Raw genomic sequence first — 53,347 nt, forward strand, 5'->3', positions numbered from 1 at the left:
GATATATATATATATATATATGTATATTATTTCCTTGTGTATAATATAAATATATATTCCACAGACATAGCAATTGCAATTCGAATATTTTTCTGATTTATACTAATTAAATTAAAATTTAAAAAAATCAGAAAAACAGTGAAAATTTCATTTAATTACGAAGCATTTTGAAATTATTTGACCGGACCCACCTCATCCTTGCTTTTATATATATATATATATATATTTATGGATAGATATATGTAAACTGGGTCGCCCTTTTTGGGATTTGATTGCATGGTGATTTTTTTTTTAAGTTACTCCAGTTTGAAGTAAGTTACATAAATTTCTCGTAAATTACTAATAAAGAAAGGAAATTACTAACAAAAAAGAGTAAATTACACAGATTACAAGATAAATCTACTTATATGTATGAAAACAAATTTTCAAGCTGAATTATCAAGCTGCCACATTATAAAAAATATAAAATCAAGCTCTCTCGCATTATCACGCCATCGTATCAAGGAAGTTCATTATATTCTTTTATCTTTACTTGTGCAGTAGATTATATAGATTATACACAATATATACGCATATAGCCCAACAAAATATATATAAGGGAACAAAATATGTAGTGAACTATTATTATTAATTATATATATATGTCGTATATATCATATAGTGAAATTTAAACTATTATTTTCTGAAATAAAATTTTCATTATATTGAAATTCTTATATTCAATAGGGAATATCCTTTATAATTTGTATGACCTTCACACCATATATAACTATACATGTTTATTCAATATACTAACACCAATATCTTATATCAATTTAATCGATTCGCAAGATTTCACCAGTATTTCACTAGGTTTCGTCAAGTTTTGTCAAAATTCATGATTGCCAAATTTATGTATTTTTTTAATAAAAGTAATTTGTTTATGATGTTATCTTTTTAATTAGACTTTGATTTATTTGGTGCATTTATTATTTGCTTAGAACTACTACATTTGCACGAAAATTTTTCTTTATCACTTTTTAATCTATACCTTTATAGATTTTGAGATGGTACAATGGTTTATCATATTAAAGAATTGGGACAGAAAGAAGTAATCAAATTATCGATTTTAATATGATTTTCCTTGATAAAGAGATATACTCTGCGTGTTTGACTAAGTATATTACTTCATTAATCAAAATTAAATTATTATTGGCTTATTATTTCTAATGAAATTAGGATTCATTGATGCATGTAAGTATAAGAAAGTCTCAGACTGATCTGTTGTCACGACCCGAAAATTCAACAAAATTTGCTTAGAACTACTACATTTGCACGAAAATTTTTCTTTATCACTTTTTAATCTATACCTTTATAGATTTTGAGATGGTACAATGGTTTATCATATTAAAGAATTGGGACAGAAAGAAGTAATCAAATTATCGATTTTAATATGATTTTCCTTGATAAAGAGATATACTCTGCGTGTTTGACTAAGTATATTACTTCATTAATCAAAATTAAATTATTATTGGCTTATTATTTCTAATGAAATTAGGATTCATTGATGCATGTAAGTATAAGAAAGTCTCAGACTGATCTGTTGTCACGACCCGAAAATTCAACAAAATTTCCTTAGTATTTCCTCAATATTCAATATCACATAAACTATTTATATAAAACTTGCTTCCCACATCTTCCAAAAACATATAATCAATCAAGCAGGTTCTAACAAATATATACATCTCAACAGAGTATTTTCTTCTCAACTATATCACTAAACCAACTAAACACAAATTTCAGGTCGTAACATGATCATAGTATTCTACAAAAACTTACTACTTACACTATGAGCGGGCCTAACTGCAAAAATCCTCCATGCTGATCCCCGTTGTCCAAAAAGTTATCATGTGCGGCTAGTCTAGCTCTTAGCTCATCTGAAAAAATATATATATGCAGGGGGAGCTGCATCTCGGTGAGTATTAAATTCCACAGCAAAATGAAATATCATCTTCTTTATGCATTCACATCAACAATTACAGTCATATCATTTACTTCAAAATTTTTAATGATATATATGTATACCTACTTTCCAGTATTAAGCATTTCTCTTATCAGCCAATTCAATATTTCATAACTCAAGCAATCATTCTTAGGCAACCAATAATAGTAGCCATAGGGTCGCAATCCTCGTGATAGAGTTTCGATGGTACCGTGACCTCGCACTTATATCCAACAAACTCCTCATTTGATTTCTCATAAACGGGGGCTGCCTGTTATCCTCCGGTAGTAGGAGTCTAGGCTTCCATTTTATATCCCGTCGGATCAACGGTCTAGGCATCCATTTTTATATCCCGCTGGATCAGCGGTCTAGGCGTCCCTTTTTGTATCATGCCGGATCAACAGTCTAGGCGTCTCTTTTTCTATCCCGTAGGATCAGCGGTCTAGGCATCCCTTTTTGTATGGCGTCGGATCACCAGTGTGAGACCGGTCAACCGAACATATATATATATATATACATATAACATATACAAATACATGCTTACGTAATATACATGTAAATTATACACCATGAATTTTTGTGGCTGGAAAAAAAATAAATAAATAAAAAGAGGGGTAGCAAGGGACCCCACGTGTACTTCATTCTCTCCCTCAGTAACCCACCGCCATTGACCTTTTCTTTTCGATTTCTGCTGTGTTCTCTGCTGAAATAGTAGAAGGAAAAACAGAGCAGAACAGAGGGAAAGAGAGAGAGAGAGAGAGAGAGCTAAGGTGCAAAGTTAGAGGAGAATTGAGGGAAACGAAGTAAGGAGAGTCGGGATTTGGGAAACAAACCTCAGAATTGAAGCTGAAAGTTGCAATTGCGTAGATAAACAACATGGTTTGGTATGTTCAAGCTGAAATAGTTGTGTTGGTTGTGTTTGTTTGTCTTATTTCTATTTGTTCTTTGGATTATCTTGCATGTGGGTAATATAGATTGTTGTATGTTGAATTTCACTTAAGCAACTAGAGGAGTTCAAGTTCCTACGATCATCTATGCCTTCTTGAAAGTATATTTATATATATATATATATGCAGGCGTATATATAAACATGTATATGCATATATCTTGTTCTTTGAGCCAATTGATAATTAGAGGTTAGTAAAATAATTCCCAATAATGCCAATTCAATTTCTGACTTGGGGAGTGTTCTTGCATAGAAATTTTCCGTAGGATTAACTGAGGTTGCTTACTGTGAAGTTTAAGGGAAGTGTTGGAAGTGGAAATTTGTTTTGGGTAGTAAGTTGAATAAGTTGGATTGATAATTCGATATAGTATTTAAGGAGCTGAGTTTTGTCGAGGCAATTGGCTTGCCGTTACTGTGGTGCTGGAGTGTTTTATAGTTATTTTAATAAGCTAAAAATTTGGAGTTGTGTTCATGAGATGATAAGAACACTTGTCATTTGCTTAGAGTTGGTTGTATGAGTTCACTAAGGCAACAAATTGAAGAAGTTAGATGTTTTTGCTTGATGGTTAATTGGGTATGGAGACCAACTTTATTGGGTTGCTGCATAGTTGCTTATTAACAATTGAATATCGAGCCTCTTCGAATTTACTAATTCAAAATGATTATGAGATAATAACATGTTTTAATGAGGAATTGAGGAGTGAGGAGAACTGAGTAATGATTGGTGGATAATAAGGAGTAGAGAGTGGGATGAACCGGTGTATGGAAGTAATTTTAGCTTTAATAAAAATGGAGAAACAATTAAACGGACTAGCATGTAATGTCATTATTATGCATATTATCTTATTCTTATGTGGGTGCTTGTGATTAATAGGAACAAGAGAGTTGAATTGATGTATATTTATGTTTTTATTTGGTATATTATCTAATATTTGTGCTTGGATATGAATAGGGGCTGAGGAGACCGAGATTATACAACCAGACAGCTCGACTCATTGAGTTATCATTTTGAGGGGTCTTAGTGAGTACTTTCTTCCATCGTAAAATGATAGTAAATACTTATATGTGTTGTTATAGAAGTGGAGGTGACTAAATGATTGAGGAATATAGTTGATATATGTGTTGAGTATGCTAGTAGTATTGTGTGATTATAGCCATGAGGCCGTTGGACCCGGCGTAATAGCAAAAAGGGGCACGAACGGCCGCTGGACCCGGCGGAATAGCAAAAAGGGGCACGAACGGCCGCTGGACCCGGCGGAATAGCAAAAGGGGCACGAACGGCCGCTGGACCCGGCGGAATAGAAAAAGGGGCCCCTTTATGAGATATGATGATGAAGATAGGCGTATAATTTACTTGAGATTTGTTTGTTGAGTTAGTTGTATGAACGGATTAGGTTGGTATTAGACTCAATATTGCGGTAGAGTATACATATATATATATATATATATATATATATTTGATTGACTATGAATGATGAGTGTATTAATTCATTTTACTTTGGAATATCATACTCACAGAGATGCAGCTCACCCCCTGCATATATTTTTCCAGGAGAGCTAGGATCTAGACTAATCGCACAGGATATCTTTTTAAATAACGGGGATCGACGCCAAGGGATCTTTTGCAGTAGGGCCACTCCTAGTATAAGTAGTAAGTTCTTGTAGAATGTTAAAATTAAGTTACGACCTGAAACTTTTGTTTAGTTGGGTTAGTGATATGGTTGTGGAAAGTACTCTCTTGAGAGTTATATATATATCCAAACCGGCTGAATTGGTTATATGCTTTTGATATGGCTTGCTATATTGGTTAACTATTTGGGAGGTGGAAAACATGTTATGAATAAATTGTTTATGTGATAATGGATATCGAGAAAACATATGGGAAACTCTGCTGAAATTTCGGGTCGTGACATTTTTGGTATCAGAGCAAAGGTTATAGGATTCTGTAGACTTAGGGTGCCTGATCCCCGTTCTTTTTATTAGTTGCGGTCCCAAGACGGGATATATCATATAATTGTGTTTATTAAATGCTTGATTAACTAGTGTTTTGCTTAGGAAAAATTTGCAATGGGACCCAAGCGTGCGGGTCGGGGTCGACATAGGTACCGTGCAGTTGAGGGTTTTTAGCTGATCCGAATGCACCACAGCCTATGACAGAAGATCAAGTGTCTCAAGCTCCTCAAGAAGCTGCTGCAGCTCCCATCGAACAAGACCCGCCAATCCATCAAACACTAGCAGCGATGACTCGCCTAGTTGAGCAGCAAGCGCAGTTAATTGAGCAACAAACGGCTTTCTTTCAGAGGCAAGCAGCACAGCCGAGTGCATCCACATCTCAGACAGAGCTACAATTGACGCCATACGAAAGGTTTAGGAAATATGGTCCACCTAATTTTTCGGGAAGTGCTGATCCCATAGAAGCAGAGAATTGGATAGTTGGAATGGAGAGGATTTTCTCAATCATGGAGGTTTCAGACACCCAACGTGTGGCACTTGCGTCATTTATGCTAGAAGGGGATGCTCAGTACTGGTGGGAAGCTACTCAGAGACGACTGGATCCGAACTCATTACACGTTATCACTTGGGTGGAGTTTACACAAGCATTTTATAACAAGTACTTTCCAGCCTCTTTTCGGCGTACCAAGGAGCGGGAATTTCTGAATTTGAAGCAAGGGGAACTCAGCGTAGCTGAATACGAATTAAAATTTACCAAGTTGTCACGTTTCGCCCCTACATTGGTAGGTGATGAAACTTCCAAATGCAGTAGGTTCTTGGATGGATTGAACCTCAACATTAGGTCACGTCTTTCAGTTCTGGAGATCCCATTATTTTCTGACCTATATAATAAAGCTATCATCGCTGAAGAGGACTTACGAGAGGAAGTTTCTCAGAGGGAACAAAGCAGAACTCGGCCTAGTAGCTCAGTTGTAGCGGGTTTCTATCGACCCCCAAAAAGAGGCGGGTTTACTCAGAGTTTCAATAAAGGGAAATCAACCTATCAGCAGGGTCCGAAATGGTCTCACCAAGATCAAGGCATAACAAGTCAGAGTGAACGAAGTTATGGAGGAGCCAATCCTTCGAGACGTCAGAATTGTCAGAACTGTGGTCGAATTCATTCTGGTGTTTGCCAAATACAATCTGGAGGTTGTTTTCATTGTGGACGTTGTGATCACTTGAGAAACAATTGCCCGCAATTAAAAAGTGAAAAGGTTACTTGCTTTAGATGTGGCATGAAGGGACATATGCAGAGGGACTGTAGGCAGCCTACAATATCGGCATCTAGTAGTGCTAATGTGGGCAACAGGCCATTGACGATGAGAGGCCATGGACAGGTGAGCAGTAATAAGAGTTTTCAAAGTTGAGGGGGTGGATCAATGGTGAGCTCAGCAGGCCAGGCCAATAGACCAATAACGCAGGGTAGAGTGTTCACCTTAACGAAGCGAGATGCCGATGCTACTCCTACTGTAGTAACGGGTACGTTAAATCTCTTTAATAAGCCCGCACATGTACTTATAGACCCAGGTTCTACTCATTCATATATTTCATTATCATATGCTATGCATTCTAATAGACCACAAGAGTCATTAGATAGTTGTATGTCTATAGCTACACCGACCGGGGAGAGCGTAGTGGTTGGGGAAGTGTATCGGAGTTGTATGCTACAATTAGGGGATAAGGAGATGTTAGTAGATCTAATACCCTTAAGTATTTGGGATTTTGATGTTATCCTCGGGATGGATTGGCTTGCCTCTCACCATGCTTCTGTGGAGTGTTACAAGAAAGAGGTTATCTTTAGAATACCGGACGAGCCCGAATTTAAGTTTCATGGAGATCAGTTGAGTGTTCCGTTTAAGTTCATATCATTCCTCAAGGCAAGTAAGCTACTGAAAAAGGGGTGTGAAGCATACTTGGCATATGTAGTTGCTACTGAAGTTGACTCACGGAAGCTTAGTGAAATTCCAGTGGTTTGCAAGTTTCCAGATGTTTTTCCGAATGAGTTACCTGGTCTTCCTCCTGATAGAGAGATTGAATTTACTATTGAGTTAGATCCCGGTACAGCCCCTATCTCTCGTGCACCTTATCGTATGGCCCCGTCAGAACTCAAGGAATTGAAAGTCCAGCTGCACGAATTATTAGAAAATGGATTTATCAGGCCCAGTGTGTCTCCTTGGGGTGCTCCAGTTTTGTTTGTAAAGAAGAAGGATGGTTCACTTAGATTGTGTATAGATTATCGACAATTGAATCGGGTCACAGGGCGTAATAAATATCCTTTACCTCGGATAGACGACTTGTTTGATCAGCTCCGAGGTGCCATTGTCTTCTCGAAGATCGACCTTAGATCGGGATACCACCAATTGAAAATAAAGGACTCTGATGTGCCCAAGATTGCGTTTCGCACTAGGTATGGACATTATGAATTCCTTGTGATGCCTTTTGGGTTAACGAATGCTCCTGCAGCTTTTATGGATTTAATGAATAGAGTCTTCCAGTCATATCTTGATCAGTTTGTGGTAGTTTTTATCGATGATATATTGGTATACTCGAGAAACAGGGATGAGCATGAAGAACATCTCCGAGTTGTGTTGCAGATTTTGAGGGAGAGAAAACTTTATGCCAAGTTTAGTAAATGCGAGTTTTGGTTAGATCAGGTGGGATTCCTCGGGCATGTGATTTCTGGTGATGGTGTATCAGTGGATCCTGCGAAGATTGAAGCTATTTTGAATTGGAGTCGTCCTACAAGTGTAACAGAGGTGAGGAGTTTTCTAGGATTAGCTGGTTATTATCGAAGATTTGTAGAAGGATTTTCCCTTATTGCTGCTCCTCTGACTCGGTTAACGCGAAAGAGTGTGAAGTTTGAGTGGACAGATGAGTGTGAGCAGAGTTTCCATGAGCTGAAGAAAAGGTTGACTACTGCCTCAGTGCTTATTATTCCGTCTACTAATGAGGGGTTTGTGATATATAGTGATGCATCCCATCAAGGTTTAGGTTGCGTCTTAATGCAAAATGGCAAAGTGGTGGCTTATGCATCTCGGCAACTAAGGAACCATGAGAAGAATTATCCGACACACGATCTTGAATTAGCAGCAGTAGTGTTTGCTCTCAAACTCTGGAGACATTACCTGTATGGAGCAACATGTGAGATTTATACAGATCACAAGAGTTTGAAGTATTTGTTCACTCAGAAAGAACTCAACTTGAGACAGCGGAGATGGATGGAATTAATTAAAGATTACGACTGCACAATCAACTATCATCCAGGGAAGGCAAATGCCGTGGCAGACGCACTGAGCCGGAAATCATCAGCAAGATTAGCAGGTATGTGGAGTGTTCACGACACACTTCTTAACGAGTTTAGGTCATTGAAAGTTAAATTAGATACGACCGAATATGGGGCATTGATGGCTATCTATGATGTGAAACCAGTGTTAATTAATCGAATTCGAGCAGCGCAACAAGGAGATCCATTTTTAATAGAGATGAAAAACAAAATAAAGGAGGGCAAGGTAAAGGAAGGCAAGAAATTTGAATTTCTCTTGAAGGAGGATGACACACTTATGTTCGGGAATCGGATCTGCGTACCTGACGATATTGAATCAAAGAGAGAGATTCTTGCACAAGCCCATAGCTCACCATATGCGGTGCACTCGGGAAGTACTAAGATGTATTATAATTTGAAGGGAAGTTATTGGTGGAACAACATGAAAAAGGATATAGCTGCATTTGTTGCGAAGTGTCTGGTGTGTCAACAGGTTAAGGTAGAACATCAACACCCGTCCGGGTTATTACAGCCTCTTCCGGTTCCTGAATGGAAATGGGAAAAGATCACCATGGATTTTGTTTCGGGACTTCCTCGAACACGAAGGGGGCATGATTCTATATGGGTGATAGTTGATAGACTAACAAAATCTGCTCACTTCTTACCGGTTAGAGCGACATTTGGTGCTGATCAACTAGCACAATTGTTCATTAAGGACATTGTGTGGTTGCATGGGGTGCCAGTATCTATAGTGTCAGACAGAGGCTCCTATTTTACTTCAAGGTATTGGAATAGTTTTGTTCGTGCCATGGGTACGAAGTTGAATTTGACCACTGCTTTTCATCCTCAGTCAGACGGGCAAAGCGAAAGGACCATTCAGACATTGGAGGATATGCTAAGAGCATGCGTTATAGAATTTCATGGCAGTTGGGATGATTATCTACCTCTGATAGAATTCGCCTATAATAATAGTTACCAATCTAGTATTGGAATGGCTCCTTACGAGTCGCTTTATGGTCGGGCTTGTCGAACACCTTTGTGTTGGAATGAGGTTGGAGAAAGGCAACTCACTGGACCAGAAATAGTCGACTTAACAACTGAAAAGGTCAAGGTTATCAGGGAAAGATTAAAGACGGCTCAAGGACGACAGAAGAATTATGCGGATAAACGAAGAAAGGACCTCGAGTTTCAGGAAGGAGATCGGGTTTTCTTAAAAGTATCACCATGGAAGGGTATTATGAGATTTGGCAAGAAAGGAAAGCTTAGTCCCAGATATATCGGGCCATACGAGATTCTAGAGCGCATTGGGAAAGTGGCATATCGGTTAGCTCTACCCCCTGAACTATCCCGTATTCATAACGTGTTTCATGTGTCAATGTTGCGTAAGTATATACCGGACCCGTCCCATGTTCTGAGTTATCAACCGGTGGAATTAAATGAGGACTTGACATATGAGGAAGAGCCAATAGAGATTTTAGATAGGAAAGAGCAGGTCCTTCGAACCAAGAGAATCCCATTAGTGAAGGTGTTGTGGAGAAGTCATACGAGAGAAGAGGCCACTTGGGAACCCGAGGATTCTATGAGAGTTACATATCCATATCTTTTTTCGATATCAGGTAAATAATTTCGGGGACGAAATTTTTATTAGTGGGGGAGATTGTGAGACCGGTCAACCGAACATATATATATATATATATATACATATAACATATACAAATACATGCTTACGTAATATACATGTAAATTATACACCATGAATTTTTGTGGCTGGAAAAAAAAATAAATAAATAAAAAGAGGGGTAGCAAGGGACCCCACGTGTACCTCATTCTCTCCCTCAGTAACCCACCGCCATTGACCTTTTCTTTTCGATTTCTGCTGTGTTCTCTGCTGAAATAGTAGAAGGAAAAACAGAGCAGAACAGAGGGAAAGAGAGAGAGAGAGAGAGAGAGCTAAGGTGCAAAGTTAGAGGAGAATTGAGGGAAACGAAGTAAGGAGAGTCGGGATTTGGGAAACAAACCTCAGAATTGAAGCTGAAAGTTGCAATTGCGTAGATAAACAACATGGTTTGGTATGTTCAAGCTGAAATAGTTGTGTTGGTTGTGTTTGTTTGTCTTATTTCTATTTGTTCTTTGGATTATCTTGCATGTGGGTAATATAGATTGTTGTATGTTGAATTTCACTTAAGCAACTAGAGGAGTTCAAGTTCCTACGATCATCTATGCCTTCTTGAAAGTATATTTATATATATATATATGCAGGCGTATATATAAACATGTATATGCATATATCTTGTTCTTTTAGCCAATTGATAATTAGAGGTTAGTAAAATAATTCCCAATAATGCCAATTCAATTTCTGACTTGGGGAGTGTTCTTGCATAGAAATTTTCCGTAGGATTAACTGAGGTTGCTTACTGTGAAGTTTAAGGGAAGTGTTGGAAGTGGAAATTTGTTTTGGGTAGTAAGTTGAATAAGTTGGATTGATAATTCGATATAGTATTTAAGGAGCTGAGTTTTGTCGAGGCAATTGGCTTGCCGTTACTGTGGTGCTGGAGTGTTTTATAGTTATTTTAATAAGCTAAAAATTTGGAGTTGTGTTCATGAGATGATAAGAACACTTGTCATTTGCTTAGAGTTGGTTGTATGAGTTCACTAAGGCAACAAATTGAAGAAGTTAGATGTTTTTGCTTGATGGTTAATTGGGTATGGAGACCAACTTTATTGGGTTGCTGCATAGTTGCTTATTAACAATTGAATATCGAGCCTCTTCGAATTTACTAATTCAAAATGATTATGAGATAATAACATGTTTTAATGAGTAATTGAGGAGTGAGGAGAACTGAGTAATGATTGGTGGATAATAAGGAGTAGAGAGTGGGATGAACCGGTGTATGGAAGTAATTTTAGCTTTAATAAAAATGGAGAAACAATTAAACGGACTAGCATGTAATGTCATTATTATGCATATTATCTTATTCTTATGTGGGTGCTTGTGATTAATAGGAACAAGAGAGTTGAATTGATGTATATTTATGTTTTTATTTGGTATATTATCTAACATTTGTGCTTGGATATGAATAGGGGCTGAGGAGACCGAGATTATACAACCAGACAGCTCGACTCATTGAGTTATCATTTTGAGGGGTCTTAGTGAGTACTTTCTTCCATCGTAAAATGATAGTAAATACTTATATGTGTTGTTATAGAAGTGGAGGTGACTAAATGATTGAGGAATATAGTTGATATATGTGTTGAGTATGCTAGTAGTATTGTGTGATTATAGCCATGAGGCCGTTGGACCTGGCGGAATAGCAAAACGGGCACGAATGGCCGCTGGACCCGGCGGAATAGCAAAAAGGGGCACGAACGGCCGCTGGACCCGGCGGAATAGCAAAAAGGGGCACGAACGGCCGCTGGACCCGGCGGAATAGCAAAAAGGGGCACGAACGGCCGCTGGACCCGGCGGAATAGCAAAAGGGGCACGAACGGCCGCTGGACCCGGCGGAATAGAAAAAGGGGCCCCTTTATGAGATATGATGATGAAGATAGGCGTATAATTTACTTGAGATTTGTTTGTTGAGTTAGTTGTATGAACGGATTAGGTTGGTATTAGACTCAATATTGCGGTAGAGTATATATATATATATATATATTTGATTGACTATGAATTATGAGTGTATTAATTCATTTTACTTTGGAATATCGTACTCACAGAGATGCAGCTCACCCCCTGCATATATTTTTTCAGGAGAGCTAGGAGCTAGACTAATCGCACAGGATATCTTTTTGAACAACGAGGATCGGCGCCAAGGGATCTTTTGTAGTAGGGCCACTCCTAGTATAAGTAGTAAGTTCTTGTAGAATGTTAAAATTAAGTTACGACCTGAAACTTTTGTTTAGTTGGGTTAGTGATATGGTTGTGGAAAGTACTCTCTTGAGAGTTATATATATATCCAAACCGGCTGAATTGGTTATATGCTTTTGATATGGCTTGCTAAATTGGTTAACTATTTGGGAGGTGGAAAACATGTTATGAATAAATTGTTTATGTGATAATGGATATCGAGAAAACATAGGGGAAACTCTGCTGAAATTTCGGGTCGTGACAAGCAGTCTAGATGTCCCTTTTTATATACCGCCGAATCAGCGGTCCCATGGCTATAAACAATAATATCACCACACCGCAATTAAGGGAATATATTTAGAATAAATCCTCAAAATCATCATACTATTTTCATTCAACTTATCTCATTCAAACAAGCATTTATATAATTATTTAAGATTTAATTTCATTCTATAGTGGAATAAAAATACTCACCGAACTCCAAGATATAGTCCATCGAATCGAGCCTTTCAAATGCTGAGATTCAGTCTCCTCGGTCCCTAGTCAAGTATAAGCATAACAAGGACTAAATTATACATACATGATACATTACAATATCAAACCACTTAGCACACATGTTTACTGATTAACTATTTCTCTTTAGAATTAAATAACAAGCATAGCCCCTTTGGCCTCAATAAGAACAAATCATATATTATAACTAGACAATATAATCACTATACTTATTGGTTCTAGTTGATCTCTCTTCCACTTCGAAAATACTTCCATAATCAAGTTCACATCTATCCTATCTATACTTCCCATCAGTCCCATCCAGTATTTTATTCACACACAAATCACTAGGACTTACCCTGATCTACATATAATTCAATTCATCCACTCCATACACTTATTTCTGAGATAAAGCTCTTAAATTCATCAAATGCCTCTTAAAATCACACATTTCAGCAAACAAATTATATCACAATATGCAATATCTCCAAATGTTGTTAGGCTTCCACTTCCGATTAATTAAATCATCTCCACGATTCTTTTAATAAATATATACATATACATATATTTATAACTTATATACGTCATTCCACAATGGTATATAGCACTCACCGATGATTCCCAAAATAATATATAGTTCATCGAATTGGCCTTCAAAATGCATAATATCAATCTCCTCCATCCCAATCGATTTCAAGCATGGCCGAACGAGTTCTATATCCTCATTACCATTCCCATGACGAGCCATATTCCAAATTGACCTTAAAAATAAAATATAATCATTAAGACCCCAATGGACAGTAAGGCATATGCAATTGAATATTTTCAAGTATCGCTCATACAACTAAAATTTATATACAGTAGCAGCCACATTCTTCTTCACAAGATAACCAGCCTCATTTCGTAACATAATACACCTAAATCCTATAACTTTACCTAAGCTGAATTAATAATAATAATAATAATAATAATCCAAGGCTTAATAATGCAACTAAAACAGCTCTAAAGAAATACTTTCCTATCAGTTTTTCTCGTGTAAACTGACCTAAAAATAACTAACTGCCACTATAAATATTTCTTCCCTCTAATTAGCTTGCAATGTTTCCTTCACACATTGCTTTCTCAAATTCCTATATCTTAAATCAACTAGTTACACATATTTCAAAATGAGACGTACAAATTTTAAGATAAACTGCACCCATTTTGAGGAACTTTTACTTAATTTTTTTGTAAGCAACTTAACTTTTACTCACATGCTTAGTGAATTACTTGATGGTATGGTGCAAGCAATTTTATTGATTGCTCTATAGAATTTTCCTTTTTTATAAGGGAAGTTTATAAGTCTAGTACAATAATAGGGAAAGTGTAATAAATGGGCAGGGAAGTCCCAAAGTACCACATTTAGAGTCAGTTTGGGAGTACTTTTGCTTTTCAAAACGGAGATTTCACTCGAGGCTCGTGGTCTGCACGTGATTAAGGTCCGAAAATCGAGATCCTAACAATATTATACATGTGTAATTTATTACAATTATCTCATAGATGTATGCTGGTTATTTATCTCATCGATGCATGCTAGTTATTTCTGTAGAAAATTCTAAATTTGTTTTTTTGTTAATGTACTTATTAGTCATTTCATCTTTTATCAGCTACAGCAGAAGCATTTTCCCAAACACTTATTATATCCTACTGTCACTTTCAGCAAATTCAGAAAATATCATACCAAACGCCTAAACTACTTTTGAGCATAAGCAATTATTTTTCAGCAATTCTATTTCAGCACTTTTATTTCAGCAACAACACTCCCAAACCAAGTCTTAGACTGCAAGCACATCCCGGCATCGCTTTCTGCTAGCCTTGCATCAATCGCGGGTCCCCAGGTTTGAATTTGGTGTTGTGCAGGTGTAGACTTTTCCACTTGTTTACATGCCTAGTCATTGCTTCATTAAATATCTTCATGAAAACTAATAAGCTCATTCGTCTTAAATCGCTGTCTTCCAATTTGAAGCGAGTATCGGTAAGAATTTTTGACATATCCTTGGCTACATATGTGTTGCAGCAGTAACTCAGAAGACAGATTACTTGTGGTCAAGAATTTACATGTCCTGGGAATTGCCTCGAGTTCGACCAGAGATACATACGTATCTTATGCCACTTCCCTGAATTCCGATATCCGAGCAAAAAAGCAGAAGCTTCATGGCAGAAAGCTTGTATCTCTTTATCATGTTCGTGTACATGTCTTAGGTACTGCTTCATCTTCCTATCGTTGCTTCTCAGTCTCTGCCCAAATGCCACGAGGAAGAGAGGTCTGCTTTGCTGGAACTCAAGCGAAGCTTGAAAGAAGGCCCCGAGTATTGCTACTACAAATTCTTTTTGCCGGGTGATTACATGAAGCTCGAATCCTGGAAGCTAGTGGAGGGTCAAGAAGGCGGCAACTGCTGTACCTGGAGAGGGGTCCAGTGCGACATACACAGCGGCCATGTGATCAGCCTCAACCTCGGTAATGCCTGTCTTTATGGCTCCATCAGCTCTAGCAGTAGCCTTCTCCGTCTAGTTCACTTGGAAAATCTCGAACTTACAGCTAATAAGATCAGTTTCTCTCCCATACCACCTGAAATCAGCAACCTCTCAAGGCTCACCATGTTGGATTTGAGTAAAAATGTTCTTACTGGTGAAATCCCATCTTCCTTGGGAAACCTCACTCGATTTTCATATTTAGATCTGAGTTTCAACTACTTGACAGGCCAAATCCCTTATTTCCTAGGGAACTTCGAACTCTCTCAGTTATATCTAGACAACAACCAATTTACGGGCCAAATACCTTCTTTCTTTTGGAACTTGACTCAACTCTCTCATTTATACTTGAGCCAAAATCAATTGACAGGCCAAATTCCGTCCTTCTTTGAGACCCTTATTCAACTCTCTGAGTTGGGTCTGAATGACAACAGATTGACCGGCCAAATTCCATCATCGTTGGGGAACCTCAGCCAACTTTCTCTATTGAATCTCAGCCACAACCAACTCACAGGCCAGATCCCCTCTTCCATAGGGAACCTCACACGAATCTCTACTATAAATCTTTGGCACAATCAATTGACAGGTGAAATCCCAGATTCCCTCATTACCCTCCAGCAGCTGAAGTCTCTCTATTTGAGCTCCAACAAATTAACAGGTCCCATTCCATCTCAATTTGGAAGCCTAATCCACCTCGAAAATCTTGATCTTTCTTGCAACGGATTCCATGACCCTGTCCCAAGCTCAATCTCTCGTCTCAGTAATCTTACGTACCTTAACCTTTCCGTAAACAACCTGAGTGGAGACCTGCACTTGGTCATGTTTTCGGGGCTTAAGAAGCTCAAAACACTAAGCCTATCATTCAACGAATTCTCCCTGCACCTTGAGCCCAATGCAAATGAAAGTTATCCACTGCTCTGGGCTCTAGGTTTGGCTTCATGCAAGTTACACGAGTTCCCTGAATTTTTAAGACACCAGCATGATCTATTATTCCTAGACCTTTCCTATAATAACATATCAGGGCAGATACCTGAGTGGTTTTCGAGCTTTGTATATATGAGATCCTTGAACCTTTCTCATAACTCTCTGACTGGATTCCCACAACACCCGGTGTTTCAGAATTGGACACAGCTCGGTAGTCTTGACCTCAGGTCCAACCAGTTGCAGGAGCCACTTCCTGCAGTTCCTCTTGCAACCATTCAGTTCTATTTCGTCTCTAATAACAGACTCACTGGAACAATATCGTCGATGATATGCAACATGAGCAATGTACAGGTACTGGATCTGGCAAAGAACAACTTTAGCGGTTTGATTCCACAATGTTTGAGCAACTTGAGCAGCACTTTGGTGGTATTTAGTCTACACGACAACAACTTGCATGGAGGAATCCCTCAGTTGCATAAAGGCACTTGTAGCTTGAGGATGATAGATTTTAGTAACAATCGACTGGGAGGTCCTCTGCCGAGGTCACTGGAAAATTGCACTGAGCTTGAGTTTCTCAATGTGGGAAATAATATGATTCAGGACATTTTTCCTTCTTGGTTGGGCTCACTCGCAAACCTAAAGGTATTGATTTTGCGGTCTAACAGATTGCACGGCCCGATAATTGAGCCTAAGAGCAACCTCGACTTCCCCAACTTGCAGATTGTAGACCTCTCTCACAACACATTGGTAGGTTTCTTGCCATGAAACTACTTCCTGTATTGGAAAGCGATGAGAGTTTTAAATACCAGCAGACCAAGCTATTTTGGGGAATCTTGGAATGTGCCTCTCTTTTCCTTTGTGTACAATCCCGGATACTATGATTACTCAATGACAATAATGAACAAAGGCATGGTAATGGAGTATGCAAAGATCTTGGAATACCTAACCTTGATGGATCTTTCGAGCAATAACTTCACAGGAGAGATTCCGAATTCTATTGGAAGCTTAAAGGGACTCCATCTGCTCAACCTGTCTCACAATGTACTCATAGGCCATATCCCTCCTGCCCTGAGTGGTCTGACCAATTTGGAAGCTCTCGACCTTTCTCACAACAAGCTCACTGGAGATATCCCCCAGCAACTAACAGAGCTGACTTCCCTCGCGGTCTTCAGTGTATCATACAACGAACTGTCAGGGTCCATACCTCGAGTGCAGCAATTCAATACATTTGACAACAGCTCTTACAAAAGGAACGCTGGACTATGCGGAGATCCTTTGTCAAAAAAATGTGCAGGCCTAGAGAATGTGGCACCACCAGCACCTGCTGGAGATGATCATGAAGGCTCAAATACTTTATTTGAGTTTGACTGGAAGATCATTCTGATTGGGTTTGCTGGTGGACTAGTCCTTGGTGTGGTTCTAGGACAAGGCATTAGCATTGGAGAAGACAACTGGTTTGTGAGAAAGTTTGGCCGGAGATTTCGAAAAAGACATGCATAGATCATAAAAGGTTGGTGTTTACGTTCACCTAGTTTCGATTTTAAATGTATTAGTTTGGACAGCTTTTCCATTGTTCTATTCCATATCGAAAAGTAAGCCAATGATTTCAGCAATACTGCCTCTTTTTGTAATTTTTTTTTTGTCTAAAGTCTTTTAGTTTTCCGTGAAGCATCGTAGGTGACCTTCTCTACTGTGTTGCTTTACTTTGCAGAATGAGTTGTGGAGGAGAATGTTGAATCTTGGCAGGACCTTTTCTTTCTGCAGCTGGTATTGCTCTAGTGCTATATTTTGTTGCTCGATTTCGAGGTTTCTTATGAGATTAATATTGTAGCTGAGTTCTGTTCTGTTCTGATTAAGGAGACTTTTCCAAATAGTCTGCCTTGAATCAACCATGGAGTTGGTGCAGACTTTTTCCGCTCCTTCACGAAGCCTAGTCATGACTCATACATAGAGACACAACTTGTATAGTTTCTCGATTAATAGACGCAAATCTTTCTCGACTTCCACAGTTGAATTACTTCCCTCCAATTATCCGAAGCTTTCCCCTAAGATTTTCACATGTACATGGATGCATCACAATATGATATTCAAGAAAGGAGTGCTTGTCACGACCCGAAATTTCACCATAATTTCTCCTAAAATTCTCACATTCCATTCCAAGCATCAACCTGTATTATAAACTTGCAAATATAATATATATCTTGACCGACCAACATTCACACATCTCAAGTAAGCCAACCTCGAAAACATCTAACAGTCTTCACAAACCCACATAGACAGCCTAAACAAAAGCTTTTAGGTCGCAATGTATTTACAACATTCTACATACACTTACTACCTATATTTTGAGTAGGTCTAACTTCAAAATCCTTCACGTTGATCCCCAATGTCAAAAATTTTCTCCTACGATGCTATTTCTAGCCTCTAGCTCAATTGTAAAAAGAAATATGCAGGGAGTGACGTAAGTAGTAAATTCCACAATAAAATGAAGCTTTGATTAATTTCTTATCCAATCAATATTCACAACAAACACTTATATCATTTACCATACAAGACTTGTCATGAAAACATTTAATAACATATTTTTACTCGTCAACTTCAAAATCTCGTTATCATGCATCAATCAATATCACTAATCTCAAACAACAATCTTAATACAACATAGACTAGCCATAGGGTCACATTCTCTTGCGACAGAGTTATGACGGTACCATAACCCTGCGCGCTTCAATCAACTTAGCCTTAATCGCTCATATCAATACCACATCAGTGGGGGTTGCCTATTATTCTCCAGCAGTAGGAGCCTAACGTTCATTTTATATTCCACCAAATCAGCAGCCTGATCGTCCATCTTAAATTCCATTAGTTCAGCGGCTTGATCGTCCATTTTATATTTCATCGGATCAGCAGCCTGATTGTCCCATGACCATAATGACAACAATATCATTATCACACATCGATCAACCAAACTCAATTTACCTTCATCTTAAATAAATAAGGTACCAAAAATACTTCTTCTTCTTTATTCAATTTAGCCCATCTTAACAATCATGAATATGATTAACCTAAATTTAGCTCATTCTATAGTGGAATAAAATACTCACAAAGACCCCCACAAAACGATAACTCAACAAGCGAATCCTTCTAGGTGTATAGGTTCGGTCTCCTTGGCCCCTACCAATCATGACCACAAAATCAATTAATATACACAAGAATAGCTTCCAATGCACATGTTAATTCTGTCGTGTTGATCTTCTACTTATATAAAGTTCAATATTGACACTTCCATGAACAAATCCACCTCATTTAGCCAAACTAGTACATTATCCTAGAACAAAAGTATATGTATATACACAAACAGTACAAAATATTAAGCATACACAATAAGAATCCCACCTAATTTCAAGGTAATAGAACAATTCTTTGCAAGATTTCCGCTCTAATCAACTCCAAACAAAACAACACGAGTCAAAGGACTCAAACTAACACTACATAGTAACCCCACTCATTATAAACGGAATTTCGGATTAATTACTTTACATAATCTAATAGGAAATAAAACCAATATCAATAACTCTGAGCATATGACAAGCTTTTCTAATTGCTTTACGAATCCATTTCTTCCCTCAAGCAAGTTTATACCTTACAGTTCATCCAAAAGATAAATGAAGTGGTTTGATGAAAAATAAATCGAACATAGGCAACTCAAACAACAAGAATAAATCTGGAACTTATACACTAGAAAAAAAGTCAGCTTCCATGCTTAGTTATTAATCCACCAAAAACCCCAAGGAAAATTCGAAAATTACTAGTACACCCAAACTAATTAGCAATCTAACATATATTGCTCTTTGTTACACTCCCTCCTCACTAGGCTTCCATCAAACATTAACCAAGCTGCCACTATTGATTTCATCATTTTGGTAAATGAACTAATTCTTTTTCCTAAGTCATCAAGAAAAGAACAAGATTAAAAAAGGAACCTCAACACAAGCACAAGAGCAACTGTGAAATCAATTGCATACACAAATAGCTTGTTATATACTAGAAGGCAAGCTAAACTCCTCCACCCAAATTGGTGTCCAGTTCAGTACTTTGCCCGACTCTATTCTGCAATCTCCCTCTCTGTCGATTTATTTCTTTGTTCTCTCTCTCTCTGTCCTATCCTGCTCAAGTTTTCAGTCAGTCTCTCCTCTTCTCTCTGTTTCAGACTGACAGCCACGTAACCCCCAAGGAAGAAAAAGAACATATACAATATTGAAGAAAATTATTTAGGATTTCTTTTATTGTACTAGGTTTTAGGCCTCCTTTATAACCGGAAAAAAAATATTGAAGAAAATGAAGAGGCGATAGGGATTTAGCATGGTTAAAAGAAAAATGAGATTAATGGTTCAATGGGCTTTAAGCCCAATCAACTTTATAAGCACATGATAGATCATATATAAACATATAGAGAGAGAGACGCACAAAAAAATTAGATGCAAGAATATGTGTGAAATGCATGGTGTTCACAGTGCTAGTCCTAATCAAGAACTCAACATATTCGTGAAAATAATCTCTACAGCCACTTCTCTATGATTATATTTTGATATGAGAAAAGACATAGAAAGTTATATACCAGCTCACCATGTAGGTGTACTTTTTTCCCCTGAAGTTTCATCTTCTTACCAGTGCTTCTCAGCTTGCGGCGTCCCAGCGCCACGGGGATAAGATGATCTGCTCAGGAAAAGCTTCAAACAGGTCTCCGAGTACTGCTACTCCCGATATTTTTTCCGGGTGATTACAAAAAGCTTGGCTTATGCAGCTCATTATTACTTAACCAAACTGCGAATGCTATGTTGGTTGCTAGCCGAGCCACAAAGGCCACTGGAGAATTATTTCTCTATCTGTTGTAGCCTTAATAGCTTAAAGTTTATCTGTTTCTTTCATTTTCTGTACAAACCTCAAGAAACTGACATAATTAACAAAAGAACAAAAGGGAAGTCGGATGACAGTAGGAACCGGGACTGGTCCCAATTCCAGTGATTGAATTTCAGTATATTGAACAAGGCCTTCTAACAACATGGGAGGAATTGAATTACACTTCTGGTAAATCCGATGACTTAAATGGAGGAAAACCATTTAGAACAGAGGAATTTCCACATTTCACATTTTCTCGTTGTATTGCATTATTGCCTGCAGAAGTTCCTATCTAGATACCGGGCCGCAGCAGAATGTTCTGGGGGAACTCGTTGTTTCTGATACAATTCATTATCTTTATCTGGGCCAAGTTTGGATGACTCCAAGCCCGTCCTGCGTCACTGTCTGCCTTGCATCAAACATGGGGTCCCGCCGTGCTTGACTTGCAACGAGAGACGGCCAACTTTGACTCTCGAGTCGATATCCTTAAAATGTGAATTTGACGTTGCCTCGTTGAGTAATAGACATATACTTTTCTTGATTTCGATATAAAACAAATATGCCGATTCATCTTAAATTTCGCTTTCTTCCCTTCAAAGTAATACCCATACTCAGGAAAACGGATTACTGATTGTAAAAAAATTGGCGTATTCTTGGAATTGCCTCGAGTTTGGCCATAAAAAAGTACACATCTGCAGCCAGTTCCCTCCAATTCCATTACCCGAGTAAGGACACAAAAGCTTCATGGCGGAAAGCTCATCTCTCTTCATCATGTTCGCGTACTTGTTTTTCCTGCTATTTCTTCTTCTTGTCGGTGCTTCTCAGTCTGTGCCCCAGTGCCATGAGGTTGAGAGTTCTGCTTTGCTGCAGCCCAAGCAAAGCTTGAAAGAAGGCCCTGAGTATTGCTCCTTCAAAATTTTCTTACGGGGTGATGACAAGAAGCTCGAATCCTGAAGTTACAGGAGGGTCTAGAAATTCCTGTCCCTGGAGCGGAGTCCAGTGTGATGGACACACTGGCCATGTGATCAGCCTCGATCTGAGCAATGCTTGCCTTTCTGGCTCCATCAACTCTAGCAGCAGCCGTTTCCGACTTGTTCACTTGGAGAGTCTCAAACTCGAAGCCAATAACTTCACTCTTTCTGTCATACCACCCGAAATCGGCAACCTTTCGAGGTTCAACATACTGAATTTGGTTGGTAATGTGCTAACTGGTGAAATCCCATCTTCCTTTAGTAAGTTCACTCAACTCTCCGAGTTATATCCGAGCAACAACCAGTTGACAGGTCAAGTCCCTTCTTCCTTTCAGAACTTCACTCAACTCTCTCGTTTATCCTTGCGCCAAAATCAATTGGCAGGCCAAACCCCATCTTTCTTCGGGACCCTCACTGAACTCTCTCAGTTGGATCTGAGCGACAACCAATTAACCGGCCAAATCCGTCATTCTTGGGAAACCTCAGCCAACTCTCTGCATTGTACCTCAGTCTCAGCCCAACTCACAGGCCAGATCCCATCTTCCATTGGGAACCTCATGCGAATCTCCAGTTTAGGTCTTTTGCACGCCAAATCCCGGTGCCGTCATGAACCTCCAGCAGCTGGAGAATCTTTACTTGAACTCCAACAAGTTAACAGGTCTTATTCCATCTCAACTTGGAAGCCTCATCCACCTGGAGAGTCTTGACCTGTCTTCGAACAGATTCCATGGCCCTGTCCCAAGCTCAGTTTCTCATCGCAGTAATCTGACATTCCTCAACCTTTACGCAATCTGAGTGGGGACCTGCGCTTGGGCATGTTTTCGGGTCTGAAGAGCCTAAATACACTAGTCCTATCATTCAACTACTTCTCCCTGCTCCACGAGCCCAATGCAAGTGAAAGTTATCCACTGTTCAGGTCATTAGGTTTAGCTTCATGCAAATTACATGGGTTCCCGGAATTTCTACAACACCATCATGATCTAACATTCCTTGACCTTTCCTACAATAACATATCTGGGGAGATACCTGAGTGTTTTTCGAACTTGGTATATATGAGAGTCTTGAACCTTCCTGGTAACTCTCTGACTGGGTTCCCCCAACGCCCGGTGTTTCAGAATTGGAAGCAACTCTTAAGTCTTGACCTCAGGTTCAACCAATTGCAGGGACTTTTTCTTGTAGTTCCTCTTGTAAGCCTCACCAAAGGCTTATCCTCATCGCGGTTTTCACTTCTTCGATCCAAGTTGCTCGTGGAGCACTCCCTGTACAGGGAATAATAGAGTAATCAAAGATTCTAGTTAATCGTCATAATATTTTACCTTGTACAGATCATGTATTTTAGTTTTCATAGATAGAATATTGTATACGACTACATATTCTAATACAAATCATCTCACAGTAATATGAAGAATTCAGTTATTCATATCATTGTCTTTAGATATTATGTTTGTGTTATTATAGTGTTACATCTTTGCGTTCCATCTCTAGATCAATTTTTGGTCTGCAACCTAGTATCCGGAATTTCAATGGGCCTCCGACTAATCTAGTCGAGCCGGACCGACAGCGAAGGGATAAAATTCTCCCACATGAATTTTCTCGATTCACAAGACTCGAATCCAATATCTTATTCGAGGAAAACAAGCGCTGAATCGCTTAAACAATATCTTGATCAATTTTCTTCTAAAAGAAAATGCACCATTCTTCGTAGGATGCTACTGGGAAGTTTCGTCAATGCCGAAATGTATAAAAAGGGGAATTCTTAGTTCACGTAATAACTTCTCCCAATCTTCTTCACAAAGACAGGCATGATTATGACCATCATGAGGTGATCTGTACGTACTTACGCTTTTACAAAGTTCATCTTGATAGCACCAGCCCACCCATTTGACAACCACCAAATTAATGTCTTCAATTATTGTCTATTAGCATTTGATTCTAATAATTTAAATCAATTTAGGAATTTGAAAAATTGGGGTCAGGTTTGTTCTTGTTCAGACCCAAAAGTAAAACAAGAAGATATGTAGGATCATAATCACATTGGTCATTGTTGAATAACTTATAATAGCAACAATTATTAGATAGCACAAACATTTAACATAATTGAATTTGTATATCATTATCATGACAATCATAATGTAGCATTATTACACCAATTTTCCATTTCTCTTGGCCCGCGGGGGCATAAATAAAGGTCCAATTATTACAGCCTATAAGATTTCTGTTGGTCGACAAGTTACAACCTTAAAATTGTCTGTGATTCTTTTCCTGGAAACAAGGAATACCACTGAAAATGCCCTACATGTAGAGTATACGTTAATTCCTTTTTGCCCTTTATTTTTTTTGACGTGCATCTTGGTAGCCGAAGTTCAATCGCTCGACTAATCTAGTCTGAGTTGGCTGCCCACTGAAGGGCGGATTTTTTCTATTCATAAAACTCGAACCTAAAACTTTATTTAAGGGGAATAAGCACTAAATCACTTAAACCAATCATGTTACTCCTTTTTGTTGATTTTAAATAATTCATCCATGGAGAGAATTTGCAGTGAATTTACTCGTCAAGTGACATTGATTAGGCGTTAAACTTGTGAAAGTTGCGATAAATATTATTATCTATCGTATTATTATTTATTATCATTTTATGATTTTATTTTTTCCTCCCAACTTAATTGTAAAATAGGATAATTAAAATATTTTCCTTATATAAAGAGTTAATTTGTAATATGCCGCAGATTTTGCCATTTCTCTAACAGCTCAATGCAACTTCAAGTTTCATACGAAATGTGACTCGAAATGCTGGCATGGACTGCAGCCGTAGACTGAGCGAGGATAGCACGACTATATATCTTTCTCATACATAATAGTGAGCTAAATTTGACTTCGTTTGGAATTCAGTAGAGAACTCTCACATATATTAAGACCGAATCAATTGTATGTCTTTTCATTTCGTTTTTAATAGTCGGTTGGACCGAGTGAAAACGTTCTGCATTAGCCCGTAAATGTTAACTAAAGAAACCAGTAAGACAAATTCCTTGATGTTTCCGTCGTTTGGGGCCAAGTTGAGAAAGATCTCCAAACAATAGGGATCAAAATGAGACAAATGAAAACTATGCAGTGCAGAACTGTTGGTATACGTTGGATCGTGTCGAAGTGTTCCCTGTTGTATCTCCTTTGGTCTGTTATGCTGTTGGATTCTGAATTCCGTCTTGTCTCATTGGCACTTCCGTGTTTATTTTAGCAAATATTAGATTTAACATTGTCTGGTGTATAATCCGAGGTCTCCGTATGCTTCACATTGTGCGAATTCGAGCCATTGGTTGGGAATGTGCTGGAAAAGTGAGGATCCTTGAGCCAAATGATCGTAGCTTGAGTAATAGTTGCTTTAAAAGCTTGTGAGCCTAGTAACTGGGTATACTCAGAGCCTCGCAAAATCACCACTTGGTGATGTAGGGCCTCTTCATTGTGCTAAGAAGATGAATAGCATTCAAGCTATTTGTGAAGAATTTCATCCAACGTTGAAACCGTAAACAAAAGAAAGAAAATCACTCTATTTGAAAAAACATCAAACTTGGTCTGAAGGGTGTCTCATGGATGTCCAATGTGATTGGAGCCACCATTGAGAGAAACAGTGTAAAGAAGAGTTTGGGACATCTAAGACAACCACCAGCTCCTGATTTTACAGGAGTTTAATTTATCTGCCTTGTTACTCTGGGCGGTCCTGAAGCAATTTGGAGCTGTGGGATATGGGGGATCAGATGGCCTCGCAACTGATGAGCGGCAATTCCGGCAGCATCAGAAACTTGAGAAGCTTTATATCTCGACACGCGCCGGAAAGGTTGCTTGCTTGCTGGCTGGCTCTTAACTGGTTTTGTTATGTACGTCTGATCCTTTATTTACTATGTAAGTTCAAATTTGTGTTGCTGTTGCAGCATTTCCAGAGGGACATTGTGCGTGGAGTGGAAGGATATATAGTCACTGGGGCTAAACAAGTTGAGATTGGTGAGTTGGTTAAGCAACAAACATACCTTAATACCTTTTACTTTGTTTGGAGTGCTGTTCAACGTTTAAATTTTATGCTTTCTGCACATGTATGTAACAGGTACTAAGTTGTCGGAGGATGGCAAGAAATATGGTTCTGAAAGTACTTGCACCAGTGGCAGTACTCTTCGCAAGCCGCAATAAGTTTCGGGCAGGCTCGTGCTCAAATGGAGAAAGAGCGTGGGATTCTCTTGAAAGCTCTGGGGTCACAGGTTTGTGCAAGCAAAGCTTCCCTTGGTATTCACTTTTGTTTGTTATCTGAGCAGGATCTCTTTCTGGATTAGATGTCTGTTTTCTCGAATTATGGTACCTAAGCTTTTTGTATATGACGACGCATGCACCGTGAGTTATTCATTTATTTAGATTTACCTACACAAATGCACCACGCAGGTGAAGTTTGCATTGCAGCTTGTTGATCCCTTCCCCACAGCAAAAAATAAGTTTCTCAATTGATACCTACAAAATAACACGCTGGAGAGGCATTTGAGTGAAATTTGCAAATTGCTAAAGAGAATTTGAATTATAAGCTTTTGGTAGTATCAATTTTAAAAAAGCATTTCTTCTCCAGTAGCTTTGCATATTATTGGCACCAAAAGGGGGTTTCTGCATTCAGATACTTTGTTAGTCATTGGTACATGCTTTAGAGTCAATTTTGATCATTCCTTGTCAGGTTGCCGAACCATTAAGAGCAATGATTATGGGATCTCCACTGGAGGATGCAAGGCATCTTGCTCAACGATATGATAGAGTGCGGCAAGAAGCTGAATCTCAGGTATTCATTGATGCATTAGAGTCTTACATATACTGCCTTGATCTGGAAACCATTTTGCATAGACATGCTCTGGAAACCTCTGATTGGAATAACTTCATTTCTTTCTTTACCTGTGCTAAATGTCTTCCAAGTTCCCCCAAGAGAAATGCTTTCCAGATTGTGCCTCAATCCTTATAACTTCCTTTTAACTTAGCCAGGCTATTGAAGTATCAAAGCGCCAATCGAGAGTCACGGAAGCTAGAGGCTGCGGAAGCAAAGCTGCAAGACTGTAACATCTTGTTTGGATAGAGGATTATGGGGGTTATGGATGGGAGTTTTATGAAGGGATTAAAACAACCTATGCTTGGTAATTAAAAGATAGAGGGTTATGAAGAGTTATGGTGGAATTACTTAACTTTCCATAATCCCCAAAAAACTATATTTTCATTTCATCAATTTTGGGTGTTTGAAAAGATAAGTTATCAAAAGTCATTTTTAACCCTCATATTTTCACAAAATTGCAATAATGCTCTCTCTAACTATATTACGTTTGCTCGCTCATATTTATGCACCTAGATGTATACATACATATATAGATATTATAAATCCTTTGCTTTTATCTATACACACCTATGTTATATATATATATCGTCTAAACTCTATTATATATTTTATATTTATTGGTCGTCCACCACCGTCTACCCTGGTTCTCATATATTTATACTATATATAAAAGTATGACAAATTTATCTAATTTTTAATATTTCAAAAATGTCCTATACCCTCATGACTTTTCCCGTAACTTTTTGGCTCGTGACTTTTGATCGCACATTTTGACTATATATATAAACCAGCTCTTTCTGATCATTGCTCATTTTCGACGCTTTATTATCTTGCATCTCTCTCAACAAAGTTAGCCCTTCGTCGTTATTATTTCATAATGATTTATAGTTTCGAAATTTGGTTGCACTATATGTTCGTTTTCAATATCTGTTGTCCTTAAATGTTCATACATTATTTGACTCATCGTTATGAATAACGTGGTTGTTTTCGAAATTTCCTATTTTTTCAATTTTTGTTTCAAAAATACCCATATCCTTCGTAAATTTCTACATTTCATTTCATACATTTTACTCCTACACTTTTAGTGTACTTTTTTAGTATGATTTTTTCTCACACACTTTCAACTCTCTATTCATCGCTTATTCTCAACATTCGTTGTCTCACATATTCTATTATATGTTGTCTCAGCTGAGTTAAATTTTGTACATCTCTTCTAAAGTACAACCCTTCCCAATAGTATTTCTCCAACTTTTTTTTTCCTTTTTGCCTTTGGTAAATTAATAATATTACTATTTTAGCATTTACTCAAATAATACGAATGCTACTAAATATCACATCATTTGAATCACATAGCATCCTTTCATTCGTTTTAATAGAAAAATTAACTTTTACATATTCTTTCTAGGACCTTTTGATTTCAAGGCATCATTTCATACTTTTTCATTAAAAAAACTACTTAGCATGTTCTTTATCATAATTATTCACTCTGACGAACGCATCAAACATGCAATAACTTCTCCGTTTAACGTTCACGGTTCCTCTCTTCCCTTTCTTATTGACATTTGTATCTTTTCTACTTTCTCCTTCAATTTTTAATTACACTTGTATTCTCTTTCTTCAACCATAATCCTTTTATTTTTTCAAATTTCAAAAACCAACTTATACTTATTCTTTCTAGGACCTTTGATTTCAAGGTACCATTTCATATTTTTTCACTATAAAAACTACATAGTATGCTCTTTCCCATAATTATTCGCTTTGACGAACATATCAAATATGAAATAGCTTATCCATTTAACGCTCACTGCTCCTCTCTTATGTTTTCTATTTACATTTGTATCGATGGATTTTCAAATTTTATATTAAGAATTTTTAAAAATTATTTTATAGATGAATATTTTCTGATGAGTTACTGACATATTTTGTGACTAAAAAATTTATATTTTTTGATGAATTATTTGCTTAAAAAATTATTCAAGACATTATGCCATCGATAGTTTGTTTTCAAAGTCCTAATCAGATTTTTATGGGATTCTATGGATAAAAAATACGCATTTAGGAGAATAAAAAAGAAAGAAAGAGAAAAAGAGTTAAAAAAAAAGAGATACCGTATCATTAATTTCCTTTTTATTTAATTTTATTTTCTCTTATCTCAGATTTCTTCTTTTTCCCCTATTATTATTCTCTTCCTTTTCTTCTGTTCACAAACATCGTCTACCGTTTTATCCATTGCCACTATAGTGCCTGCCACCACCACCTGGTAACAATGTTGCATAAGCTTAAAGTCCTCATACTATCAATGTTCTCCTTCACGAGCTCTAGGTACATTTTCGTTCTTGCTCCTCAAGGGTACGTGAGTAAAAAGGGAGATATAAGTTGCTCCCAATGTAAGTCTAATATCGATTATTAATAAAACTTATCAGTTTGCTACTGAAATTAAATTTACTCTTATCCCTTAGATGGGATCTAAAGTGTATTTTTTTTAATTTTATTTGTTAAGTATAAATTATAATAGGTAATATGAATTACTAAAATAAATTTATATATACATAAAATCGGGTCCGATCAACTTCCTTCCAATTTTGTTTCTTTAAAACTAAACCCGAACATGTCTTTAATTTTCGGAATTTTTTGATTGATTTGGGTTGGATTTTTCTGAATTTTTTAGTTTCGGGTGTCATTGCAAGACTGTCCCTGAAAATAATGTTTTTACTAATTATTTTGTAATTTTTTATTAAAAATTTTAATTCATTTCTCTATTTTGTCTTTAGGATATTATATTCAAATGAAAGATCAAGTCAGAAAAATATTCTTGAAATAAATTATTTTAAAATTGCATTAATTTCATTTTTTTAAAATCATTTCCAATATTTTAATTGTAGTTATCAAATATTTATTATTGATAAGCTAGATTCTACACCAACACTACGCGTAGTGTAAAAAAAAAAAGTTTAAAACGTTACATATGTATTTTCATCATTATATATCATTTGTAATTCCACATAGATGTGCTGTTATTGAAAAATTAAAAAATTGTGGTGAAAATAGAAAAAAATAATTTTTTTAGTGAAATAATAGAAAGTAACTTAAGTTGAGATAGAGATAGAGTGTAGGTTGAAGAGAAATCTGTAAAAAGTAGAGTGGAAGATACGTATGAATTGATGGAGGAGCGATATAAGATATATGAGTTTAAAATTTGAGCGGTTTTATAGTTTTATTCTTGCATTCAGTTTTACTTTTCTTCAATAGAGTAAAAAATATATAGGGTTGGTGGTGGCCGGGTTGGCGGAGATTGGGGTGCAGTGGCTGACTGCCACCGCCATTTCAGTAGAAGGGTGGAGGAAGAAGAGGATAGAAATGAGTGGGAAATAGTAAAAGAAATAGGGATCAGAGCATAAATCTCTTAAACTATTGGGGGACAAATGTGGAAAATAGTAACAGAAATAGGGATCATTGTACAAATCTCTTAAATTGTGGGGGGCCACAAAAGCTTCCGTTAGCCTCATGTGCATTGTTAGTGTCCATGTCAGCAATTTTCAACAGCCATTTAACGTTTTGGTAGATATGGCAGCGGAATGAAATGGGTCAAAAAATAAAAAATTGATAGATTTGGGACATTTTAGAAACTATGTGAATTTTTGGCCTAATAACCCTTCTAGATATATCCAATTTAGGTCCGATATGGAATCTAAATGACACGTGATTTGTTTTAAAAATGCAGTATTTACATTGGAATTCAAATCGGGCCAAAGATTTGGCCAAAATTCAATTCATTTGGGAACTAATAAGCCTAATTGTAAATTTAAAAAACCTTTGCTGATGAATTTCTCTATTTTAAATGCATTCCAAACAAGATAATTCAATTCATTTCACCTCAATTCCTTAATTTTCCAAACAACGTAATTCATTTATAATCGAATTGAATTAAAATCATTTCTTACAAGAATTGATTCCAAACAGGGTGTTGATGAATTTCCTAGGAACTTCTTTCGTAAATGGAATATAAATTGTGGTCAATCAAGTATTACAAAGTCCCGATATCTATTGTCACCTGGCAACGCCTTGCATCAACCGGGGGATCCTGCCGTCCTTGACTAGGTCCTGCCGTCCTTGACTGAGTTGACCGTCCTTAGAAATATAAATTTTATGTTGTTTCGGTTTGTACAGACGCAGAATTTTCCCCTTAGTGTTTACAATACGGGTACTTCTATAGTCAATATTTTTGCTAAGGAACTAAAAAATCTTTATTGATTTCCTTATAAACTAATATAAACCAGGTCGTCTTAAACTTCGGTTTGTTTCCTCGGGAGCAATACGCGTAATTTGACATATACCCGGTACATCTGTGTTGCAGTAGTAATCGGGAAAAGAGGTTATTGATAGTCAAGAATTTGACATATATTCTTGGAGTCGCCTCGAGTTTTACTAGACACGCACATATCTTCATGGCTGAAAGCTCATCTCTCTTCATCATGATCGTATACTTGTTTCCCCTGCTGTTTCATCTTCTTACCGGTGCTTCTCACTTCGTGCCCCGGTGCTGCGAGGATGAGAGATCTGCTTTGATGCAACTCAAGCAAAGCTTGAAAGAAGGCCCCGAGTATTGCAGCAGATTCTATATTGACTCGTCGGGAGATGACAAGAAGCTCGAATCGTGGCAGTTAGAGGGGGGTCAAGAAGGCAACAATTGCTGTACCTGGAGCGGGGTCCAATGTGACGGACGCACTAACCACGTCATCGGCCTCAACCTCAGCCAAGCTTGCATTTATGGCTCCATCAACTCCAGCAGCAGCCTGTTTCGTCTCGTCCACTTGGAGAATCTCGATCTTTCATTTAATGACTTCAATTTCTCTCCCATACCACCCGAAATCGGCAACCTTTGGAGGCTCACCATGCTGGATTTGAGTGCTAATGTGCTCACTGGTGAGATCCCATCTTCCTTTAGTAACCTCTCTCGACTCTCTCACTTAGATCTGAGTGTCAATCAGCTGACGGGCCAAATCCCATCTTTCCTAGGGAAGCTCTATAAACTCTCTGAGTTATATCTGCAAGGCAACCAGTTCACAGCCCAAATTCCATCTTCCTTTGGGAACTTGACTCAACTCTCTGTTTTAGACTTGGCCCAAAATCAATTGACAGGCCAAATACCATCGTTCTTGGGGAACCTCAGCCAACTCTCTATGTTACATCTTAGGCAAAATCAATTGACAGGTCCTATTCCATCTCAACTTGGGAGCCTGATCCACCTGAAGTATCTTGACCTTTCTCTGAACAGATTCCATGGCCCTGTCCCAAGCTCAATCTCTCATCTCAGTAATCTGAGGTGCCTTGACGTTTATGGAAACAACCTGAGTGGGGACCTGCACTTGGGCATGTTTTCGGGGCTTCAGGGGCTGATGGCACTAGTCCTATCATTCAACGACTTTACCCTGCTCCCCGAGCCCAATGCAAGTGAAAGTTATCCACTGCTCTGGTCTTTAGGTTTGGCTTCAAGCAAATTACATGAGTTCCCTGAATTTTTACGTCATCAGCATGATCTTAGATGGCTTGACCTTTCCTACAATAACATATCAGGGCAGATACCTGAGTGGTTTTCGAGCTTCATATATATGAGATCCTTGAACCTTTCTGATAACTCTCTGACTGGATTCCCACAACACCCGGTGTTTCTGAATTGGACGCGGCTCATAAGTCTCGATGTCAGGTCCAATGAGTTGCAGGGACCACTTCCTGCAGTTCCTTATGCGAGCATTCAGTTCTATTTCGTCTCCAATAACAGACTCTCTGGAAAAATATCATCGATGATATGCAACATGAACAATATCCAGCTACTGGATCTGGCAAAAAACAACTTCAGCAGTGTGATTCCACGATGTTTGAGCAACTTGAGCAGGACTTTGATGGTGTTGAGTCTACACGACAACAACTTCTATGGAGGAATCCCGCAGTTGCATAAAGGCGCTTGTAGCTTCAGGATGATAGATTTTAGTAACAATCTACTGGAGGGCCCGCTGCCGAGGTCACTGGCAAACTGCACCGAGCTGGAGTTTCTCAATATGGGGAATAATATGATTCAGGACATTTTTCCTTCTTGGTTGGGCTCACTTGCAAACCTAAAGGTATTGATTTTGCAGTCTAACAGATTGCAGGGGCCAATAATGGAGCCTAAGAGCAACTTCGAGTTCCCTAACTTGCAGATTTTGGACCTCTCTTGCAACAAATTTGTAGGTTTATTGCCATCAAACTACTTCCAGTATTGGAAAGCAATGAGAGTGTTAAACACCAGCGGACCAAGCTATTTTGGGGATTCTTGGAATGTGCCTCTGTCTTCCTTTGTGTCAGTTATAGGTGACTATGATTACTCAATGACAATAGTCAATAAAGGCACGGTAATGGTGTATGCGAAGATCTTGGAATACCTAACCGTGATCGATCTTTCGAGCAATAACTTCACCGGAGAGATTCCGAAATCTATTGGAAGCTTAGAGGGACTCCATCTGCTGAATCTCTCTCACAATCTACTCGCAGGCCGTATTCCTCCTGCCCTGAATGGTCTGACCAATTTGGAAGCCCTCGACCTTTCTCGCAACCACCTCAGCGGAGAGATCCCCGAGAAACTAACGGAGCTGACTTCCCTAGCGGTTTTCAACGTATCTTACAACCAACTGTCAGGGTCCATACCTCGAGTGAAGCAATTCAACACATTTGACAACAGCTCTTACAAAGGGAATGCAAGACTATGTGGAGATCCTTTGTCAAAGAAATGCTCAGGCCCTGATAAGGTGGCACCATCGTCACCTGCTGGAGACGATCATGCAGGCTCGAATACTTCAGTTGAGTTTGATTGGAAGGTCATTCTGATGGGGTTTGCTAGCGGACTAGTCATTGGTGTGGTTCTAGGACAAGGCATAAGCATTGGAGGAGACAACTGGTTTGTCAGAAAGTTTGGCCGGAGATATCGAAGAAGACGTGCATAGATCATAAAAGGTTGGTGATTACATTTGGTCTTTTATATGAGGGATTAATTCGGAACATGCAGTTCACAGTTCGCAGTTCAAAGGGAATGCAAGACTATGTGGAGATCCTTTGTCAAAGAAATGCTCAGGCCCTGATAAGGTGGCACCATCGTCACCTGCTGGAGACGATCATGCAGGCTCGAATACTTCAGTTGAGTTTGATTGGAAGGTCATTCTGATGGGGTTTGCTAGCGGACTAGTCATTGGTGTGGTTCTAGGACAAGGCATAAGCATTGGAGGAGACAACTGGTTTGTCAGAAAGTTTGGCTGGAGATATCGAAGAAGACGTGCATAGATCATAAAAGGTTGGTGATTACATTTGGTCTTTTATATGAGGGATTAATTCGGAACATGCAGTTCACAGTTGGTCTTTTATGAATCACGCATTGCTTGCTATTATGGGATTGATAATCAATATTATTGTATATTTATTGTACATTAGCTATATTAGGCAGTCCGTATATTTCTTTCCCTAGCATAGGATTATTTTCCTTCTTTTCTGAGCCGAGTAGCCTACATATTGCTGGCGGATCAAAACAATTTGAGCTTTCTGATTCTAAATTCTATGACTTGCCAGATTGTTTCTCTTACCATGGATCATGATTATGACATATTTGCGGGACTATTCGTGCCTCTTTATTAGTTATTATGATTCCTTTGAGTACTTTGCTCTTCACTCGTAAATGAATTCTTCTTATTCATTAAAAAAATAGATCATATTCGCTCTGCTTTGTTAAGTCCATGCCCTTCATGCTTCCCTAGTCTGCGACTGCAGAGAGGGCGATCTATGGGACTAACGATTTTCAATAACTGAGCAAATTAAGGACTGATTAATTTCTAGATGTGATCAACAAAAGATAGATCAATTTTTCTGCAGGTTCCTTTCTATTTCATCTCCTTGACAAACATGCCGACAAGATGTGAAGATTTAAGTGTAGACACTAATTAGATATGTGTATATAATTAAAATTGACTCCTAAGATGAGAATATTCCTTTATTGTGGCGAGGGTCTTCCACGTAATCATTTTCGAGTAACTATCAGTTCGCGGCCAACCAATCTCTTGGAGTCCATGATATATTAGTATATACATATCAAAATGTTAGTTTTTATGCTCTTTTTGTTATCTAGACAAATAATGACCAGTATTTAATGTTTAAAGTGGTTGCTCAAAATCTATCAAATTGATAAACCTGCAACTCATCATTCAGCGGCTTCTTATTCGCCACAGAAAATAGCTTTGCCTATAAAGAAAAAAATAATTTAATATAAATTATTGCCTCAATATCAAATGATTATTTCGAAAAGGTGATTGTATTCTAAAATTTCTAAAAATGAAGAAAAAGGAAAAGGGAGAAACACGAATATTGTTAGAAGTTTAAACAGAGGCTGTGACGATGAAGTTGGAGAGTAAATGCAATTAAATAAGATTGTTTATTAATAATATCGAAAATGAAATTAAGCAATAAATTATATTATTCTGTCACTAATAATAATTCCGCGCATAACGCACGGGCAGAATGGCTAGTTCCTCTAAATTCGAAACATTTGACGGAGGCATATCGTACCTACATTATAAATCGCGGTGATTACCATGCTTATGAATTTGGAACATCCTAATTCCTATGTAGGAATTAATAATCTATTATGCAGCTTTCTAGGTGAACGTTATTTTGAAACAATTAATCGCATTAAAAGAAGGGATGAAAAGTCAGAGATGAAAACTTCGAGGGGTTCTAATTAATTGAAACTGGATAGAGTAATTAAGCTGAAGGGGAGGGTGCAAGTTGAAATTAATTCCTTCACTTCCATTCCATAAATAAAGTACAATTACTTGTAAGCTACGTAGGGGAACTATGTATGCCATACTAATTTAGCAAAGCAAACCCAGCTAGCTAAAGAGCTAAAACTTTTGAATGCTTTGTGGACTTCCTCATTCGTTTCTGTTAAGAATGTCAATCGACTTGGGGGGAGAATAGCAAATGCGAATAAGCTATAAGATTTTCGGGGCACTCATCTCGTTATTTTTTTTTTCATTAATAAAGCAAATTAAGGACTGGTAAATCTCTAGATGTTCTCAACAAAAGCTAGATCAAATTTTCTGCCGGTTTCTTTCCAATCCATTTCATCGATATCCCTGACAAGCATGCTGACAAGGCAGCAAAAATTGAGAAGATATAAGTATATATAAATTACATATGTATATATATAGTAGATGAAAGAATCGTGACATTTTGAAGTGTCATATAATATATAATCATTTAATTTTAAAGGTTAATTTTGTTGGATACGTTGTAATTTATTATTCAATAAAGATAACAACAGAATTTACTTAAATATATATATATGTTAGGTGTAATATATTATTTCTTCGGAATGGCATATAATTGATTTTTTTTTCCGATAAGTGGGTCGTATCTCATTCTTAATCATGCCATATCATCAAAATTGAGTTAATTTGTATTAGCATTATATTTATATAAATCCTTCTTTCCTTAATAGTTTCACCCAATGTATTTTGGAAAATTTATACTCTTATAATAAAGATGAACCCAATCTTAAAATATTTTGTATACACAAATTAATTTAGCTTATTTCTCTACTTTCATATCATTTTGATAACTTTATATGATCGAAGTCTTTTTAGGATACATTTAACTTATCATAGAAAAGCCCATGCCATCGTCAGCCTCAATCATTTGTTCAACGTTCTAATATTGGAGTTTTTTTCGGTGCATATCCAGATATCCGGAAGCCCAATAAATTTCGACTAATTCAATCGAGTTGGATCCTTCCACTAAAGGGGTAAAACTCTCCAAATGTAGATTTTCTCCAATATTGGAGTTAGATGAGGGAGAGTATTCGATATTATTTTATATATATTTATCTATTTTATTTATTTAGGAAATAGAATATTTTAGAAATAAAATAAGATCAATCAATTAGGTTATTTGATATCTCATGTTTTTCCGATATTTGATTTATATTTTATCTTGGTATTTTGAGATTATTTGTTTTCTAGTTGGGTTGCTTTCTGAGCCTATAAATAGGCTAATTATTCTATGTATTCGATGAGTGAATCAAAATAATAAATCATTCCTATGGTTTGCAATTGGGATCCGGTTAGGGATTATCTTAAATGCTCTCAATTCCATTGTAGGCGTTGAGGTTGCGGAGAGATTCACGTACTATGGAATTTCATCGAATCTCATAAACTACTTGACGGATAGAGGCTGGCCAGATCGCGAACAAGCGGTGGGGGTTGGTGGTGGCCGACGTGGCGGAGATTGGCGTGCAGTGGCTGACTGCCGCCGCCATTTCAGTAGAAGGGTGGAGGAAGGAGAGGATAGAAATGAATGGGAAATAGTAAAAGAAATGGGGATCAGTCCGTAAATCTCTTAAACTATTGGGGGACAAATGTGGAAAATAGTAACAGAAATACGGATCGTTATACAAATCTCTTAAATTGTGGGGGGCCATGTAAGCTTCCATTAGTGCATCGTTAGTGTTTACGTCAGCAAATTTCAACGGCCATTTAACATTTTGGTAGACGTGTCGCTGGAATGAAACTATGTGTATTTATGGGTCAAAAAATAAAAAAATTGATAGATTTGGGACATTTTAGAAGCTATGTGAATTTTTGGCCTAATAAACCCTTCTAGATATATCCGATTTAGGTCCGACTAGCCATAAATTAGTCATACGAGAATTGATTCCAAACGGGGTGTTAATGAATGTCCTAGGAACATCTATGGTAAATGGAATATAAATTGTGGTCAATCAAATATTACAAAGTTCCGATATCTATTATCACCCATGGTTTGCACGTATGATCAGTATCCTTACTCTTTCCTCCTTATTTTATATTTAATTTTCTTCACCTCTTTACAAACCAGGTCACGGCGGAGTATTCAAGTGGAACACGTTCTTTTTTGGGGTCGATGTTTAGGCATCGTCAGCTTTGCCGATGGCCAATTTTTAGACCATCAAGCGCACCTGGCAATGCCTTGCATCAATCGTGGGGCCCTGCCGTGCTTGACCAAGTTGACTTGTAATACTAGACGACCGAATTTGACCCTTAAGTCAACGTCTTTAAACATATGAATTTTATATTGTTTCGGTGTGGTCAAACATATGAATATAAATTGTGGTCAATCAAATATTACAAAGTTCCGATATCTATTATCACCCATGGTTTGCACGTATGATCAGTATCCTTACTCTTTCCTCCTTATTTTATATTTTATTTTCTTCACCTCTTTACAAATCAGGTCACGGCGGAGTATTCAAGTGGAACACATTCTTTTTTGGGGTCGATGTTTAGGCATCGTCAGCTTTTCCGATGGCCAATTTTTAGACCATCAAGCGCACCTGGCAATGCCTTGCATCAACCGTGGGGCCCTGCCGTGCTTGACCAAGTTGACTTGCAATACTAGACGACCGACTTTGACCCTTAAGTCAACGTCTTTAAACATATGAATTTTATATTGTTTCGGTGTGGTCAAACATATGAATATAAATTGTGGTCAATCAAATATTACAAAGTTTCGATATCTATTATCACCCATGGTTTGCACGTATGATTAGTATCCTTACTCTTTCCTCCTTATTTTATATTTTATTTTCTTCACCTCCTTACAAATCAGGTCACGGCGGAGTATTCAAGTGGAACACGTTCTTTTTTGGGGTCGATGTTTAGGCATCGTCAGCTTTGCCGATGGCCAATTTTTAGACCATCAAGCGCACCTGGCAATGCCTTGCATCAACCGTGGGGCCCTGCCGTGCTTGACCAAGTTGACTTGTAATACTAGACGACTGAATTTGACCCTTAAGTCAACGTCTTTAAACATATGAATTTTATATTGTTTCGGTGTGGTCAAACATATGAATATAAATTGTGGTCAATCAAATATTACAAAGTTCTGATATCTATTATCACCCATGGTTTGCACGTATGATCAGTATCCTTACTCTTTCCCCCTTATTTTATATTTTACTTTCTTCACCTCTTTACAAATCAGGTCATGGCGGAGTATTCAAGTGGAACACGTTCTTTTTTGGGGTCAATGTTTAGGCATCGTCAGCTTTGCCGATGGCCAATTTTTAGACCATCAAGCGCACCTGGCAATGCCTTGCATCAACTGTGGGGCCCTGCCGTGCTTGACCAAGTTGACTTGCTATACTAGACGACCGACTTTGACCCTTAAGTCAACGTCTTTAAACATATGAATTTTATATTGTTTGGGTGTGTACAGACGCAGAATTTTCCACTCAGTACTGCTATAGTCAATATTTTGGCTAAGGAACTCAAAAATCTTTGTTGATTTCCTTATAAACTAATAGAAACCAGCTCGTCTTAAACTTAGGTTTGTTTCCTCGGGAGCAATACGCGTAATAATTTGACATATATTCTTGGAATCGCCTCGAGCTTTACTAGACACACACATATCTTCATGGCAGAAAGCTCATCTCTCTTCATCGTGTTCGTATACTTGTTTCCCCTGCTGTTTCATCTTCTTACCGCTGCTTCTCACTCTGTGCCCTGGTGCCACGAGGATGAGAGGTCTGCTTTGATGCAACTCAAGCAAAGCTTGAAAGAAGGCCCCGAGTATTGCAGCAAACTCTATGACTCATGGGGTGATGACAAGAAGCTCGAATCGTGGCAGTTAGAGGGGGGCCAAGAAGGCAGCAATTGCTGTACCTGGAGCGGGGTCCAATGTGACGGACGCACTAACCACGTCATCGGCCTCGACCTCAGAAAAGCTTGCCTCTACGGCTCCATCAACTCCAGCAGCAGCCTGTTTCGTCTCAGTCACTTAGAGAATCTCGATCTTTCACTTAATAACTTCAATTTTTCTCCCATACCACCCGCAATTGGCAACCTTTGGAGGCTCACCATGCTGGATTTGAGTGCTAATGTGTTCACTGGTGAGATCCCATCTTCCTTTAGTAACCTCACTCGACTCTCGTACTTAGATCTGAGTGTCAATCAGTTGACGGGCCAAATCCCATCTTTGCTAGGGAACATCCATCAACTCTCCGAGATAGATCTAGGCTACAACAAGTTGACAGGCCAAGTCCCATCTTCTTTCCAAAACTTGACTCAATTATCTCGTTTACGCTTGAACCAAAATCAATTGACTGGCCAAATCCCATCTTTCTTCACCACCCTCAATGAACTGCGTATGCTATATCTGAGCAAAAACCGATTGACTGGCCAAATACCATCGTTCTTGGGGAACCTCAGCCAACTCTCTAAATTGGATCTCAGCGTCAACCAACTCACAGGACAGATGCCATCTTTCGTTTGGAACTTCACGCAAATCTCACGTTTACGTCTTGGGCAAAATCAATTGACAGGTCCTATTCCATCTCAACTTGGGAGCCTCATCTACCTGGAGTATCTTGACCTTTCTCTGAACAGATTCCATGGGCCTGTCCCAAGCTCAATCTCTCATCTCAGTAATCTTTGGTACCTTAACGTTTACGGAAACAACCTGAGCGGGAACCTGAACTTGGGCATGTTTTCGGGGCTCCAGGGGCTCATGGCACTAGTCCTATCATTCAACGACTTTACCCTGCTCCCCGAGCCCAATGCAAGTGAAAGTTATCCACTGTTCCGGTCTTTAGGTTTGGCTTCATGCAAATTACATGAGGTCCCTGAATTTTTACGTCATCAGCATGATCTTAAATGGCTTGACCTTTCCTACAATAACATATCAGGGCAGATACCCGAGTGGTTTTCGGGCTTTGTATCTGTGAGATCCTTGAACCTTTCTTATAACTCTCTGACTGGATTCCCACAACACCCGGTGTTTCTGAATTGGACGCGGCTCAGAAGTCTTGATGTCAGGTCCAACCAGTTGCAGGGACCACTTCCTGCCGTTCCTCACGCAAGCATTCAGTTCTATTTCGTCTCCAATAACAGACTCTCTGGAACAATATCACCGGTGATATGCAACATGAACAATATACAGCTACTGGATCTGGCAAAGAACAACTTCAGCAGTGTGATTCCACGATGTTTGAGCAACTTGAGCAGCACTTTGACGGTGTTAAGTCTACACGACAACAACTTCTATGGAGGAATCCCGCAGTTGAGTAAAGGCACTTGTAGCTTGAGGATGATAGATTTTAGTAGCAATCTACTGGAAGGTCCGCTGCCGAGGTCACTAGCAAACTGCACCGAGCTGGAGTTTCTCAATATGGGGAATAATATGATTCGGGACATTTTTCCTTCTTGGTTGGGCTCACTTGCAAACCTAAAGGTATTGATTTTGCAGTCTAACAGATTGCAAGGACCGATAATGGAGCCTAAGAGCAACTTCGAGTTCCCTAACTTGCAGATTTTGGACCTCTCTCGCAACAAATTAGTAGGTTTATTGCCATCGAACTACTTCCAGTATTGGAAAGCAATGAGAGTTTTAAACACCGGCGGATCAAGCTATATTGGGTATTCTTGGAATGTGCCTCAGTCTCCCTTTATGTCTTCTTTTGTGTCGGTTAAAGGTGGCTATGATTTCTCAATGACAATAGTCAATAAAGGCACGGTAATGGTGTATGCAAAGATCTTGGAATACCTAACCGTGATCGATCTTTCGAGCAATAACTTCACCGGAGAGATTCCGAAATCTATTGGAAGCTTAGAGGGACTCCATCTGCTCAATCTCTCTCACAATCTACTCGCAGGCCGTATTCCTCCTGCCCTGAATGGTCTGACCAATTTGGAAGCCCTCGACCTTTCTCGCAACCACCTCAGCGGAGAGATCCCTGAGAAACTAACGGAGCTGACTTACCTAGCAGTTTTCAACGTATCTTACAACCAACTGTCAGGGTCCATACCTCGAGTGAAGCAATTCAACACATTTGACAACAGCTCTTACAAAGGGAATGCTGGACTATGTGGAGAGCCTTTGTCAAAGAAATGCGCAGGCCCGGATAATGTGGCTCCACCAGCACCTGCAGCTGGAGATGATCATGAAGGCTCGAATACTTTATTTGATGATTTTGACTGGAAGATCATTCTGATGGGGTTTGCAAGTGGACTAGTCATTGGTGTGGTTCTAGGACAAGGCATTAGCATTAGAGGAGACAACTTGTTTGTGAGAAAGTTCGGCCGGAGATATCGAAGAAGACATGCATAGATCAGAAAAGGTTGGTGATTACATTCTACTTGGTGAAGTTTCGATTTTGAATATATGAGTTTTGACAGCTTTTTTGGCGTTCTATTTCATAGAGAAGTAAGCCTACGACTTCAGCAATATTACCTTGTTTTAATAATGTTTTTTATTGTTTAAAGATCTTAGTTTTCCGTTATGTAATAGATATTGTCATATTGAATCATAAGTTTCGATTTTGAACAGATTATGTTGCTCTACTTGAAAGGATGGGATATGGAGGAGAATCTCGAATCTTGGCAGGACCTTTTCTTCTTTTGGAACTTGTATTGCTTTACTGCTATATTCTTTTGCTCGATTTTGATGTTTCTTATGAGACTACTATTGTAGCTGGAGGGGAATTCGCTGTATTTGTCTGTCTGTTCTGCTCCTTCGCATGTTTTCCTCTCCCTGTTGTTGCACAGTATATTGTCTTTTAAGCACTTGGTAGCTTTCAATGAAACTGTCAGCCACACTTGTTGTTCTCTTGTGAAACTATTGACATATATGAGGGATTAATTCGAAACATGCAGTTCGCAGTTGGTCTTTTATTAATCACACATTGCTTGCTATTATGGGATAGAGAATCAATTTTATTGTACATTAGCTATATGAGTAACTCCGTATATTTCTTTCCCTAAAATAGGATTATTTTCCTTCTTTTCTTAGCCGAGTAGGCCTACATATTGCTCACAGATCAAAACAAATTGAGCTTTCTGATTCCAAGTTCTATGACTTGCCAGATCGTTTTGTCCTACCCTGGAAGAATGATTATGACATATTTGTGAGACTATTCGTGCCTCTTTATTAGCTATTATGATTCCCTCGTTAATTAATTCTTATTATCCATAAAAAAAGATCAAATTCGCTCTGCTTTGTTATGTCCATGCCCTTCATGCTTCCCTAGTCTGCGATGCAGAGAGGGCGATCTTCGAGACTAACAATTTTCAATAACAGAGCAAATTAAGGACTGATTAATCTCTAGATGTGATCAACAAAAGCTAGATCAATTTTTATGCATGTTCCTTCCTATTTCATCTCCTTGACAAACATGCCGACAAGGCAGCCTAGAATGTGAAGATTTAGGCGTATATACAAGTTAGATACGTGAATACCTGGTTTCATAACCGGTTCACCTAATGAATATATATATATATATATATATGAAATTTCAATTCTGCATACATACACGTACACACATATAGCTAGATATAAGAGGGTCGCATATCTCAGAACAGCGAGAATTGAGAAGCCAAAAGAAGATTTATTTGGGCCAAGTTAGAACTTAGAAGTATTGTAATTTTAACCTTTTTTTCCCTTCTTTTTCAGCGTACTTAATTTTGATTTTTAAACTTTTGAACTTGGAGTAGAACCTCGTCATTGGAAAATCAGGATTTCGGACCATATTTTTGCGCTTCCCCTTTTTCATCACGAGTGTTATATACTTTTATCAGTCAGCAACCGAATAATACAGTTAGTGTGAATATAAAATGATATCTGAGCAAAATAGAACCCCCCAGCATCATAATGCGCGAGCTTTTTAAGTTAAAGACAGAGATAAATTAATAGCGACATGAGCACTATAACGACGTAAGCACGATAAAAAGGGGATTGCCGATGTTATTAGCACCTAGTAATTGGTTTATCCGCTGCCTATTTCAATTTTATCGATTTATTTAGTTACTCCAATGGGACCTCGGCCTATTTCGTACTGGGATAGTCTAATTTGAAATCCTGTCTTACCAACCCGACTGAACTGTAACTAAACCTAGCGAAAAATATAGTATGATGCCTGTAAGATGCAAAAAAGGTATAAGATACTTTATTTCGGGACGGCTTCGTTTTGACGCGGCTGCTCATCGATTTCCTGTCAAGTATACGGAGACTCAGTCTTTTTTACGGTGGCACTTATACGTATTTTTCTTTGAAGAGGTACTTTGCAACTCTCAGTCTCAAACTTTTATCAAGAATATATTCCCGAGTGCTATATAACTTACAAGATGATGCTCCATGTCCATCAGTAAGGCTTATCAAATTTTAATTTCACCTAATCACACCAACCATCTCTCTTAATGTCGCATTTCGTGGAAGTCGACGATTTCTAAAGTTGTGTTTTTTTTCAATTGGTCTATAGCCACCAATTGAGGCTTTCTTGCAATTTGGTGATTATTATTTTTTTTCCGGTGGATCCAATTTGGTGATTATTATTCTCATGGAAATGTGGACCAATGGGCCCCATTCATCACTTTTGATCGTCAAAATAAATAATAATAATAAAAAGAAAAAAGAAAAAATAGGGAAACGACAGAAGTCCGAGAACTAATTGTGCAATTTGTTAGTTGCGCCATAACACGTGATTAAGATACTATTGTGTTTAGAAAGGTTGTCGACGGTATTAGGAACTCCTCGCCCATTCAATTTAATTCTCACCCAAAATCCATTTAGAAAAGGAAACAACGAAAGGATCATTCACACATGAACATTGTGTTTCTATACTTGTGCCCGTCGATGTTCCATCTGTAGCACACGCCTCTCTGTGCCAAGAAAGTGAGAGTTCTGCCCTGCTGGAGCTCAAGCAGAGCTTCCAGGAGGACTCTGCGTATTGCTTCTCTTCCTCCGATGACTATCGGATGCTCAAGTCGTGGAGCGAGACTAAGGAAGGTGGCAATTGCTGCACGTGGGATGGGGTTGAGTGTGACGAGCAGAGCGGTCATGTGATCAGCCTCACCCTGAGCAGTGCCTATCTTCGTGGCTCCATCGACTCCAATAGCTGCCTCTTCGGCCTCGTTCACCTATAACGTCAAGCTCGGCCGATGAGAGTACCATACGGTCATACCCCCTAAGAATATCACCCGGTTTCAAGTGGCGGCCGAGATGGGTATATGTACCCAGTAGGTAATCGAAATCTGAGACAGGGGCCAACATGGTATCACCGAAGGTGTACCTAGTGCCATTGATGTTGATGTTCTGAGATATTTATTTTTTAAAATATTTCATTGTAAAACACTATTATAATATCTATTTCAGTTTATTTCACGTCTTATATCCGTGTCAGCACCTAATCACATTTTGGACTAAAAATATATGTCAAAATAGATATTTTAGGACTAATTTCGCCAAACTGGAAATAATAGGACTTCATTAACAATTCAGACAAACTGTAATTAATTGGAATTTGGCATAATTTTCACTTTTTTTAAATCTATCTGACGTAGACATTTTAATGACACGTGGAAGATATTTCACGGTCTTATATCCATGTCATCACTGGGTGAACACTCAGTCACGATTCGGAATATAAGTTCATAACAGATTAGATGTCTTATGACTAAATTAGCCAAACTGACACTTGGAGCACTTGCCGCCAATTTTGACAAATTTATAGAATTTCCGCTATAAATTATCGACATGAATATTTCCTTCCTGCTGATATTGATCGAGAGAATCTTAAAAGCAAAATTGGATTTGTTTTCATTGTCTGTTTGAGTCGATTCCCAACAACGTTAAGTTGAATAAGGGCCTTGTAAGAGCATGGGAGGAATTGGGTTACGATTCCGGTGGATCCCATGATTTAAGTGGAGGAAAACCCAACGATCTAGAACAGAGGAAACACCGGGTTTCACATTCCCTCATATTTAGATACCGGGTCGCAGCAGAATACTCAGGTGGCCAATCTTTAGGCAGGCGTCATTATCTTTTACTGGATCAAGTTTAGACGACTCCGAGCACGTCCGGCATCACTATCTGCCTGGCATCAACAGTGGGTTCCTGCCGTGCTTGACCTGCAACAAGAGGCCGTCGACTTGATTTGATTCCTGCCGGGCTTGGTATGAACTTGGTTTAATTTGTCTCGATGTATAAATTGGACAGAGACTTTTCCTCGCCTGCAAAATATCTTTCTTAATTTCCATACCAACTAACAAGCCAGCTCGTCTTAAACTTCTCTTGCTTCCCTTCGAAGCAAATTAAACAGCTCGTCTTCATGGCGGAAAGCTTTATCGTGTTCATGTACATGATTTCCTTACTGCTTCACCTTCCTACTGGTGCTTCTCCGGCTGCGCCACAATGCCACGAGGATGAGAGGTCTGCTTTGCTGGATCTCAAGCGAAGCTTGAAAGAAGGCCCCGAGCATTGCTACTTCCAATTCCTCTTGCGGGGCGATTACAGGAAGCTCGAATCGTGGAAGCTAGAGGAGAGTCAAGAGGGCCGTAACTGCTGTTCCTGGAGCAGGGTCCAGTGTGACGAGCGCACTGGCCATGTGATCGGCCTCGACCTCAGCAACGCCTGTCTTTATGGCTCCATCAACTCCAGTAGTAGCCTTTTCCGTCTTGTTCACTTGGAGAATCTCAAACTTACATTCAATAACTTCAGTTTCTCTTCCATACCACCCGAAATCGGCAATCTCTCAAGGCTCACCGTACTGGAATTAGCTGGAAATGTGCTAACCGGTGAAATCCCATCTTCCTTTGGTAACCTTACTCGACTCTCATCTTTAGATCTAAGTGTCAATCAGTTGACAGGCCAAATCCCATCTTTCCTAGGGAGCATCCATCAACTCTCCGAGTTAGATCTAGCCGACAACAAGTTGACAGGCCAAGTCCCATCTTCTTTCCAGAACTTGACTCAATTATCCCGTTTAAACTTGAACCAAAATCAATTGACAGGCCAAATCCCGCCTTTCTTCAGGACTCTTACCCGACTATCTGATTTAGATCTGGGTGACAACCGATTGACTGGCCAAATCCCATCATTCTTAGGGAACCTCAGCAAACTCTCTGCATTGGATCTCAGCTTCAATCAACTCACCGACCAGATCCCATCTTCCATTGGGAACCTCACTCGAATCTCTACTTTAGATCTTAAACACAATCAATTGATAGGCCAAATCCCGGATTCTATCATGAACCTCCAGAAGCTGAGGTATCTGTATTTGAGCTCCAACAGTTTAACAGGTCTTCTTCCATCTCAACTTGGAAGCCTCATCCACCTTGAGTATCTCGACCTGTCTTTGAACAGATTCCATGGCCCAATCCCAAGCTCAATTTCTCATCTCAGTAACCTTACAAACCTTGACCTTTACTCGAAACAACCTGAATGGGAACCTGCAATTTGGCATGTTTTACAGGCTTAAAAGGCTCCAATCGCTAATCCTATCACTCAATGAGTTCTCCTTGCTCCCTGAGCCCAATACAAATGAAAGTCTTCCAATGTTGATGTCTTTAGGTTTGGCATCGTGCAATTTAAGCGAGTTCCCTGACTTTCTACAGCGACAAAATAATCTAACATTCCTGGACCTTTCCTACAATAACATATCTGGGCAGATACCCAAGTGGTTCTCGATCTTTGTATACATGAGATTCTTGAACCTTTCTGGTAACTCTCTGACCAGGTTCCCACAACCGTCGGTGTTTCCGGATTGGAAGCAGCTCTTAGGTCTTGACCTCTGGTCCAACCAGTTGCATGGACCTTTTCGAGTAGTTCCTCTGGCAACCATGCAGTTCTACTTCTTCTCCGAGAATAGACTCTCTGGAACAATATCGTCAATGATATGCAACGCGAGCAATATCCGGGTTCTGGATCCGGCAAAGAACAACTTGAGTGGTGTGATCCCACAATGCTTGAGCAATTTGAGCAGCACTTTGACCATGTTAAGTCTATACGATAACAACTTCAAAGGAGGCATCCCTGAGTTTCAGAGTAGCACTTGTAGCTTGAGGATGATAGATTTAAGTAGCAACCAATTGGAAGGTCCGCTGCCGAGGACACTAGCAAACTGCAGAGAGCTGGCGTTTCTCAATATCGGGAATAATATGATTGAGGATACTTTTCCTACTTGGATGGGCTTGCTTGCAAATCTGAGGATATTGATTTTGAGGTCTAACAGATTGTACGGGCCGATAATGGAGCCTCAGAATGACTCTGTGTTCCCCATGTTGCAGATTGTTGACCTTTCCCATAACACATTTGAAGGTTTCTTGCCTTCAAAGTACTTCCATTGCTGGAAAGCAATGAGAGCTTTGAACATTAGCGGACTAAGCTATCTTGGGGAATCTATCACAATGCCTGTCACTTGGTTGCAAGGTTTAATTATAGAAGATTATGACTACTCAATGGCAATAATAAACAAAGGCATGGCGCTGAATTATGCTAAGATCTTGGAGTACCTTATGGTGATTGATCTTTCAAGCAACAACTTTACTGGAGAGATTCCGAAATCTATCGGAAGCTTAGAGGGACTCCATCTGCTCAATCTGTCTCACAATTTACTCATAGGCCACATCCCTCCTGCCTTGAATGGTCTGACCAATTTGGAAGCTCTCGACCTTTCTCATAACAACTTCAGCGGAGAGACCCCCCAGCAACTAATGGAGCTGACTTCCCTCGCAGTCTTTGATGTATCTTACAACCAACTTTCAGGGTCCATACCTCGTGTGAAGCAATTCAATACATTTGACAGCAGCTCTTACAAAGGGAATGCTGGACTCTGTGGAGAGCCTTTGTCAAAGAAATGCGCAGGCCCTGATAATGTGGCCCCACCAGCACCTGCAGCTGGAGATGATCATGAAGGCTCGAATACTTTATTTGATAATTTTGACTGGAAGATCATTCTGATGGGGTTTGCAAGGGGACTAGTCATTGGTGTGGTTCTAGGACAAGGCATTAACATTGGAGGAGACAACTTGTTTGTGAGAAAGTTTGGCCGGAGATATCGAGGAAGACGTGCATAGATCAGAAAAGGTTGGTGAATACACTCTACTTGATGAAGTTTTGATTTTGAATATATGAGTTTTTACAGCTTTCTCACCGTTCTTTTTAATTTAGAAAAGTAAGCTATGATTCCAGCGATATTGTCTTTCTTTTTGTAATTTTTTTTTAAAGATCGTAGTTTCCCGTTATGTAATAGATATTGCATTGTAGGTGACCTTCTCTATTGTGTTGCTTTACTTGACAGGATGAGATGTAGAGGAGAATCATGATTCTGGGCAGGACCTACGGAGCTGGTATTGCTCTACTGCTATATTTTGAAGCTCGATTTCGAAGTTTCTTGTGAGAGTAATGTTGTAGCTGGACAGGAACTTCACATCTGTCTGCTCTGTTCTGCTCCTTCGCATGTTTTCCCCTCCCTGTTGTATTATAGTATGTTGTCTTGCAAGCGCCTGGAACCTTTCAATGGAATTGTCAGCCACTTATAGAAGGTTCACCGGAAAAACCAGTGAAACTCTGTTATTTCCATAATTAGCATAAAAAAATATCGGTTGCTTCCCTAATAACCCCCCTGAAAAAAGAAAATGATTTGTGGCTCCGTCAATAAATGCAGTTTCATATATTACGTTGAAATCATTGTGCGTAAAGTAGTTGGCAAACTGTGATATATGCGCATGATCTTAGCCTCCGCAGAGAAAGGCGTTTAGAACCCATTGGGAGCACATCACATCACGACAAAAGTATTTTCCAATTAAGGATATACTTTTTGGCATCAGCTTTATCAAAGGCCACATTCAGGTAGTCAAGCAACAGGCGGTCAGTGTGAGACTTGATATTTTTATTCCAAATAGCATACTTACGTATATACATACATATGCTTTTGTATATATTATTATATACAAGTTGCTGGAGGAGGAAAAAAAAAAAGTAGGAAGGGCCCCACGTGGCCCCATTTTCCCCCAAACAAACCCATTCCACCGCCTTCCATTTCATCTCATCTATTCTTTTTTTTTTTTTGGCTTTTCTACTCTCTGCTCTGTTTTGAGCTGTGAGAACCGAAGAAGAAACAGAGCAGCAGGGAGAGAGAGAGACGAGTGAGTGAATGCTAGAGGAAGCAGAAAGACGGAATGGTTAGGGAGGGAGAGAGCTACCGAGATAGGAAATCGTTACACAAGGAAGAGCTTAACCCTGCACTCTGTTCGGGTATTGATTGATTGCAGGTATGTGTTATGTAATTTTTATTTTGTCCATTGGTCAGTGTATGCAAATGGGACCAGAGAGAGAGAGAGAGAGAGAGCGAAGGAGATGGACTTTAGCTGCAGCACTAGGAAGAATCGTACAAAGAGGGAAGCAACGAATGAAGTAGGTCGGAAGCTAGGAAATAGGAAAGGCCATCTCAGATGTGAAGTTCAGCTTGTCTTGGATAATTGTCATTTTTTTTTTGGGTATGTATATCACTGAAATCACTGTCTTTGTGTTGTGTTTGTTGTTGGTGAATTGCCAACTGAAATTCCCTTTTCTTGTTTGAGGGATAGTCGATTTGAAGTTTATTTTTCTGTTAAATGGGACTTGAATGACCAGAGGAGCTTTAAACTGCCTTCAACCGACATCTGGGAGTTCAGCTAGGTGTCCTTGAATATATATATACGTGTGTATGCATGTGTATTGTTCGCCGAGTGCTCTATCGACTTGCGTGTCATTTCTTCTGAAGGACTAGCTAGTATATGATTTTAATAAGGCACTATGTGGAAAGAATTAAAGGTTTTCGAGTGTTGATTAGGTAAGCATAGAGAACTGATTTTATATTTGGGTTTACTAACGGACTTTTTCCTTGTTAATCAAGTTGCCTTATATTAGTGATGAAATGTCGAACCTCCTGCATTTGCTGGTTTGAAGATATTGCCTATAAAAATATGTTTCAATGGAGGAGTTTGAGTAGTATTATTGGTCTTGAACCTTGCTGCTCGGTGTAAGAATAAATTTTCTTGAGAATATATACTAATGATTCTAATTTCTTCTTGTGTTGAGCTTCTTGTGTTTGATTCGGTATTCCTTCTTGTGAATTAATCGATAATGAATTACTTTAAGTACTAAATTGGGAAATGAATTTGTTAATTGGCTGGAGTTAGAAGTAATAAGTTGAGTCAAGATTTTCTTTTGAGTGGAAAGCTAGGAAATAGGGGAAATGCTCCTATGGAGTTTATTGTCGATATATCAACTGATTTGCAAATTATTCACATTCATTTGCTTAGACAAATTTTGGGTAGAAAGCTATATAATTGATGATTTGAGAGAAACCAAAAGCTAGCCACTGATTTGATATCTTTCGTTCTTTGATTGTTTTCATTTTTGTTTTTCTTTCGGATAATAGTATAACTTAATTTAGAGTCAGTACCTTCAAGTTATATTTTCACTTTTTTTTTCTTTTCAAACAATATTGCTAGTTTTGTTGGATTTCTAAGTCTGGGTTACTATTTTTCAGGTTGGGTAAATTTGTAATCTTTAATACAATAGATTATGGAATAGGGTTGGTTATTTGTTAAAGGAAAGCTAGTTGCTGCCCCAGGTTATCTTTGATTGGAATAACTTATTCATTGCTTATGATATAAGATTGAAGTTGGTTAATTCTCGATATTCTCAAGGGCAATTAAGTACGAATAAATTCCTTCTTTTGGGGCCAAATGCGACATGTTTTGTTATAAAGAATATAAACAACATGAATATGCTTTTATAAATTGTTTTCTTGTTATATATATGATTTATAGGACTTGGCGAGACCGAAAGCAAGCATCTTGAAGGCTCAATTCAGTGGACCATACGTTGGGTGTTCGGTGAGTACTTTATTCCCTTGTAAAATGATGTATTGTAGTTATATAAATTATTTATGAATAATATTGTGATAGTTAGAGACAGTGTTATCAGAACCGGACCGGATGTTGAACCGGTCAAGGGATGGGTCCAACCGGAGTTCGATGGGTCCAACCGGAGTTCGATGGGTCGGACCGCACGTTTAATTAAAAATTATATAATACATAATTATCACTTTGCCTTGACCTTTCGCCAGTTATACTTGTGCTTGTTCATCTTCCTCTTCCCCTGGAGGGCGTTATCCAGCTCGAGAAGCCCCGCACCTCTTCGCCCGTAGACAAATGGGGGTATGCTCGAGCTTAAAGGATTCTAATTTTTTTCTTTTTCTTTGCTATTTTGAACTAAATTCAGCTTTTTTCGATAATTTATTAGTTGGATTGCATTGCTTGCGGGTGGAGATGTGCTGGCCCTTCTTTTCTTCTCGGCGATTGGGAGATTCAGACATGGTTTCCCTGTTTTCGACGTTGAAACTTTATGAACAACCGACCCTTTTGTTGTTGGTATAGTCAAATTCTTCTTCATACGGTCTGCCCGAATTATCCCCTCATCATAACCCTCAGCTTCCTCCGACATTTTCACCCCAGCTGAAGAAACACGGCTCGAGCAGAACCCAAATGGCGAATTGGGGAAAATAAGTTGCTGGTATTGCGAAAGGTTGGGATTTCCATCAATTCTTGGAGGTAGAGGAATCCCTGGTTTTGTCTGGTCGGGTTGGAGGATGAGGGAAGATGTTGCGGCTGTGGGTTTCGGAAGGAATGGGATGATCTTTTAAAGATTGGAGGAGCTCAAGAGCATGCAAGAGGACGAAGTGTTGCTTCTCTTGACGAGCTTCTGCAAGAAATTAGCCAATCCGCAGATCTCCAAGCCGAAAACCTTGAATCTTCGAGCTTACGGGAGGCCGATGACTAAAGAAGAAGGAGGAGCTCTGGTCTCGTGAGCTCGGTGCGGTGGAACTTCGGTGAAGCCGCTGATGATTGAGCTGGCGGGAAGAAGACTAGGGTTTCACTGCTGAAAATTTTCAGTGAGGAAGACTGGTCTCATTTTCGGTGAAAATTCCCAACCGGCCGGTTCGAATGGGTTCGATGGGTTTGTCTAAAAACCGGTCGGTTTTTTGGGTTCACCGGTCTGTTTATGCATTTTTTATTTTTAAGCTAACCAGACTGGACATATGTCCGGTTTCCGGTCCGACCGGTCGAACCGCCCAGTCCGGTCCGGTTTTGATAACACTGGTTAGAGATTAAGAAATGGTCTTACTAGGTTGTGTGAAAGGATTTGAGAGATATTGCTCTTTTATATTTCATTTGACTTGAGATATGCTATGTGATTGTGTACGTTGATTGTATATGACATATGTAATGGTAGTGTGATACCATTGTAATGTAATTTGGATTGTGTTTGTGTATACTGATATTGCTTGATTATGCCATGGGACCGCTGGACCTGACGGAATAGAAACTAGGGCCTGAATGGTCGCTGGACCCGGCGGAATAGAAAATAGGGCCCGAATGGCCGCTGGACTCGACGAAATAGAAAAAAGGGCCCGAATGGCCGCTGGACTCGGCGGAATAAAAAATGGGGCTTGAACGGCCGCTGGACCCGGCAGAATAGAAAATGAGGCCTGAATAGCCGCTAGACCCGGCGGATTAGAAAAAAGGTCACGGTACCGTTATAACGCGTCGCAAAGAAATGCGACCCTATGGCTATATTGATTGGTTTTGTGGTATATTGGTCGTCTTGTTTAATTGCTGGAGATGTGATGATTGTTGAAATTATCTGAGGTTGTTCTGTGAAAATCGTATTGTTGCTGAAACTTGATCCGTCAAGTGATTGTGTAGTGATTTGCTATGAACGCTAAATGAATGGATATTTGATGCTGATGTGATATTGGATATTAGAGATGTGATATTGGATATTAGAGAAATAGTTGGAAGAGTT

At 38.8% G+C, this 53,347-nt stretch overlaps 3 protein-coding genes and 1 pseudogene across 4 annotated transcripts; all 4 read left to right on the forward strand.

Moving 5' to 3' along the window:
• The first annotated feature begins 14,529 nt into the window (after nucleotides 1-14,529).
• On the forward strand, nucleotides 14,530-17,896 carry LOC116195145 (annotated as a pseudogene).
• A 3,886-nt stretch (nucleotides 17,897-21,782) lies between these two features.
• Nucleotides 21,783-22,529, forward strand: LOC116197448 (receptor-like protein 35). Its single transcript, XM_031527599.1, has one exon. It carries the CDS (start codon nucleotides 21,783-21,785, stop codon nucleotides 22,527-22,529), a length of 747 nt encoding a protein of 248 aa, XP_031383459.1.
• A 16,527-nt stretch (nucleotides 22,530-39,056) lies between these two features.
• On the forward strand, nucleotides 39,057-42,347 carry LOC116198014 (receptor like protein 26-like). Its single transcript, XM_031528313.1, has 2 exons — nucleotides 39,057-41,837; nucleotides 42,047-42,347. The coding sequence occupies exon 1, from the start codon at nucleotides 39,137-39,139 to the stop codon at nucleotides 41,825-41,827; it is 2,691 nt and encodes an 896-aa protein (XP_031384173.1). The 5' UTR covers nucleotides 39,057-39,136; the 3' UTR covers nucleotides 41,828-41,837; nucleotides 42,047-42,347.
• Nucleotides 42,348-45,347: 3,000 nt separating this feature from the next.
• On the forward strand, nucleotides 45,348-52,814 carry LOC116198015 (receptor-like protein 47). 2 transcript variants are annotated; one of them, XR_004155134.1, is made up of 5 exons: nucleotides 45,348-48,577; nucleotides 48,792-48,840; nucleotides 51,310-51,375; nucleotides 51,609-51,699; nucleotides 51,785-52,814. XR_004155134.1 is itself a non-coding variant. In XM_031528314.1 (2 exons), the coding sequence occupies exon 1, from the start codon at nucleotides 46,861-46,863 to the stop codon at nucleotides 48,565-48,567; it is 1,707 nt and encodes a 568-aa protein (XP_031384174.1). In that variant the 5' UTR covers nucleotides 45,349-46,860; the 3' UTR covers nucleotides 48,568-48,577; nucleotides 48,792-51,259. The 2 variants fall into 2 exon arrangements, 1 of the variants encoding a protein (XP_031384174.1); XM_031528314.1 differs by lacking the exons at nucleotides 51,310-51,375; nucleotides 51,609-51,699; nucleotides 51,785-52,814 and having other exon boundaries at nucleotides 45,349-48,577; nucleotides 48,792-51,259.
• Nucleotides 52,815-53,347: the final 533 nt, after the last annotated feature.

The sequence above is a fragment of the Punica granatum genome, chromosome 2 (genome assembly GCF_007655135.1).
Source record: "Punica granatum isolate Tunisia-2019 chromosome 2, ASM765513v2, whole genome shotgun sequence".
Taxonomy (NCBI): domain Eukaryota; kingdom Viridiplantae; phylum Streptophyta; class Magnoliopsida; order Myrtales; family Lythraceae; genus Punica; species Punica granatum.

Bases quoted from the DNA above. Each gene is read 5' to 3' on its own strand.
- LOC116198015 (XM_031528314.1), top strand. From the start codon at position 46,861: ATGGCCCAATCCCAAGCTCAATTTCTCATCTCAGTAACCTTACAAACC.
- LOC116198014 (XM_031528313.1), top strand. From the start codon at position 39,137: ATGGCAGAAAGCTCATCTCTCTTCATCGTGTTCGTATACTTGTTTCCC.
- LOC116197448 (XM_031527599.1), top strand. From the start codon at position 21,783: ATGACAAGAAGCTCGAATCCTGAAGTTACAGGAGGGTCTAGAAATTCC.